The 72089-nt window shown below is 39.8% G+C and overlaps 5 protein-coding genes across 6 annotated transcripts; 2 read left to right on the top strand and 3 right to left on the bottom strand.

Annotated features, from left to right (window-relative positions):
- Positions 1 to 8997: 8997 nt before the first annotated feature.
- apip (APAF1 interacting protein) lies at positions 8998 to 11344 on the bottom strand. Of its 2 annotated transcripts, none has more exons than XM_056259042.1 (7): positions 11172 to 11344; positions 10947 to 11047; positions 10304 to 10352; positions 10085 to 10202; positions 9871 to 10006; positions 9530 to 9697; positions 8998 to 9443 (listed from the first exon to the last, which is right to left on the bottom strand). In XM_056259042.1, the coding sequence occupies exons 1-7, from the start codon at positions 11223 to 11225 to the stop codon at positions 9344 to 9346; spliced, it is 726 nt and encodes a 241-aa protein (XP_056115017.1). In that variant the 5' UTR covers positions 11226 to 11344; the 3' UTR covers positions 8998 to 9343. The 2 variants fall into 2 exon arrangements, with proteins under 2 accessions (XP_056115017.1, XP_056115016.1); XM_056259041.1 differs by having other exon boundaries at positions 10947 to 11092.
- A 1178-nt stretch (positions 11345 to 12522) lies between these two features.
- On the top strand, positions 12523 to 17695 carry cd44a (CD44 molecule (Indian blood group) a). The gene is made up of 8 exons (XM_056259040.1): positions 12523 to 12681; positions 14074 to 14239; positions 14371 to 14510; positions 14594 to 14665; positions 15676 to 16071; positions 16618 to 16671; positions 16775 to 16853; positions 16955 to 17695. Exons 1-8 carry the CDS (start codon positions 12612 to 12614, stop codon positions 17148 to 17150), a joined length of 1173 nt encoding a protein of 390 aa, XP_056115015.1. The 5' UTR covers positions 12523 to 12611; the 3' UTR covers positions 17151 to 17695.
- A 1519-nt stretch (positions 17696 to 19214) lies between these two features.
- On the bottom strand, positions 19215 to 35259 carry slc1a2a (solute carrier family 1 member 2a). Its single transcript, XM_056259037.1, has 11 exons — positions 34943 to 35259; positions 33106 to 33245; positions 32007 to 32159; positions 31142 to 31392; positions 30852 to 30987; positions 30622 to 30748; positions 29684 to 29917; positions 29327 to 29521; positions 27723 to 27857; positions 27287 to 27503; positions 19215 to 20195 (listed from the first exon to the last, which is right to left on the bottom strand). The coding sequence occupies exons 2-11, from the start codon at positions 33233 to 33235 to the stop codon at positions 20124 to 20126; spliced, it is 1650 nt and encodes a 549-aa protein (XP_056115012.1). The 5' UTR covers positions 33236 to 33245; positions 34943 to 35259; the 3' UTR covers positions 19215 to 20123.
- Positions 35260 to 40320: 5061 nt separating this feature from the next.
- pamr1a (peptidase domain containing associated with muscle regeneration 1a) lies at positions 40321 to 48082 on the bottom strand. The gene is made up of 11 exons (XM_056259035.1): positions 47898 to 48082; positions 46761 to 46937; positions 46215 to 46340; positions 46002 to 46116; positions 45351 to 45568; positions 44860 to 45051; positions 43594 to 43785; positions 42916 to 42982; positions 42590 to 42819; positions 41760 to 42130; positions 40321 to 41346 (listed from the first exon to the last, which is right to left on the bottom strand). The coding sequence occupies exons 1-11, from the start codon at positions 48028 to 48030 to the stop codon at positions 40768 to 40770; spliced, it is 2400 nt and encodes a 799-aa protein (XP_056115010.1). The 5' UTR covers positions 48031 to 48082; the 3' UTR covers positions 40321 to 40767.
- Positions 48083 to 54945: 6863 nt separating this feature from the next.
- Positions 54946 to 56346, top strand: fjx1 (four-jointed box kinase 1). The gene has a single exon (XM_056259038.1). It carries the CDS (start codon positions 55080 to 55082, stop codon positions 56265 to 56267), a length of 1188 nt encoding a protein of 395 aa, XP_056115013.1. The 5' UTR covers positions 54946 to 55079; the 3' UTR covers positions 56268 to 56346.
- The last annotated feature ends 15743 nt before the right edge of the window (positions 56347 to 72089 follow it).

Here is a 72089-nt window from a genome sequence, read left to right on the forward strand (position 1 = left end):
ATTACAAACAGAAAAAAATATCAAATATCCTGCTGTATATTCATTGCCCACCTCGTGTGACACATTTCAAAACTTTTTAGTGTGGCTCAAAATTAGTTTTACAGAAAGTGTTGATGTAAAACTGAAAAACAAAAAACAAAAAAAAAAAACAGGATATTTTATCCAGCACACAAGGCTTATTTAGTCACAGAAATGTGAATTGCCTTAAATCTATATAAAATTAAATAATTGTTCAGGGAGCTCCCAGCATGCATTGCAGCATTGATGAATTATTTGGTTACTGTTAATATTGTTTTTGCTGTTTGCTGACTTCATTTATACTGTTGTTGTCACTGTTTGTTATTTGTGATGTGTTGATGTCGAGCTCATTTTTTTACTTAATGATGTTTTTGATTGTCACAGTGATTGATGTCTGTGTGTTTGAGTATTGAGCTCTATGCGTATCTAAAAAAATAATAATATTGTAAATAATGTCTTTGCTTTGCATGATTTTCTCTTCTTCAGAGTAAAAAAAAACTTCACTTCATATTATGAGTAATTTAAAACCATACATAAAAAGGATATTTTGGCTGAACAAGACATTTTGAATTTAGCAAACAATCAAATTGTTGGTTAGATAAGGTTTTATAGGGACAATATTAGCACTATTATACTGTATGTTATATTATATTCTAATTATATTATGACTGCTATAAAAAATAACTTGCTACATGTACTGTGCTACTAATCACAGCACTTTCATATTATTGCCCTATTATTGGTTTAACTGCTTGTTCTCCTCATTTGTAAGTCGCTTTGGATAAAAGTAACAATAATCCAGTTATAACCAAAATAATCAGTCATATTTTCATTCACATTAATATCTCATTCTAGACTGATTCTATTCTAGTTGTACTGCAAGCATTCAGTTATATTGATCTTAATTCATTTAATTTTTTATTCATTTTTAATTATCCAAAGCAACATACAAATGAAAATAAATGAAGCTGAGTATGAGTAACATGCAACTGGTAATAAGTTCTATTTCAAACGACTATTTGTTACTTTTCAATCATAACGATAAAACATGAAACACACATGCACTACAGGACACCTGCCCGTGTCTGTCGCATTGTTACCTCACTCTTCATATGCGCCCACTCTAAATCCTCTAACCTGTCAGAGAAGGTTATGTGCTTGAAATAAATAAGAGCAACTTGTGTTCAAAGTATCTGCATACACACATAGTCAATTTAGGTGGCTTTGGCTCACTGCACTCCAGCTCACCACTAACAGATTTCCCTGTTTAATTTCAGCCCACGGCAGACATTTTCAGCCTTTTGATAAACAGATTCGGTGGTCTCATAACCTCCTTATTCAGGTCATTAGCCACATTCCTATCTCTTGGATTCATTCAACACTGCAATTTTCCCTTAGAAAGAGAGAAAAAGAAAGAGAGAGAATTAGTTGTCCATCTTGATAGATGGTGCTCAGTGGGAGCTACGCACAAAGACAGCAAATTACGCTTGACCCCTGATTGCCTGCTATACGAACCCGCTGTTTTCAACGAGTGCCCAACCTTTTCCTTCATCTCTGGACCTATGCAGCTAGAATCAAACCATTTTTTTGCTTGGATCCATATGTCTGAAATAGATGTTTGTCTTAAATAGCTAGGGCTGGATAATGATGAATTCACAAATTGATTTGATTCTGATTCACAAGCTCTAGATAATTAGATATGATTTATGAAAATGCGCAACCATGGTTAATTTTCATAAGAATTTTTTATTCAATATTAATTCAGGTAAATTTTTCTTAAAGGGATAGTTCACCCAAAAATGAAAATTCGGTAACACTTTACTTGAAGGGGTGTGCATAAGACTGACATGGCACCTTCATAATCATGACATGACAAATGTCATGAATATGAAGGAAGTTTCATGCATGTTTATGACAAATGTCATTAAGTGTCATTCGCTCAATTATGACATTTTTAATGCAAATATGACATTGTTTGATATGTCTTGGTAATGACAACTTGACATAAACCAATACATCATAACCTGTCAGTGTCTTTGTCATGACTGCTGCGCATCCTCACTGTGGCTGTTTCAGGCCTCGGTCTCGAATGGGCCTCGCCCGAGGAGCCGCCCAGGAGTCGGCTGGATGGATGGTTTCTGCCAGGGCGCCAGCAGGCCCCCCGCCACAAACCAGCACCCTTCTTCCCTGAAGTTCACGACGAACTCGCGAAGTCATGGCGTGCGCCATTCTCAGCTCGCACGAGCGCTTCCACTTCCGCTACGCTCTCCTCTGTCGACGGCGCAGCGGGAAAAGGATATGAGAAATTGCCGCCGCTCGAGGAAGCAATCGCCGCCCATCTGTGTCCACCCACTGCTGCTGGCTGGAGATCGAGAGCAGTGCACCCCTCAAAGCGCTACCTGGACGCGCTTTCTCCGCTTCCGGTCAGGCTGCATCGGCTTTGCACACCATGGCGGTGCTGCAAGTGTATCAGGCAAAACTTCTCCAGTCGATGGACGAGTCTGGCCCGAACCCCGAGGCATTCCGTGACCTGTGCAGCGCCACAGATCTAGCTACAGCCCAGGCCATCGGCAGAGGTATGGCTAACCTCGTCGTGCTCGAGCACCACCTCTGGTTGAACCTCACAGACATCAAGGAGGCGGACAGAACAGCGTTCCTCGACTCTCCTATCTCCAGCACCGGTCTCTTTGGCCCGGCAGTGAAGGGGTTTTCTGAGAGGCTTACTGAGGCACAGAAATCTTCTCAAGCTATGAGACACTTCCTGCCTAAACGCTCCAGTTCTGCTTCGAGCCGCCAAAAGAGCACGCCGCCTCCACAACCAGCGAAACCAGCGCCCCTGCGCCAGGGCCCCTGACCCCGCATTGTGTTGGACCCTGAGCCGCCGAACCCCTCCCTAGTTGCGGGAGGAAAGAGAGAGGGTCTGAGTTTCGCGCTAGCCGGACCGCCCTCAAAAATAACTCGTCTAAAACTCACAGCTCCCTGTTCAGCTCAGGCGGCTGGAGTTTTTCATACTGTAGTCAATGGCCTGTTGCGCTGCACGCGCCCCTACAAACAAATAATAAAGCACAAAAAGAGTATGTTTAAAACACACAACACAAGGGTATTAGGTCCCCCTATGCTAGGCGACCCATCCCCAATATATGTTCAAATCCTAGCCTGGCATGAACATTATAAAGCGAGGCTACTCGCTCCAATTCACTCACAGACCCCCGCTTTTCAGGCAGTCGTTGAGACCTTCGCACCAAAGTGCAAAATCTGCTAGCAAAAGGGGCGATCGAACCAGACCCCCCACACCCCCGACACATGCTGCTGTCCCGAGAAATTTTTCGACACATGCTGCTGTCCCGAGAAAACCCCCCCCCCACCACCTCCACAATGGTTGCATAGGTGCACAGAAACAATCCTTCCTAAAACGCATTAAACTTTAGTTTACAAAGACGTTAAACTCACCGAGTGGTCAGGGGTGTTCACTGATATGCTCACACAAAAATCGCTGAAAACGATGCTTTCCAACAGGTTTTATCGTAGTTTTTGTCCAAGTCAAGTCAAAGTTGTTCAATAACTACGATAAAACCTGTTGGAAAGCATCGTTTTCAGCGATTTTTGTGTGAGCTGATCAGTGAACACCCCTGACCACTGTGTGAGAGCTCTGGTCCCTTGGAAAGCCCAGAACTGGTACCAGTCGGGTGTAATTATGGGTGTGGCCTCCAGGAGGAAAGTCATTTTCACAGACGCCTCCAACCAAGGTTGGGGAGCGCTGCACGAGGGCAAGCCTGTATCTGGCTTCTGGCTGAGCCCGGAGAAGAGCTTACATATCAACTCCCTGAAAATGAGAGCAGTTTGGTTAGCCCTGAATGCATTTCTGCTAGACCTCAGGGGACACCATGTCTTGGTCCCCACGGACAACATGTTGGTGGTATCCTATATAAATTGCCAGGGTGGCCTCAGAACAGGCAGCCTGTATGTCATGGCCAGAAAGCTCCTCATTTGGTCGCATGCCAACCTGTGCTCCCTGAGAGCTGCGCATGTCCCGGGAGTCCAAAATGTGGGTCGAGACCACACTTCCCCAGGCGAGTGGTCTCTCAACTCACAGATGGTTCGTCTTATATGGAGTGTGTTCGGCAGGGCAGAGGTCGACCTCTTTGCCTCAAGGAACAACGCTCACTGCGCAACGTTTTTTTCAAAGAACAGGGACGTGCTGGCACACCCATGGCCCAGACGTCCGCTGTATGCGCTCCCACCGGTCTCTATGATCCCTCAGGTCATCAGACGGATCAAGGAGAGCGGATGCTCAGTCCTCCTAGTAGCCCCCCTCTGGAAAACCCAAGCGTGGTTTCCAGAGCTGGCACGGATGATGGACACTGTTCCCTGGCCAGTGCCAGTGAGGAAGGACCTCCTCACACAGGCGAACAGGACAATCTGGAACCCTCTTGAAGCGTCAATGTGTCAGTTGCATAGCTGTTTATGGACGGACAGAAAGCTCTCAGATTTTACTAAAAAGATCTTCATTTGTGTTCCGAAGATGAACAATTGTCTTACTGGTTTAGAACAACATGAGGGTGAGTAATTAATTACAGAATTCTCAATTTTGGGTGAACTAACCTTTTAAACCTTGTTCTTCAATTTAAACTAAATTGTTAAAGAGTTAGTTCACATAAAAATGTAAATTCTGTCATCATTTACCAACCCTCAAGTTGTCCCAAACCTGTATGCATTTCTTTCATCTGCTGAACACAAAAGAAGAAATTTTGAAGAATATGGCTTAACCAAACATTGACTTCCAATGTAATTTTTTGTTATCCATACCATGGAAGTCAATGGGGCCCAATCTCTGACAAACCGACAATCTCTGCTTTTGTGTTCATCAGAAGAAAGAAATTCATACAGGTTTGAAACAACTTGAGGGTGAGTAAATGATGACAGAATAATACTGATCCCAAATAATGCTGTAAATTACAATATAGTAATCCATCTTATTTGGTTTATAACTGTAATATTACAGGTTAAAATAACAACAGAGCCCAAACAATTAAATTCAACAAATTTATTTTTACATATAATAATCAACACCGCAATAAAAACAGTAGATTAGGTTAGGCTATACAGAATTTAAAATTGCAGATGGCTGTCCTGAGGTAAATGTAATTGTAGCATTATTATCTTTCCACGGTTGAAACATGATTGCATGAGATTAAGCATTTCAGTAAGTTGTATGTATATTTCACCATACCTTCTGTTGTTTTTTAATGTTTATTTTGTGCTTTGCCTATAACTAAGAGTAGCCTAAAGGGGAAGAGATGATCGGTTTACTCTCCACACTGCCGCGATCTGTCAAATCACAAGTGTCAAAATATTTTTTTGGATGTTGTGATATAATTGACAGAAATTTAAACTGAGACTGTTTCTTATCAAGGGTAAAAAAAGCATAATGCTTTTTGCGATTACAGGATAGGAGTGTTACACACAGGCCTAATATTTGGTAAGGTTTTGTTCACGCACCAAAATGAAACCGAATAAACTAGAAGATCGATCTTGAGTTTCCAAACAATGATATTGTTATCTCCCACGAGGTGCCGACCCAGAGGCGTCATGCCCATTGAAAGTGAGTCGGGTGATTACCTTGCCCTTGTTTAGCCCTACTGCACTCAAGGCCCTTATATCAAGTGTCTTAGTCTGGGGACTAGTGTCTAGCGACGCAATATGAGTGAACCGTATCGATAGGGAACGTACTCGGTTACTAGCTTAACCTCGGTTTCCTGAGATAATGCTGCCCGTGCTATTATGCTACACGACTATGACAGCTCACTCTGAGGTCAACCCCAGCAAAACAGAGAGGACTCATGCTTGTAGCGCAGGAACGTCCAAGTTATAAAACCTGGCGAAGGTGGATGGCGCGGACCAGCCGGCCGCCATACAGATGTTTCCAATGGATACACCGCTGGACCACGCCCAAGAAGAGGCATGCCTCTGGTGGAGTGTGCTCTTACACCAATGGGGCACTGAAGGCCCATCGCAGTGTAAGCCAAAGCAATGGCGTCCACTATCCAGGGGGATAATCTTTGCTTTGTGACCGGATGCCCTTTGGTCCGGCCTCTGAAGCACACAAAGAGCTCCTCTGACTGTCTGAACTGGGCAGAGCGCTCAATATATACTCTAAGAGCCCGAACGGGGCAGAGTAAGTGTAACTCTCGCTCGTCTTCCGAAACGGGAAGAGCAGACAGCGAAATGACCTGTGCCCTGGATGGAGTAGAGGGCACCTTAGGCAAATAGCCGTGTCTTGGTTTAAGGGATGAGTTTGCAGTCGTTAGGCCCAAACTCAAGGCAAGATGCGCTCACGAAGAGCACTTGCAAATCACCCACTCGTTTCACCGATGCTAATGCTAGCAGGAGGGTGGCCTTAAGCGAAAGTTGTCTTAATTCTGCCGACTGTAACAGCTCGAAAGGAGTTCCTTTGAGGGCCCAAATGACCGTCGACAGGTCCCACGTGGGGATGGTAAGGGGACGAGGCGGACCCCTTTCAGAAAACGAACAACCAGGTTGTACCTGCCTAGAGACCTGCCTATGGTTGCCATGTAGACTTTGAGCGTAGAAGGGGTGCTCTTTTAGAAAAGACAGTACCAATGGTACATCACAGGAAGTTGGGTCTTCTAGGAAGGTTTTGAGGGCCAGAAAAACGGGAATAGCTTCCCAAGCCTTGGCCCTGGTGGCTAGGGGCTGAATAAGTTCGGGAGACAGGCCACTTCGGCGCACGATTGGTTCGCGCAGATACGCTGTGACGCCATAGGTTTGTACAGTTGCCACTACTCAGCCAATAGACTCGCGTAGATTCTATTTCTAACTTCTATGGCTTGTGTAGTTTCACTGCATTATTTAATAAAGGCTTCAACATTCAGAGAAAAATGAGTTTTTCCCCATCGCGTCTAGTGATGCAAAACGAGTTAACCATATCGATAGGGAACACACTTTATTCATATAGAAATGTTGTAGTACACAATCAAATACACATTTAGATTCCACTAATAATTAGGGTCTAATTGCTTAAACTGTATTATCAGTTTATTATATGATATCTTTAATGATCTAGTGCCAATTTTACAGGACACTGCAATGAAATAAGATTGTCATATTGTATTTTTGGGACCACTGAACACTATGGATATTCTTTCACAGCATCAGTTGCATTTAGATCCGTGCCAGTGATGGTCTGCAGCAGTTTTGAAAGAAGGGAGCATCATATTTGATCATATTTTGATTGCACTGAATAAGCTCATACAGTACATGACTGATGAAACCTGCTCTACAACAAGAGGCATTCCCTCAGAGATGAACTGCTGCAGCATATGGAGGAATGATAAAACCAGCCACTGAGGGGGTTTGAATCACCCAAGCTCAGTTCAGACCAGCCCTGTAGCTTCTAGCAGGCGTGGGTAGCTTGCGAATTAAAGGGCCTTTGAGAATAATGTTCATTCAAATGGATAGGCAGGCAGAAGCAGTATAAAATGGATGGCAGCTAAAAAAATGAGTCTTTCTCTGAGTCCCGACTCTGGTACAACACACTTGTTTTTATATTTCACTGACACTCAAGCTGTTAAATGCAGACTTATTAAAAACAGTTGAATACAAACATGTTTGAAGTTACAAAGGGCACTTCCACAATAATTCTTGCAAAGTACAAAAAGGCCAGAGACAACACTGCCATCTCCTGGCTATATTACCCAACAGACATAATGCTATGGTTTAAACAGACCATATTCTACTCACACTACTGTTCAAACTTTTGTGGTCAGCAACATTTTTTAAATGTAATAAACATTTTCAGTAAGGATTATTGCTGTCAAATCGATTAATCACGATAAATCATCTAACATAAAAGTCATTATATGTGTGTGTGTGTGTATATATATTATATTTATGTCTGTTTGTATGTACACTGTATATACACACACACATATATATTTATATATATATGTATATATACACAGAAACGCACACACACAGAAATGTATATATAATAAATATAATTATAATATACACACACATATATTATGTAAACAAAAACTTTTGTTAGATGCGATTAATCGATTTGACGGCACTATTAAGGATGCATTAAATAATGACAATTATGTTAAAAAATGATATATATATATATATTAAAATGGTATTCTTTTTAACTTTCTATTCATTAAAGAATTCTGAAATAAATGTATCACAGTTTCCACAAAAATATTAAGTGGCACAACTGCTTTCATAATTTTGAGCAGGATATCAGCATATTAGAATGATTTCTGAAGGATCATGTGACAATGAAGACTAGAGTAATGATGCTGAAAATTCAGCTTTGCCATTACAGAAATACACTACATTTTAAAATGTATTCAAATAGAACACCGTTACTTTAAATTGTAATAATGTTTTACAATATTACTGTTTTACTGTATTTCTAATCAAATAAATGCAGCCTTAATGAAAAACTTATTTCAAAAACATTTAAAAAAATCAGACCCACTTTATATTAAGTGGCTTTAAGTACTATGTACTTACGTCAAAAAATAAGTACAATGTACTTATTGTGTTCATGTTGTATTGTAAAACACTTTTGCTGCTATTGAGATGTGATACGGGTAAGGTTAGGGACAGGTGTGGTGGTATGGGTCGGTTTAAGGGTGGGTTAAGGTGAAAGGGAAGGGGCAACAGTGTAATTACAGCTGTAATTACATAAATTAATTACAGCTGTAATTACATGCAGGTATTTTCAAAATATAAGTACAATGTAAAAACATGTATGTACACAATAAATCCATTGTATCAAATTATTAATTTCAATGTAAGTACATAGTACTTAAAGCCACTTAAAATAAAGTGGGACCAAAAAATCTTACCCCAAACATTGAATGGTAGTGTTTATAATCATTTAAGCATATGCATTTGAGTGGACCCAATGTAAATTAATACAAGAATTAAAAAACACAAATACCGGTACATGTTTTTACTGTGTATGTATAACTAGCATATCAATGTATATCATTATACATACAGCTGTCAAGATTAATGCTAATTATGACATTATGAGGCCATTGTTGCTAAGCATCAAAATACCCAAACAAAAAGAATGACACTCATTAGCTTCAGAATGTTAGCCATTCTAATCTGCATTCTTACATTTCATTCTGTTTGCAGGTAATAGACATTTAACTTTGTTTGTAAAATAAATATTACATGGCAAATGCTGAACTGTACATATTCAAAAAACAGTGCGATGTGCAATGAGGATTTGTCATTTAAAAACGAATGATGGTAACTGGTTAATTGTACAGAGTCAAATGTGTTAAACAATGCCTTTATCTTCAGTGGGAAGAGCAGAAGGGTCCAGGCCACACCGTTTCATCTGAACAGCTATGTCAAATAAGTAGTCATAACATTCACACCTGAAAAATAATACAGATTTAAAAGAAAAATACATATTGTTGTATACATACACAAAATGAGGTGTGCATTTCATTTTGTAGCTTACATTGTCTTTGCTTTCTCCCAGGTCTCTCCCCAGACGTAGACCCCGTGTCTGCGGACGAGAACAGCGCAGGAGTCGGGGTACATGTCCATGGCTCGGGCCATGCGCTCTTTCAGGTCTTTCTCCTCTGGGGTGTTCTCAATAATTGGAACAACTAGAGATTCATCATACCTGGGGCCAAAACACATACAAACAGTAAAGTAAAAGCAGGATTTTAGACGTTCACACAACTGTTCTTTTTTGAGATTTAGTATTATTTGACAAGAACACGTTACATTTTACTCATGTAAAACTGTCATGAGTGGGATCAGTGACTAGTGAAGCATCTTAGCAGGATGTTCAACCTGTAGTTTGTGTTGGAGTTTCCTTTTCGAATCCCCTTGATCATCTCTTGATGTGTGATGCAGAATTCCTTGCCAGGAAATATGAGAGTTGCCATGACAGCAGACTTTGAGTGTGTATGGATAACTGCCTGAGCTCCTGTGAAAGAAAATGATAATGCATTCCAAATACAGTACAGAACTGGAACAAAACACTGTGTGTGGAGTGGACACGTACCTCTCATAGTGTAGGCGTTCATGAAGAGGGGTGTGCATTGACTTTTCTTTAGCTTCTTCTGTGGAGGTGGACAACTGATGTCCTTCTCATTAATGTCACACACAAACAGGTCCTCAGGCTACAAACAGGAGTGAAATTATAGTTTATTGGCGTAATTTCTTTATACAACTACTGATGTGTGGTGCATGACTCATGATTCATGAATAAAAAAAGCCTTACTTGTATTCTCTCCTTCTGAACACCTGAGGGAGCTATATAAATGTGCTCACTGGGAGAAGAAATAATTATTATATGCTGTGTAATGAATTCCATACATATTTAATTACATGAGTAAATTTATTAATTATTAATTGTAATATTTTTGGCAGGCATTAAGTCCTAAACATCACAGTATACAACCACACTGATATCATAATGTAGAAATTAAAAGAATGACATTTTGAAAAGAAAAATTATAAGATAGTTTGGCATAATATTGTGATTATTTCCTAAAAGAAGAAAAGAGAAAAACTTTTGTCTGCCAAATCAAAGTCACGTCACGTGGTCCAACTAATTCATACAAGGGGGAAACAAAACAAAACAGGAAATTATTTCATAGAGACTCTGCAGACCCCCAAGGCTGTGTCGAGGTTAATAAGATAATACAATTTATCATTTTACACCGCAAATCATGTTTATTCGTCATTAAATACGGTATAAGGCAAAAACGATCTTAACCACGTGAATATTAAGGAGTCAGTTTCTAAGAATTTGTTTACCATTCTTTACAGTGGACATTTTTTTACGTCACTGTCTGGCCCAAAAAGCAAGTACATATTGCCGAACACAGTGGATTTTATTACTCTAAGATGCCTTGACTAACCCATGCCGCAGGCTTATTCCTCCCCCGGTTCCTGTCACCCAGCCCAACTCATAGAAGAGTCTGCACAGCTCTGGGATGAGCACACGAGGATGTTCCTGGTCCTTAAACGATAATGTCGTCTCGTTAAGAAGGGTCATTATAAGCTTCTGAGACACAAACAATATCGAGTAACGTTATGCTATATCATGACAACACCAAGATCAAGAACATAATTTATAGTTTTACCCCTATCTTCTTCCCGTTGCTCTCCGCGTGTGCAGTGTTTACTTCCGACGACATTCTTAAAACCCTGAAAGAAGACTGTATAAAATAATTCTCGAAGTTCAAGATATTTACGACATTTCTGTTACTTTAAGGCGCAAGCCCAAAGCAAACTCTTGTGCAACAGCGGAAGGCGGAAGTGCAGATTAAAAGATAAAAGACTCCCAACCGGACGTCGGTAAATGTCTAAAAACACATTTTAATAAAGTTATTTTATCGGACAATCTGAAACAATATGAGGATATGATAGCTCCAAGTTTCAAGTCCATTTTGTTTAGAATAATAATAGTTTAAACTGAACTCTATTGATCCCCATATGTCACAAGTTAGGCACAGTCATTTTGATATTGGCCACTTGCAAAATATGCAGCTCATTGTCTTCTCAAATGATTACTCAGTTATTCCATTTCCTGGAATAACAAAAACATATTTTATCTCCTTTTTGTCACTAGTTTCTTTAGAATTTTCATTTAAACGCATGCTGATTCTTATTAAATTCATTGATAAAATGTCAAGGAAATATTGTCAAATTATACAGTAGTTTCTTAAATTCCATTTAAGATCCACAAGTTCCAACATGAAAACCAAAACCGCAGTGGTCTGGCCCGTGATAACCCCCTATGAGCCACCTTCAGTTCCTTTTACTTTCTTCCCGCACTTGAAGCAGGAAGTGAACGTGTATCAGCACACACGGGGCGAGGTGATTTTTCACACACCTGAGTCAGCCACACCACTGTAATGTTTGCAGTGACTCAACATAATACATGGGGCTAAACTAGCTTATTTACTACTGCTCAGCCTTTTCATTTTGAGAAGAAGCACAGAACACATTTATCCAGACATGCATTTAAGTTAGTCCCAATGTCTTTATATGTAAATACATTATAAATCATGTTGTTCATGTTGCAAAACACTTGCTGCTGATGTGGAAGGTTAGGGACAGGTTTGTGGTAGGGTCAGGATTAGATGTAGGGTCAACTGTGTAATTACAGTAATTACTTGTTGGTGTTTTTTAAATTTATATGAATGTAGACGCAATTTGAACATATTAATACTTTTATTTAGATCATAGAAACTGTAAATAGTGCAGTACAAAATAGTGCCTACACATGTACTTACAAACCGATTGATCTCAATGAAACTCTATGAGTTTCAAGATGTCTGGTATGCTAATACTGGCTGCACAGACGAAGAGAGAGAGAGAGGGGAAATGTGAGAGACAATAGTGAGGGTGTGTTCTTTATAGCACCACCCATCATTGCTCACCAAGTAGCGTACCTTTGTCTGAGCATATAAAAGAGGTGAGACAACAAAGGAGAATCAAAGCGTTGTAAGAACCAAACCAGTTCAGGGCCAAGAAACAGGTATACTTCCCTTCAGTTAGCACATGACACAGTACGGACCATGTGGACTTTGTTACTTGTGGTACTAGCTACTGGATCACCAGCACTACTTCAGGCAGCCCCGGTTCAGGGTGAGTGATGGCAAATGTGTTACTTATTGATCTCAGAGGTGCCTCTGGCATAGTCTTGGTCAAGACGCATACAGTGGCAAGATAAGGATATATTTACGATTTTAGTGCATTGACAATATTCTTTGTAGATAAATTTCAGATGTTGTGATATGGTTTAGGAAAACGGCCTTGGGTTGTATTAAAGAAACTTCATATCTTTGGAATGAAATTAAGATCTAACATGTTTCAACTGATACCGCTATACTTAAAGATAAGATAGGATTCCAGAGTAATGATGTTTCTGTAATACAGCCCCTGGCTTGTTAAGTTTATTGTACATATAATACAATATAATAATATAATCTCCTTTACTCAGGAGTTTATTAATCTCCTCCTATTTTATGCCCGGTATACATTGTACGATTTTGGGCTGTCCCAGACGAAAGATGACCAATCGTGGTCATTTCTGTGGTCGTGACTCCTAAACGGTGGTCCTAAGTAGTACAGTGAGGTTCAAAGACGTCTGTTGTCAAGGTCTTTCGACCAAAGATAGCCTGCGATACATTTCTGACAGTGATCGTCTCACAGCGTTTACTGCTACGACCTACGTCTACTGACCAGCCAATAAAAATGCAACATAAAATGGAGTACTGATCAACCCGACATGGTGCTAAAACTTAAAACTACTTACCTCAAGCTCCATTTATAAAATTGGCATGCCAAGTTGGCCTCTTTTCCCTAGCCATAACCGCATATTCTCCTCTCTCGCTTCCTCTTTTATTTCAGCGCACATAAAAACCATAATTGCCAAAGTGCGATTCATCTTGCTCAATTCGTTTACCACTAGTGCTTGCTGATGACGTTTTATACTTCTATACTAACTTGCGTCGTAGCCTACGATTTAATATGTGTCATCAGCGTACAGTCTACATACATGTCGTACCCAAGTTTATTAGATCCAGTGTGATTTGTAATGATGAATGATCTTGCCGATTTTTGGCAATCCTATAAGATCATACAGCAATCTTGAACCATCAAGTAATATACCTGGTGTTTACTTATTCCCTCTTCGGCACACTAGGCCTATATCAGTTGTTCCAGTAATTGATTTCTTTAAAATCACTTGCTGGTCTAAACATGTTATTTTGAAACAAAAACAAGAGGTCCTTTACAAAGTCGAAGGCTTACAGATGGTCTAGATGTTACAGATGTGCTCATGCCTGCACATGCAATGAATCATTAAGAGATTCATCTAATGATACATAATACTAAATTGCTCATCCGTCACACACAGAGCCTACATTTGGCCTTCATTTACAAGCTAGTCATTAGTGTGATTATACATGGAAAACAATTTATACATAAATACAGATTTCGGCCTTTGAATATTTACATTAGTTTCTTTTTCGACAGGTCACAGTGGCAGATGCAGCTTTGCTGGTGTTCTCCATGTTGAGGGGACCAGCCGTTACTCTCTGACTTTCCAACAGTCTTTGGAATTGTGTCAGAGTTTAGATTACAAACTGGCAACACAGGAACAGATCATTGAAGCTTACCAAAAAGGCTTGAGAACATGCAGGTAAAGAAAACATTCTGAGTACAATAGCCAGCCTAGAGCTAAATAACATGTTCAGACATAAACGCACTTCTTTTGATTTTGCCTAATGGCTGTACTTATTATTTTTTAATGAACCCCACACCTTTGTTTAGATACGGCTGGATTGATGGTCAAAATGTCACGTTCCTCCCACACGTTAATGCTCCAAACTGTGACTCCAGTTCCACAGAGGTCACCTTCCACCCTAAAGCAGCAGAATATCTTTCTGATGTTTACTGTTTTAACCCATCAGGTAAGTGTAAAGAGAATGGAGTGTCTTGAGAAACAATATAAAAACAGATATCTAGTTGACTTTTCATTTTCCTTCTCTCAAAGATTCATCAAACTGTGAATATACTGTTAAAAGTAACTCTGAGGGTGCAACCAATGGAATCACGGCCACAGAAAGTAAGTTCCCTTTCTTATTCCGTGCAGTGCGTCGATTTAGATTTTGATATACTGTACTTTATTGAAGACATTTTTAATTAGATTGCTTAGACTTAGTGTATTAGCTTTACCTTTTGAGTTGAGGGGTGTGTATTGTGAAGAATCAAGACATATTCACAGCAGACATACACTTCATTGTTCATAATCCAACCACGCCTAATCCAGAACATTAGTCATATCTCTGTGACCTCAGACATTTTTACGCACCTGCAGTACCACAATGAAGGAGGAGCAAAAAAAAGTTGCTGATTTGATTTGATTTGACTTGAATACTTAGGATGTAAATACGTGTTCATTATTGTTTGACCATTCACTCTGTACTAACATAGCAAAGTATCTGCGTAGTTTAACATTAAAGGGTTAGTTCACCCAAAAATGACAATTAAGTCATTAATTACTCACCCTCATGTTGTTCCAACCCCGTAAGACCTTCGTTCATCTTCGGAACACAAATTAAGATATTTTGGATTAAATTTGAGAGCTGGCTCACTGCTACATAGGCTTCCTAAGGGAGTGAAACTTGACGGCCCAGAAAGTCATTGAAGAAAATGTTTAAATAGTCCAAGTGACTTTTTTTTTTCCGCACAAAAAGTATTCTCGTCGCTTGATAAACTTAGAGTTGAGCCACTGTAGTCACATGGAATATTTAAACATTTTCATCAATGACTTTCTGGGCCGTCAAGTTTCACTCCCTTAGGAAGCCTATGTAGCAGTGATCTAGCTCTCAAATTTAATCACAAATATCTACATTTGTGTTCCGAAGATGAACGAAGGTCTTACGGGGTTGGAACAACATGAGGGTAATTAATGACTTAATTTTCATTTTTGGGTGAACTATCCCTTTAATAAAACGCGACCTTCTAATCTTCTATTTTGTTTTGGTGTAAGCACAGCAATGCAAAACACTGATGTATCACTTAAATATTTAAGCTGTTTGACTACCGTAATATTTTATGTGATTTCTTGCAAAGGTGAAAAGCCACATGAAGACATTCTTAAAGAGGTCAAGACGGAGGGTTTTCTAGTATATTTGGAGGAGATAATGGGAAGAGTAAAAAGAGAAACTTCCCCTTTGGATGGCATGGAGGTCCCCAGAACAGTTCTTCCTGATGTGGACATGAAACCTTCTACTGTTCCTACCTTGGACACTAAAGGGCCTGCAAACAAGCCCAGTTTTGAGTCGAGCTCATCCTCTGTTGCCCCCAGTGTTTTGTTCCCTGATACAGAGGGGAGTGGATCAGCATCAGAGCCTGAGCCTAGTCAATTCACAGTAAGGTCGATTACCATAGAGGCTGCTGAAAAAAAATCCACACAAGATACACTTGAGGTTCAAAACGTGGCTTCAAACTTGAACACCAGTTCTGAAGGTAAATGTCCCCACAAAATCCACACCACACCATAGCCCTCTTATATATTCGGCCAACATGTTTCTGCCTCAACAGATCAATCAACAGATCAATCAATCACCCACATGTCCTACGTGTCGAGTATTAGTAGACTGTTAGGTTGACATATACTTACTTATAGGCAGACGAATGTCTGTTGGGGACCATCGCAATAAAATGTTAGCAGATATTAAGCAGACAGTCTACTATTACTCTAATGAAAGTTAGTTGACATGTAGTTACAAAGTCACTTAAAGTCAACAGAATGTTCAAAAGGGACCATCAAAATAAAATAAAGTGTGACCCATTTTTTAACCTGGAAACAGGCTTCAAACGGATTTAGATCCATCTTTGCACATTTAGTTTGGCCATTGATTATTATTACATAAATAAGCTACATTTTAATTGACATTAATGTTTAATATCATCAAGTGGTACATAACTTAGATGCTTAAATATGTTGGTCAATTTTGTAATACGTAATATTTTGAGTTATCATGTCTCATTACAAATGTATCTTCAATGCAGGTCAAGTTCGAATCCTTCATCCAATATCACCCAGAAAAGGGGAGGGACCATCTAGTAAGTTCATGTGAAAGCACTGCAGATGCCATCAGTTTCTTCACTTTTTATTCAACTGACATAATGTAAATCTGTCAATTTACAATGTTTCTCTCCTTTGCAGCTTGGTTGATAATCTTTGCATTCTGTGTGGTTATTGGAGCCATTGTATGCATACTTGCTGCTATTGCCACTAGAGACAAGTAAGTTTACTTCTTAGATTTTTTTCTTCTTCACTAAATTCATTACTATTATCAGACATTGAAGCCTGGCTTTAGTTTACTGAATGTAACTCATTACTTAGGTGGTATGGACCGAGACAGAGCACAAACATCACGACTGAGGAGCACAACAAAGACTACAGTAAAACAGAAACACTGCCATTGTCAGAGAAAGAGCAGGAGATAGTGGCACTGATGAGTGTTACGGCCCTGAATGGTAAAACAGAGGACATTACAGCTACCTGTCTGGATGAGCATGAGAAAGAGTATTTAATGTAACACAGATTAAGCTGATGGAGAGAAATGGCTAACATTGCCAGAGCCTGAGCTTTAAATAAAGCTCTCAAAATAGATAAAAATAATAATAATACACAGTATGCCAAATAAAAAGTATCTTTAAATAGTAAAAAAAAAGGATACTGTGTAGGTTTGAAAACTCTGCTGTCGCTTTTATTTGCACTGATGACTTTTTACTTTTTCTTTGTTTTTCAAAAAATAGTGCAATTTTTTCCCATTTTGTTGCTTCAGAATTGTTTTTTTTTTTACATTTAATATTTCTTTTCCTTTTTAAAGTATTATTTCAATAATAGAAAATGCGTATTATCTCTTATTGACTGACGATTAAGAATGATATGGTGAGAAAACATTTTGTACTGGTTTTCATCTGTTTGTAAGTACTATGTACTGTGTGAGAAATTATGCATTTTTGAATGTTAGACATTGCCCTGTCTTTTATAAATAGAGTTTACCATACCATATCCAGTTTGTATTGCAATGAGGCAATTGTAAATCTTTGCATTTATTAAATTACCCATAAAGACATATTTTGCCAGCTTAGAGCACATTTCTTTCAATAAAATCTACAGATAGTAAAAGCATTTACATATTTTAATAAAATTAATTTGACACCCATTGCCTAAAGACTTGAAAATTGAAGAAAAACAAGAAACACTTTGAGACAAGAAGCATTGCCTTTATTTACAATTTGTTATAGGTATTTCATAGAAAAATAGAGGAAAAAGACAAATTAAAAAGTGGACAGTTTGGTAGACAAAGGTATACAATGTCTTTGTAACCAAACAGAGTTGCACAAATAAAAATAGTAGGATAGTCACATGTATACCATACATCACAGTACCAGATGTGTCAGGCCCTGCCTAAACAGATATTGCAACAGTGCTCACATTTATATTACAGATACTGTATCTACTGTAGGTTGCACTTTATTTTATCTGCACTCTACAGGGCTGTCAAATCTGTAGCAAGCCTGGTTTATAATTATTAGTAATTTGACTTTTTCCCCTAGTGTCATTATCCCTAACAAAATGTTTAACAATACACAAATTTTGAGACAAAATAACAGTGAAAAATATGCTTACAGTCCATACATACATTTTTATTCATCAGTCAGTGTTTCACAGCCACCTGTTCCAAGTGGCGTATACGGTACATAGTGATAACTAAGACAACCTGTTACACTCTAATCTACCTAGTAAAATAATATACTCAAGTGAATACATGAAATGCCGTTGTTTTATAAAACAACAGACAAAAAAGAGATGAAATAAATACGACACTTAAGTTTGCATGAAAAATATATCTAAAATATGACAGCATATGTATATATGTGTATTTAATTATTTACAGAAAGTGCAAGGAGGCACTTTAATGAGAACATTTTAAGATTCTGGTGCAACAGAGAAATGTTTATTGTGTTGCTATAATAATTAAAAACTACTAAATTAAATGGTGCAGATTTAATGGTAAATCTCAATTCTGTCATCTCATAACATGCTACCAACCTGAGCACCAACCAACATAAGAGCCTCTATTATCAGCACGTATATAGAATCCATTCAACTGGACTTAATATCTGAGTATCCAAAATGGCTCCTCAGAGAATCAAAGGCTACGTTCACACTGCAGGCTGAAACGACCCAATTCCGATTTTTTTGCCCCTATGCGACCTGTATCTGATCTTTTCATGACAGTCTGAACGACACAGATCCGATCTTTTCAAATGCGACCCAAGCCACTTGGGTATGTGGTCCAAATCCGATATGTATCCGATCTTTTGAAATGCGACTTCAATCTGAACGGCCAGGTCACATGTATCCGACCCGCACGTCATTGATATGCGATTCATAATTCTGCGTTGAAGTAGGCGGGAATTGACCGTTGAGTACTCTGCATGCGGGTCACTTCTGGGTCATTTCACGTTCACACAGGAGATCACAAAAGGTCGCATTTAATTGGAAATATAAACGGCATTGCAAAAAAATCGAATTTTTTCAAAAAATCGGAATTGAGCATTAAGCCCCTGCAGTGTGAACGCAGAACACTATTATTGATCTACGATCCAAGAAAATGGGATTGCATTTGATATTAATGTCATAAAGTCTTCTGGCTGCACCGTTTGCAGTTGATGTCTTCAAGGCAAGATTGCAACTTAGCAAATAAATACATAAATAAATCTAAACTTAACAAAGCACACAGATACGTACAAAACCTACACACATGCAAGTCCCTTCCCTCAAACAAAAACACGCATAAATATCTGAATATCTTCTTATGCAGTCCACTATGTAGGATATTAAAGCCACCATTCCTTTCAGATAACACCAATCAACTCAACTTCATGTCTAATCACTCTGTAATTGCTGACGTGGCATTTACGTCGGGTGGCATCTAAAAATAAGTGGCAGCATTTAGAGGCAAACCACTATTTCAGAACCTCTAAGTACATTGGTAAGCTCTTATAAGAGGCTGATCTGGAGTGCCGCCACCAAGGGTTAATCCACCTAAGCCAAGCCAAGCCAGTCAAAGGTATCTTCAGCAAACAAACTGCACTTCTCTCCTCCTGCCACTAGTAGTGCTCTAGGGTCAGTCTGGGGTCCCAGGCTGGACAAGCCATTGTGATCCTTCTATGTGGTAGCCTTAAGGCAGCAGGTTTCAGATCGATCGCCAAACCCAAGGCCTAGAACTATCAAAATCCTTGAGTGTGAAAAATTATGTATGAGGCTGAACCAGCTGAACCACTCCGAGCACCAGCTACTTTCGAGCTACATTCTCTTCTCTTTGTGAATCAAATGAACTGAGATTGTCATACAAAAGTCAGTGCTTGTGCATGTGAAAAGTTCTGTGGTAACTTCTGATTGTTTATTTATATGTATAAAATTAGCATTTGGTTTTCACCAGAAAGGATAAGCTTGTGGGACTCAGGATAAGGCGGAGCTGGATCTGTGTGCTGTGTTACTCGCGTATCCATGGTTCCTCCTCAACAAGTGAGAACTCCGCAGGGGAACCATTTGAGGCCAAGGTTACCTGAAAGCAATTATCAGGGACAACTAACTGTTGGACCAAGGCACAGTCAAAATGCATTAACCGGTGCTAACTAAACTGTTTATGGTTTGGAGCAGAGAGTCTGATATTTTAACAGTATAATTTATATCCAAATTCACAGAAATGTACCCACCACAAGACAGATAATAATTAGCTGCAGCGGGATTCCTTACAGAATGCTGAAAGACTGAATACAGATAGAGAAAATCATTTGAATTATTATATTTTGTATATACAAACTTTGCATTTTTTTTCCTTATTGCAGTGAATCTCTGCCCAAAGCTAATCTTCTAAAAGTGCCACGTGTGCTACCACACAGACCTATGCATTTTTGAAACACAGGGTCAAAATGTCTACTCAAGTGCAGTGAAAAATTGGCAAACACTGCAGTTCTCTTACGAGAGTATCTCTCGTACTGCGTAATAGCTTACGCTAGGGGAAAAACTCTTTTCCGCGAGATATTGAAGCCAAAAATTATCCTTAATTTTTTATTAATGTAAAACGCTTTGCAGCAGCAAGCAGACATAGGCGAAACAGCTTGCGCGCCTATTGGTTGCTCTGCAGCAAATGCAGCAGCCTATCGAGAGAGACTCTGCGTGACGTAATGACCAATGGGGGCAATTCGCGCCCATATCGTCACGTCCCGCCAGAAGGGGCGTGGTCTCACCCTATAAATATGCTCGTTAGGCTGATACAAGCTGATTTTTACCTCTTCAGCGAAGCACACCCATCGCTGGATCCGGAGTGAGAAGCCGCGCCGTCGAAGCAAGCCTTTCAGCGGGACGAGCTCTGGAGTCGCTGGCCTCGCCGCCTTCAACTGCCGTACCTGCTGCGCTTTCCGGCGTTATATATCCTTTCATACTCTGTGTATTTACTCTGTTGAGAGTGTTTGCTCGCTTACTTGACGCGACTCACACTTCTCTCACAAAAGAGCTGCGTCTTTTTAAAGATGCCTTCCTGTGGCTCGTGCCGCGCCCCGCTCAGCGATGGAGACCGGCAAGTCATCTGTGTTTCCTGCCTGGGTGAGGATCACGCGGCTCTCGCGCTCGCTGACGGCGGATGCCCTCATTGCGAGCTTTTGCCCATGGTGACTCTGAGGACTCGCCTGGCATCATTCTCCGAGCCTTCACCGCAGCCCGCCGTGGTGCCGCGCGCTCCCGAGCTCTCTCCAGCCCGCCAAAGCTCGCCGGTTCGCCCGCCAGCTTCGCCGGCTTCGCTCGAGTCGCTCACTGACGGACAACGGCCGCCGCCTGCCGCCGCGTCCATCCACGAGTTTGACGAACCCACCGAGGCGTGTTCTCTTCTGGCATCCGATAGTGAGGATTGGGCGAGCCCCGTGGATCTCCCCTCCGCTAGCGTTTCCCGCCAGACCACTGGTAAGAGAGCCGGCATTGAGACTGAGCTGATGCGTCTGCTCTCTCAGGCCGTGGAAAGCATCGGCCTCGATTGGGAGGCGCCCGCGCAACCGCCGCGCAACAGGCGAGCTCTGTGGACCTCCGCCTTCTGTCCGCGAGTTGTCAAGGAAACGGGCCAGCATCAAGACCGCGAGCCCTAAAACCGCGGCTAGCTTTCTTTACGTTATAAGAAATCTACCCCGCCCCCCATGGGCGTGCGTCACCGGCAAATGAGAGAAGAGTGTGTTTTAGTCCCCGCCGAGGCCGGACTAATCTCCATTTCTTAAACATTTCTCAGCTCCTAGTTTGAGCGGCTGAAAATGTCATTATTGCAGCAATGAGCCTGTTGTATAACACGCACACCTGCATACAAACGCCGACACACACAAAACTGTGATGACGCTCTCTTATCTGCTTGCACTAGAGTAGTTCTCCCTGTGGCCCAGTGGCGGAACCCGTAGCTTTCACGCGAGAGACCCGTGTTCGATCCCGGCTCTCGCAGCAGATAAAAATTTAGTCTCGCCGCGGCCAGACTTCTACCAAAAACTTTTCGCTCGTTCAGTTCCAGAAAATGCGACTGTTCCAGTGTATTTTGCAGTAAACAAGCTGGTACCACGGCCCGCTTGCCTGCACATAAAGGCCGTTTCCACGGCGACCCAGAAAAATCATGTAATCATTGTATTTCTGGTTTTCCGGCCACAGCCGATGGTGTTATAAGTGTAATAAAATGCTCACAGCCCAGTGTTCATTTCTACACACAAACACAGCCCGCCACGGTACAGGGCTCGCACAAATGAAATCGACGCATGTCAATTGTGCATCAAATGTAGTAAATGTGCCCACAACCCAGTGCCCACAAACACTACCACGGTTTCTGTAAAACGAAACCAACACAAGTCTTCCTAGGCTAGCCTCCTAGGAAATCGACGGTGTTTCAGTCTCGCGTGGCCAGACTTCCACTGAAATTTTCGCTCGTTCAGTTCCAGAAAATGTGACTGTTCCAGTGTATTTTGCAGTAAGCAAGCCAGTACCATGCCCGCTTGCCTGCACACAAATGCTGTTCCCACGGCAACCCAGATAAATCACATAAATGGTGTATTTTCTGGTATTCCGGCCACAGCCGATGGTGTTATGAGTGTATTGAAAATGCCTACAACCCAGGGCTCATTTCTACACACAAACACAGCCCGCAAATATGCAGGGCTCGCACAAACAAAATCGCCTCATGTCGATTGTGCACTAAATGTAGTGAATGTGCCTACGTCTCAGTGCCCACAAACACTACACACCACATGTCCCACGGGTTCTGTAAAAACGAAACCAACACGCATTCAGTCAGCTCAGGCCGACGGTGTTTTTCAGTGCAGTAAATGTGCCCGCTGTCCTGCGCCCACATTCACTCACAGACATGTTAAGCCCCACGGGGCTCGCCCCGCTCTCTCTCCCTCAGCAAACTGCTATAAGGGTTTTGAGCGCGGCCAGGCTGCCCGCCGCGATCGGCGCGCCCCCCGCCTCACACACTGTAAACACAGTGTCTGCGTTACAGCACACCGGAGCTCTCTTGCCGTCACTATGTCTCGGCCAGAGCCCAGATCTCATTCTACCCCTAGCTATTCACGCGAAAGTGTGGGCACAGCTTCCTGGGGTATCAGAATGGGTGCTGAACACTATAAATAGAGGCTATTCGCTACAGTTCGCTCGACGTCCCCGCCGTTATACGGCGCGCGTCGAGACGACGGTGGAAAACGAAGTATCTCATCTACTTCGAGCCGAGATAGCGAAACTACTGAGCAAAGGTGCTATAGAACCTTTATCTCAAACTCAGAGCAAAGGGGGCCTACACAGCAGATATTTTCTGGTACCGAAAAAAGATGGAGGTCTCAGACCCATTTTAGATCTGCGACAGCTGAACAGAGCGCTTGTGAAGCGCCAGTTCAGAATGCTTACGACCAGGAAAATCCTCGCGCAAGTGCGCCACGGGGACTGGTTTATGTCAATAGATCTGAAAGACGCCTATTTCCAAATACAAATGGCGTCCCATCACAGGCGATTCTTGAGATTCGCTTTCGGGGGCCAGGCATATCAATACACAGTCCTGCTGTTCGGCCTGTCCCTAGCACCTCGTACATTTACGAAGTGCATGGACGCGGCGCTCGCACCCCTGAGACTTCAGGGCATGCGAGTCCTGAACTACTTGGACGATTGGCTGATTCTAGCTCGATCACGATCGGAGCTCATAGAACACAGGGCCGCATTACTCGAGCACCTCGAGGAGCTGGGCCTCACAGTCAATTGGGCGAAGAGCTCACTGTCTCCCAGTCAGAGAATTTCCTTTCTGGGAACCGTGTTGGACTCGCTGTCCATGACAGCACGCCTGTCACCAGAGCGCGGGCTAAATATTCAGCGCGGCGCGAAATCCTTCCGCCACGGCGCGATAGTTCCGCTCAAAAGGTTTCAGAAAATGCTGGGGCTGATGGCCTCAGCAGCCTCTGTACTCCAGTTGGGCTTGCTCCGCATGCGCCCACTGCAGAATGGACAGCGGGTCTGTTTCGCCTCAGGGTCGACCTTCAGTGTGTTTCAGCTCTGGAACCTTGGAAAATAACCGACTGGTATCAGTCAGGTGTGAGTCTGGGGACCGCTTCGAGTGTGAAGGTGGTGTCTACGGACGCCTCCACCTCGGGGTGGGGAGCGCTGCTCGAGGGCAGACCGCTAGCTGGCCTGTGGTCAGAACGGGAAAAGCTCCTTCACATAAACTGCTTGGAGATGATAGCAGTCGACAAAGCGCTACGGCGTTTTTGTCCCCAGGTAACAGGCCACCACGTCTTGGTCCGGTCGGACAACATGTCAGTGGTGGCATACATAAATCGCCAGGGCGGCGTCAGGTCACGAAACCTTCACAGGCTGACGGAACGCCTCCTGGTCTGGGCTCAGCACAACCTGCTCTCACTGAGAGCAGCGCACGTGCCTGGTCACCTGAATGTGGGACCAGACAGACTGTCCAGGAACAATGTTCCAGCAGGGGAATGGTCGCTGCACCCGCAGACGGTCCAGCTGCTGTGGAAAACGTTCGGCAGAGCACAGGTGGACCTATTCGCGTCCCACGAAAACGCTCATTGCCCGGAGTTTTTCTCGAAAAGCAAGGACGCGCTGGCTCATGTTTGGCCCCGCTGCCCCCTATATGCTTTTCCTCCTGTCTCGCTCCTGCCTCAGGTGTTGGAACGAATCAGGGAGAACGGATGCCCAGTGCTGCTCGTAGCTCCGCTCTGGACAAACCAGACGTGGTTCCCTGCCCTGATGCAGCTGACCAGCACTGCCCAATGGCCTGTACCATTGAGGAGAGACCTCCTCTCTCAGGCGGAGGGCTCGATTTGGCACCCTCGCCCGGAGTTGTGGTCCCTGCACGCATGGGCCATCAACGGGTACCCGCTAGCCTCCCAGAAGGAGTGTTAAACACGATCGCGCAGGCTAGAGCTACGTCTACCAGGCGGCTCTACTCCTCGAAATGGTCTGTTTTCTCTGCATGGTGTCAAGCCCAGAGCTTTTCACCTGTGGAATGCGGGGTTTCGGAAGTGCTTTCCTTCCTTCAAGAGCTACTGGATAAGGGCAGGACCCCATCCACGCTCAAAGTATATGTGGCGGCCATAGCAACGTTTGCAAAACCGGTGTCTGGCCAGTCGCTGGGGAAAAACGACTTAGTCGTGCGTTTCCTTAGGGGAGCTCGGAGGCTGAACCCTCCCAGGCCCCCTTCAGTCCCGACGTGGGACCTTTCCACGGTCCTGGAGGCCATGAAAGGCGCCCCGTTCGAGCCAATCCAGCTGGTGGACATGAAACACCTGTCGTTCAAAACAGTGTTTCTCATGGCTCTCGCTTCAGTGAAGCGCATAGGGGACTTACAGGCGCTTTCAGTAAGCGCGTCGTGTATGGAGTTTGGGCCTAATGACTCGAAGGTCATTCTCAAACCAAAGCACGGGTATGTCCCGAAATCCCTCAATACACCGTTCAGGGCCCAGGTAATTTCCCTGTCCGCCCTTCCGGTTCTCAGTGAGGAGGAGGATGCGAGTCTCCTTTGCCCCGTCAGGGCATTGAGAGCTTATGTGTCACGCTCGTCTGTTTTCAGACAGACGGAGCAGCTTTTTGTTTTGTTTGGCGGGCGTTCCAAGGGACTCGCTGCCTCAAAACAGAGCCTATCCAGATGGATAGTGGATGCCATTGCGCTCGCTTACTCTGCGAAGGGCCTACAGTGCCCCTTGGGTGTCAGGGCGCACTCCACGAGAGGCGTGGCCTCTTCGTGGGCATGGTCGAGCGGGGTTTCCCTGCAAGATATCTGTACGGCCGCGGGCTGGGCCTCGCCGTCTACATTTATAAAATACTATAACCTGGAGGTACCCGCCTTACAAGCTAAGCTTTTGGCGGTCTAAAATTCAGTGCTATCTGCCCCGCTGTGCGGCCCAGATGCTGAGTTTACTGCAGCCCCATGAGTGTTGACACACGTATGGCCACCCAGATCAGGCTGAAAGCTTTCACCCTGGCTGCGCGTTTTATTGTCATATAATAGCCCCGCTGGGTGCTTTTTTATAGGGAATGACGCTTCCAGCCTCTCTTCCTACACTCTATGTGAGTTTATGGTGATTATGCACTACATGAGCCCTGGGCTTCGGCCCCCGGGACTTTGGTGTTGGATCCCTGTACGCACGGCGTGTTGCATTGTGTTCCCCTAGCGTAAGCGATTACGCAGTACGAGAGATACTCTCGTAAGAGAACGTACTCGGTTACTAACGTAACCTCAGTTCTCTCTAGAGAGGGAACGAGTACTGCGTATCTTGCCGTGCTTGGTATACGCTCTGGTTCGCTTCAGTGATAAAAACCAGCTTGTATCAGCCTAACGAGCATATTTATAGGGTGAGACCACGCCCCTTCTGGCGGGACGTGACGATATGGGCGCGAATTGCCCCCATTGGTCATTACGTCACGCAGAGTCTCTCTCGATAGGCTGCTGCATTTGCTGCAGAGCAACCAATAGGCGCGCGAGCTGTTTCGCCTATGTCTGCTTGCTGCTGCAAAGCGTTTTACATTAATAAAAAATTAAGGATAATTTTTGGCTTCAATATCTCGCGGAAAAGAGTTTTTCCCCTAGCGTAAGCTATTACGCAGTACTCGTTCCCTCTCTAGAGAGAACCGAGGTTACGTTAGTAACCGAGTACGTTTTCTTACTGATGCAAACAATCACTTTTCTGTCAAGCTTAAAAACATTCAGCTTGAAAGAATGAAATAGCAGCCTTTGTCGTCTCAAAATGTAGATGGTAAAAATGAGGTGCGCATTAATGCTTTGAATCACTTTCATTTTTTGTTGAGAACAGCCAAAGGCAGATTGGCATTAGTACAATACAAAAATGTAAATGCATAACTGTACACACGCATTGCCAAAATAGATCATATCCCAATACTGATAAGGATATACAAAGCCTGCACAAAAACTGCTATTTCACTGAGTACCAGAACAAATAAATAAACCATATTTATTTATTTTATCGTTTTGTTTCATTTCTTATGCCTTCACATCAGGAATGATCAAAAAATACAAAAGTGTAAAAAAAAAAATCACAATGATACATACAATGTCGGGGAAAGAAATAAAAGCATCTACATACAGGTTTCTATGTCTGTGAGAGTGAAATGTACCTTGCAGTCATCTATCTGGACCGGCTGATAGGAGTTGTGAGATGTATATACACCGTGGTTAGTGTTATTCTCAAAAAAAGATTGTGTCTTGGCCATCTCAAAGTCATCTGGCCTTTGCTGCGCATCAAATAGGTCGAGCTCATCTTTGGAGAGGTGGTACACGATTCCCGCCCCGTACGAGTCACCAACGACATTGACTGATGTTCGGAAACGGTCCCTGTTTGATAAAGCAGGAGGAAACAAAGAAAGGTACCACATCTCTCCAGGCTAAACGACTCCAAATGCCATTAGGGCTTGTATCAACATGCAAAGCAAATGGTTAAACATGCCATGACACTAAATCTTGAACTGGAGATACTTTTTGATTGACAACTAATCCTTGAGCTAAAATTTGTGTACCACTAAATCAGCAGGGAAAGAGATTGATTTAACTTACAGTAACCAGTCGACTGCTACCAGTAAACTGATGTCTTGAGTCGGTAGTCCCACAGCTGTCAAGATCAGAAGCATCGTCACCAGACCAGCACTGGGAATACTGGCTGCTCCTACGCTAGCGAGAGTCGCTGTAAGGCTACAAACAAAACATACATTTTTCATTTGATTAGTTGCAAACTTTAAGAATAATACATCACTTGGCTCTCATTCATGGGATTTTATCAACATTTGTTTCAAACAAGTAGCGTGCAGACCACTAAAGGTCCCTAAATTGTCCTAAAAATGTAAATTCTGTCAATATTTATTCACCTTCATGTCAATCCAAACTCATACTCTGCATGTGATTTGTCTTTTCTGTGGAACTCAAGAGAAGTTTCAAAGAATCTTCAAACAGCTATATAGCAACAGGTCATGGTGACCACATCTGTAAAGCTATAAAATATACTACAATATATATTCCCAAGCCTTCTAAAAACAATATGATAGCTGTATATGACAGACACACTGAAATTTAAGTCTTCATTTACTAATAATCATCCCACTGATGGGTTGTTGTTAAGCGCTGTTACTAGATCGAGTTCTCAGGAAGGGTGCCACAAAGAGTTCTCAAGAACCGGATCAGTCCAACTCATAAAAGGAATCACTATTTTGAGCTGATTCTTTTCAATGAACCAGTTGCTTGCAGACATGATCACTAAAAATGTTGTATGGCAAGAATTTTCAGTTTTTGTTCCACAGACAAAAAGGCGGTAAACAGGTTTGGAACAACATGAGGATGAGAAAACCATGATTGAATTTTCATTTAAGTGAATAATGGAACCCTTTTCAGTTAGTAAACATGGTGACGTTTTTTGTGGGCGGAGCTTAGGTGGAGGCAGAACGATCCCTCTGGCCGCTTCCCTAACGTTAGTTTGCAAGTTTTGTTAGCTTGTTTTTAACAATAACTGGACAAAATCCAATTTTATCTTAATGTGTAAGGTCACTCACTGTCCAGGGCCGCGATTGTTATTTGCAAAAGTTAATTTTAACGGACGGAACCAGATTGGCTGACCCGTAGACGCTCACTCAATGGATGGACGATCTGACAGGATTAACGCTAACGCTACCTCCGGTTGAGTGGCCTGACATCTACACCTAACGTTACCTGATAGAGAAACAGAGCGGAAAAAGAAACTGAGGGCATATAAATCTTTAGATGCCTATAACTATGTGCTGAATGGTCATGTACAAGACTTGTGTGGTACGATCCGCAGTTCTGCCTAGCCAGCGCCAAGAAGAAGACAATGTAAAGAGTGACATATATGGTGCAATTTTAATGAAGTGAATATTTTCTAGAAAAAATAAAAATTCCAGATGCAGCATATTCATTTTGCATCGATTCTTGCACCCAACAACACAACAAGATGACATTTAATAATAATAATAATAATTTAAGCTCCTTATTATGTAGCCGAATCTGTGCTGGTTTGTATTGGCCGCCTCCAGTTTTCCCTTTGTTTTGCCTCCAGCTAGTGCCGTGACGTAACGGTGACGTCGGCTCGAAATTGGTCTATGGTGTAAAGCACATATTTACATGCATTTCTGTGTCTAGACGTTTGGTCTTACCTGACTGTCACTATCTGACCAGGATCAAGTTCTATTCCATTCATCTGGGCAATAAAGATGGCCGCTACTGCCTCATAAAGCGCTGTACCGTCCATGTTGATCGTTGCTCCAACAGGTAATACAAATCGAGTGACTCTCTTGTCAATGCCCAGATTTTCCTCCAGACAGCGGAAAGTGACAGGTAATGTCCCAGCACTACAAAAGAGGCATATCAAGATTTCCGATTTACTCTTGCCATTATTCAATTTCTGAAGATGCCAAATGAAACAATAGCCTTCCCTCTCTTTAACTCGATGTGTCTAAAAATTCTCAAAGGTAAAACCATGGCACAACTAGAGGAAAAGTTATATTATTTACCTAGAAGCTGTTCCTAAAGCGGTGACCCAAGCCTGGAAAATTCCCATGAAGAATGTATATGGGTTTTTCCGAACAAAAACAAAATATATTAAGGGAAGGAAAATGGCTCCGTGAATGAAAAGTCCAACGATGACAGTGACCATGTACATTCCAAGCTGCCTGGCCACCACCTCCAGATCATTAATTGAAATAATCTTCCCACAGATCAGACACGCAATACCAACGGGGGAATACCTGTTACAAGACAGAGACGTGCAGCAAACTTGGGATGAGACTGTGTTAAAATAACAGATGAATCAGTAATTGAACAGGAAACAAACTGAGACAGAAAGTCAGTTCAAATAGAGTTAAAGGTTAACACTACTGTTCAGTAAGATTTCTCAAAAATAAATGAGTACTTTTCTTCAGCAAGCTAGGACGCATTAAATTAAACACTATTAAAGCACTATTAAACAAATGTGACAATAAAGACATTTACATTATGTAGCAAAAAAATTCTGCTTCAAATAAATGCTGTTCTTTTAAACTTTCTATTAATCAAAAAATCTTTTTTAAAAATGCATCACGGTTTCCACAAAAATATTGTTTTTGACTGTTTTTGACATTGATAATAATAAGAAATGTGTTTTGAGCAGCATATTAGAATGATTTCTGAAGGATCATGTGACACTGACGACTGGAGTAATGATGCTGTAAATTCAGCTTTACCATAACAGCAATACATTACATTTTAAAATATATTCAAATAGAAAACACTTCTTTTAAATTGTAATAATATTTCACAATATCATTGTTTTACTGTATTTGTTATCATATAAATGCAGCCTTGGTGAGCATAACATTTATATATGTCAGTTAATAAATCAGTCAAATGGACTACTAAAGGTAGAACATGGACATCATGTAAACTTTACTCATTAACAATCATAAAAGCTGACCACATGATCATGCCGACAAGCTTCATAACGATCTCGTTGAGAACGTTGAAGAAATCGAGCATCAGCTTGGCCTTTTCTCCCATCTTTCCCATACAAATGCCGAATGCCACAAAGAACCCAATGATACCTAGAGAAACACACAATGCCACCATGTTAATGTGAAGTACATGACTATATATATACAAACGACACTTTCATGAATATATCATGGAATCAAAGCCATCTAATACCTAACACATTCATGCCGCTCTTGAATTGAAGAGACTTCTTGATCACATATTTTGCTGCACCCTTGGTAGAATTTCGTCCAAATCGAGTTGGAACTGGAGGAGGAGCTACTTCTACTTTGTTAGTAACAGTCTGGATCTACATAAAGAGATTGAAGAACTGTTTATTATTAATAATTCCGTCACCGTATATTAATGATGACTAATGAGAAATAACAGATGAAAGAGTTACAAAAATAAAGTATTAAATTAATAAAATAATATGAAGTCAAAAGCACATTGGATACACACACCTGCTGGAAACAAGCCTGAACAAGATTTTCTGGAAACAGATTTCTGATGAGATCAAACAAGGCATCTAAACTGGACACTTCATCATTCTTTTTCCCTTCACCCAGGTTTGCCTTCAGTTTGGGGTTACCGGGGTGGATGAGGAGCACCAAGATCACCCCAAGCACAGCTGCGATGACGGTGGTAGACATGTAGTACACCATGGCCCTTGTGCCCAAACGACCACTGGACTTGGCATCCAACCCTGCTAATCCTACAAAATAAATTACATTTTTTTTTTGCTACTGATACTAGTTGCATTTTCACAAGGCAGTTTTACTAAAAGTTATAGGCAAAAGTTTCTCAGATTTATAATTATTCTCTGTGATTAGTGAATGAGTAACAAATTTGGAATGTTTTGAATTTTTTATTTACTTTTTTTTTGCTAACATGTCTAAACATGTTCTGCTCATATACCACTGAAACTGATCCGCCCTAAATTTAATAGGCATGCTTTTTTATTTTATTTGATCTTATACTGAATTACAAAGAAAGTTGAAAAAAAAAAGACTTCCACAAAATCACCACTTCTGTAGATATTCCATAATTCAAATTGTAAAAGCTATTATAAAAGCTGTAACATTGTGGTTATTACTTTGACTCCAAAGTCATTGCATGCAGGTTATTTCTGTGTCTGAATTCATTGCTGATGGTCTTTGAGATAAATACGCATATTAATGGTCAATATATCAATATCACATTGCTGATGCAGCTATATTTATGCTGGTTTACCAGCATATACATAGCAAAAAAAAAAAAAAAAAAAAGGTATTATTTTTTTACAATGATGGCATTGTTGGAGGTGTTTAGCAAAGCGTATAACAGTACCTGTGATCAAACTTGAGATGATCAGAGGCAAAATCACCATTTTTAACATCCTCATGAGAATGTCACCCGGGAAGGCAATGACCATAATGACATCAGCGGGGAGTGGTGATGCGTACCGCAGTAGCATACCAACTACTGAACCTGCTATCACACCTGAGGTAGACACAGAAAATCACAGTGAACATCAGGGTACAGAAATTAGACATTTCAATGAGAAATAATATTGAACCTCTTGTGAAGTATAACAATATCAGAACACAATTGTTTCTTGAACGCCGATAAAAGTACCATTGAATAAGATTCTGAGATTTAATTTATCCAAGATAAACCACTCAGCCAACTAGTGTGAGTGCACTTTGATGTCACATACAAACAACAACAACAAAACCATGGCAAAGTCCCTCTTAATAAGCATGTCCAACGCATTCTCATCCTTTGGCGTCATATAGGTGACGCCATATGACATTTCGTCGAAATCTTACGCACATGGCATCCTTTAGCGTCAATATAACACGCACTGTTATGGGTAGGTTTAGGTCTGGGGTAGGGTACGGTTATGACGCCTTGGGTTCTGCGTCTCATATTCACGCTAAACGATGCCATGTGCGTCGGATTTAGACGTCACCTGTATGACGCCTTGGGTTCTGCGTCTCATATTGATGCTAAAGGATGCCATGTGCGTAAGATTTCAACGAAATGTACAAAGCGTCACATGTATGACGCCTTGGGTCAGAAAGTCAGTGTAAAATAATTGTTACATAATAATTGTTACAGAAAAATGCATCTTGTTTTAAGGATGTCTATACATTCCTATGGGAAAACAAACAAAAATATTGTTTAACAATTAACTGCTGCATAATGTGTTAATTCAAATCTATTAAACATATTGTCTGATGAGTATCATGGAGTAATAGTGTTTTAACATAGTGCTTTAATTAAAAAACTGAGTCTAATAAATGGATGGCTGCATGGCCATATTGCATGTGAAAGCTTTCCGGTAATTATAATGATCATATGCATGCATATTTTACCACAAACAGTAACAAGTGTTTTTCCATTAGCAAATTGTTAAAATAACAAAAATGCTAAAGTAACTTGCCAAGGATTGTGAGCGTAAGTAGCAAGTTCTTCCTGAGTTTGCCACATAAGCCTCCACACATGGGCTCTTCAGGTGTTGTAGGAGGGTCCAAATGATTCTCATGCATTCTGATCTCCACTTGCTTCTGCATTTTGTTGGCACTGGTAGACGGAAGAAGTGGAGCAGACAGTTAAGTATGTCAATATAAATGATCTAATCAAGACGCTCTAGTACACAGTGTGAGCTACACTTGTGAAATCAAGTCCATCATGAAATTATCACTTGAAGCTAAATGAATTCATTGTCATAGATACAAATTGTTGTTGGTGTCAGTTTGTGGGACCAAAATATGTTTGTGTATGAGATGTGCTGCAGACACATTGACACAGAATGGCAATGTTGTGTAATATATCTTGCGTTCATATCTTACATTTCGTTTTGTACATCTTACAACTGCACGTATTGTACAGATGCAATCGATGTCCATAGACCACAGAGTGGAATGCAAATACAAATATAATGTTATCTGTCCAGGTCTGACCATGACATATTTTGGACAATGATTTGAGGATCTTGAGAATTTGAGGATTTTGGGAAGTGAGGGGATCACATCAGCAGTACTGGGTTTTCTGGGAATATGACTAACATGCCTGTCATTGTTTCATCACATTTACTGTTGTCTACCAGCTGAATACCAACTACTTCAGGTGGTCATGTCATGTCACATGACACGAGAGATGTTTAGCTTTACTCTGGTCTGGATTAAAAGGCTCTAAGAAGTCAGCTCTCCTCTCCAACAGAGATAACCTTGTTTGGTTACATAACCATAGGCTTGCAGTACTTATGCGCATACATGCAACAACAGTATATTGCAACAGGATGACCATTGATTGGCCTATATGGATCTCAAAGGCCATCTTTGGACCAGTACTATTCAATTATCATTACCTGCATGGAAAGATGTAAGGAAATGCAAAGAAAAATTGCTAATACACATGCAACAAAAAAACATCTACCAAATCAGAAAAGAAACACAAAAGCTAAAGCTGTTTGTGTACATTGTGAACTCTCAAAGTAGCTGGAATCCGGCTCATCTGAACAAGATTGAAAAGCTGAATGATGCCAAAGAAATCAAAGACTGTGTGATACACACAGCTTCAGTCCTAATGAGATAAAAGCCTGGCGATTGGTTAATTTTAGCCATTCGAGCACAGCAATAATTGTGTTGCACAACAGTTGAGAGTATGTAGCAAAAGTCAATGCGTGAGTGAGTTTTGGTTTCACACTGTAAATAATAGCATTTGACTTCTTTAAATTATTAAATTATAAAAATTCCAAAAGTTTTGATTGGTAATTATTAGTTCTGAGAATAGCATTCTGATAAGACTGAGACTTTAAATTTGCCCTATTGTGTGAAAGCAAATTAAAAACATACTGTGTGTGTATAGGCTATATATACATATATATTTGTGTGTGTGTGTGTGACTATATTAGTTCGCACTGACATGAAGTCTGAGGTGAGTGACAAAAAGAGTTTGTCTGCAGGTTATTTAGAGATTAAGTGATTCTCATTTGGATCTTTTTAGAAATCAGTTCATTTAAGGCAATCAAGGTCAAGCAACAATATTAAAGGCATATATCGTACATGCATTTTCTACTGACGTTGTTGACTTTGTTGATTTTTTATTTGCTGGAAACATACACAGTCTTATAAAAGTTTAGCAAAAAAAAAACTTTGCAGACCGAATTAAGCACAAAATTCACCAGGGTAACGCTATTCAAAAGTTGTAAAATAAAAATAACAACATTGCAAGGACAAGCAAGATGATCCTGAGAGACTTTTCATCATCCATCTTACCTGTTGTAGTGCAGTTACTAAAAGGGAAGAGTTTCACAGCAGCTTGCTAGACAGCCATGGCCTATAGAAATTCCTTTGAATGAAATACTGTCTACAGTTTATCCATCAGGAAATCCGGTCCAGGTCATTAGAAATGTCAATCAAAAACTCAAAGCACCAGGTGGATAGCAGTGCAATAAGTGATAGCTCTGATGCAATCAGCAACTCTTCCTTGCAAGATCAATCAAATTGACGGATAGGAGATTCCACGCACAATCCTCTGTCTTTGAATTGATCTTATCCCACCATTGGTACTAGTGAAATGGGCAAAGAGGTGCTGCTCAGGGCTCCGTGGGGCAACATGAAGGAGGAGTCTAACACCCAGATTATGTGTAAGTAGCAGCTAATATGCTTGAGACTCCTCGTCCTCTCTCTCATTGTTTCAACCCCTCCATCTTACTCCCCAGGTCTGATCTTCTCTAATGAGCTCTGAAATGAATGAACGGAATCAAAGAGTGATGCATGGCAGAAATACGGATTCAGGCGAGCTGTCAAGCAATAACATTTGCAAAATAGATTCATGCAAAATCTGTGAACGAGATTCTGACTCTGATAACGAAAAGTTAATTGGTTGTATGTGGGATTATTTGCACATGACCAGGGCAAAACTGATTATTTTAGGAAATCCCAATCTTGACCTGTGATGACCTTTCAGTTGTGCAGACTCTGGCCTAACATAGCAGAAATTGGCAGGGGCTTCTCGTGATCTCTAAGCACGACGCCATCAAATCCATTTAACCAATTCAAACAATTAGTAGTGCATGAGAACAGAGGCCTTCTCAGTGATATTTCAGGTTTAAAATCACTAAAAGCTCCATTTAATTACATAAAATAATACGCTTTTATAAATATTCTTATAAATACTCAAAAACTGACCTGCCTTTTTAGAGTGACAAAATGATGACTAAATACAGAAGATGTGAAAAGAATTGTCTTTGTTAAACATACTGACACTGCTTTATCTGTCTGTAGTGGATCTGCAGGCTAGCTACTGTCCCACCAGATGAAACACTCGTTTTCTGGAGTGTGGCCACATGCAAGGAATGTGCACAGGCACATGGTCTCACATCTGCGGTCTACCCCCCACCTGCGCTACACCCTGCTGAATGCAGTCCAGCACACTCTTCAAGCTCATCCACCTGACTCCAGTCTCCATGCTTAGCAGACAGGTGTCTATAATTAACTAATCTGTTCCAAACCTCTCTAATCCTTCATACATAGACATGGTTCACACACAAACACACACACGCACATACATTCTCAGGTGAAAGTATTTCATGTACACAAACTGTCTCTTTAAAGCCTCTCATGTGTTATTTCATACAGACATTTTACATTTCCTGCACATAACATTGCAATGGAAATCTAACGCTTTAAATGACCTTGATTATGTGGTCTTGTGCTGGTGTGCAGTGGCATGCATCTCTAGGAACCTGAAATTTGTATAGAAAATGATTGACAAATTTCAGATTTCCAAAATCAGATTTTCCCTACATTTGTTTAGGTTAACTATACAATTACTACGGTTCCCAAGGGTCATGTAGCTGGATTAAGTAACACAAGCATGTGGTGCATCACGTGTGTGACGTCTGTCCACCTGATGTGGATATTTGAAGGTATAACAAAACATACAGAACCCACCTTAAAATGAAAGTTCAAGATCATTTATATAAAGCTTTCATGTAGGCTATTTAAAAGATTTAGAACACTTGAAGAAAAAATTATTACATTTAGGGGGGAAATGATTAAGTCCTCGATTACGTAGGTAATTGAAACTCAATTCCAGAATGGATGCAACAGGTGAGCAAATGGAGGATCACATAAGAAAAATAGACAGGCCCGTACCAGCCTTGCCAGCGTCATTGAGGTCAGTGGTCTGTGTTGTTCATGCAACAGTGAGAATGAATCACAAAGTAAATTACAAGATAAATTCACATCATTGAACAAGTACCAAACATGTTATAAGGAGTTCAAAGCTGAACAAGTGCTTCAGGAGTAAATGGGTGTGTGCAGGTGTAGCTGACATTCTGGCTGCGTCCGAAAACTTAGACAGCTGACTTGTTGCCTCGCTGCCCTATCAGGCAATGACTTTGCAGGCAGCATTTGTGCAGGAAAGTATCTTACAATACTGATTTCGGACAGACTTCTGAGTCAGCATAACAGTTTAATGACCTACAGCAAAACAGAGCGAGCTTTGGTTATAAGCAGATATTTAATTAGTATAATAGTAACTTCTTGCTATAAATAACATCAAAAGTGGAAAGCGTTGGTCAAAAATGTACATTTACACACAAACTGACCACTGGGGTGCGGAGCGTAATTTTTCTCTTTTGGGGCCGTTGGGTGCTGAGGAACGGGCCTGTCTGACCAGAGCCCTTAGAATCGTGCTAATCTTCCCCAAATTACGGCACCCCTGGATATGCTATACTTCTCTGAATACTATTTTGATAAACAAAATTCAACATTTTTATGACACCACAGGACTATTTAAAACATTTGCAATGAAACAGAAGCAATGACAGATTGTTTCTTCCATATTGTGATGTGTATCTGAATGTAAATGATTATCGAAGAAGAAAACAATGTAGGGTGGGGACTTGCGTTATATGTATCGGTTGTTGAATAGCTTTTGAGATGGGGGCGTTGCATGCAAAAATGGAGGCAAATGAACAATCTTGCTTTCAGCTTAAACACATTTTTGTAGGATTTAATTAAAACCACTCCCACAACCTTCCACAATGCAATAGTTTCATATGTAATTCTTAGTCAGAGTAAATAAATTCTGCAATGTTTGTCATTACTGAGAGGAAGCCTTTAACACTTTAACACACTTTTCACAATTCTTAGCTAATGCATTTAAAGACTATTTGCTAAGTATGAGTCAATAAGAACATAAAAGTATGAAGCACACACTTTCAAAGGAGAAAAATACTTTCAAGTCGAATCTTTGGATGAAGCAGGATATCACTCTTACTGTTCCTCAGATTATCTTTAGACAAAAAGATGTTAGATAAACAGAGAAACCTAGAAACCATAGACATAAACATACAGCTCTGCCTAGACTTGCCCAGCTTTATAACCCCCATTTGAATATTAACATCCATCAGATTCTGTGCATGCATAACACTCTCTCTCTCTCTCTCTCTCTCTCTCTCTCTCTCTCTCTCTCTCTCTCTCTCTCTCTCTCTCTCTCTCTCTCTCTCTCTCTCTCTCTCTCTCTCTCTCTCTCTCTCTCTCTCTCTCTCTCTCTCTCTCTCTCTCTCTCTCTCTCTCTCTCTCTCTCTCTCTCTCTCTCTCTCTCTCTCTCTCTCTCACACACACACACACACACACACACACACACACACACACACACACACACACACACACACAAGCATAAGAGCATAAGGTCAGGATCCTACCCTGCAGGTTATAGGTAGTTACAGATTAGCAAGCTTCTACACTTTCTATTTTCAGATGCACAACATTACAGAAGAGTGTGGAAAACAGAGAACAACTCCCAGGGACGCCCAGTATAATGATGCTACACTTTTGCATTGTACACAACATTATTGAATTGTTAAAGTCTATCTGAGACCCAAGTGAACCACACAGTCAAATATATCCAGTATACACTGCCCAGCCAAAAAAAAGTCTATTATAGTTTTTGCTGTGATTATTATGTTTCTAGCATGTTATATGTTTGGTAACAGTTCTTCTAACCCTAATTGACGGAGTGTGTAGCTTTTCATTTCTTAAACAAACATGTAGGAAGAAACATCATGGCCATATTCCAGGATGACAATGTCAAGATTCATCAGGCTGAAATTGTGAAAGAATGGTTGGGAGGGAGCAGAATAATTTTCACACATGAATTAGCACCTTTGAGTCCAGACCTTAAATCCTTTGAAAGTCAAGTGGGATGTGCTGGGGACGAGTAGACTTTACAAAGTGCTCGAAATTGTCCATACAAGATCTTGACAAAAAATGTATGGACCTCTTGATGGAAATAAATGTTGTGATGTTATTTCAAGAGGTCCATCAATTTTTGGTCAAGATCTTGTATTGACAATGCAAGAGTCAAAAACTCTGTAAAGTCTACTCCAGCACTCCAGCTACGTTCATGCTAAATAGATTCAGCAAAATCTGTAAATGAGATCTTAACTATATGAAACAATGAAACAAGTTATTTCGTTGTATGTCTGGTTATTTGCATATGACCATGGCAAAACTGTGTTATACATTAATGCAGACTGGTTGGTTCTTTCTATGGAGACAAAGGCCCAGTATCACAGACAGGGCTTAGACGAAGACAGGATTAGGCCTTAGTTCAATTAGGGCATTTAAGTAGCTTTTATAAACATTACTGGTGTGCATCTTGAGACAAAACAATGGCACTGACATATTTTAATATATGTCAGTGCAAGTTGCTTTCAGTTAAAAACAGATCAAACATGCATTTTAGTCTGGGACTAGCTTAAGCCTTTGCATTATTTTAGGGAAACATAATCTTGAACTGTGATGACCTTTCAGTTGTGCAGACTCTGGCCTAATATGACAGAAATTGGCAGGGGCTTCTCATGATCTGCTCATGACGTGGCTTGCATCCACTATTTCAGTCCATTCCTTTGTGCTGAGGAGCCGAGACAGTTTCCCGGGCATTTCAGCGGGTAGTTCAGTACTGTGACACTGACAAGAGGGACACTACGTCCTCCATCGGGGAATGGAGGTTACAATATAGTAACCAAGATGTTTCCTATCTGTCAATCACTTCGACATAGTGTTGATGTAGTGACACTAGATGTCCCTATGGAAAACGCCACAGCTAGCTGAACCAGGTAACAAAGTCTGGCGATGCAGATGTTGGCAAGCTACTGCGTGCCGGGTAACAAGTGTACTCGCTACACCATAACCTTTTTAACGTACCACATAAGCAATTTAGTCCCTTTAGCTGACAGGAGTGGCGCCGGGTGTAATCTTCTTCAGTAGCCCTTCAAGGTTGGACATGTTGTGTGTTCAGAGATGCTCTTCTGCATACCGGTTGTAACGAGTGCTTATTTGAGTTACTGTTGAACGGTAGTGTACATATACTGTATATATAAAAAACTAAGATTTTGATAGATTTAAGAAATCCCCATGTTTCATCATAATAGCACCATATATCATTAGTTAGGTTTAGTGGTCAACATTAGGAAGGTTGCTGGTTTGATTCCAGTAAGGAATGAGCCATGAGATAAAACCAGTGTGTCCCTTAAGGTGGGAACTTAACCTCAGGTTGCCCAAGGGGGTTGTCACTGAAATCTTTGGATAAATGACTAAAAACAGTAAATGCCACATTGTGTTCCTCAAATTTCATTTAATTAAAACATTTTGAATAATAAATACAGAGTCCCAATTTTAGTAGACAAGGGCTGCACAAAAGATAAGTGTAAATACATGTACTGTATATTGATTGTGTGAAAAGTATGAGCAAATTGGGTTGTGAAACATCTTGAAGAGAGACCAAAGACAAGCTAAGGCCTGCAAACCTAGTTACTGAATTCACATGGAACGCTTCCTCTTCATTTTACCATGCAAATACATATCCTCACCCACACGCAAGGCCATAAACTAGTTGTGAAATCTAAGTGCCACACCTCTTCTAATCAATAAACATATGATTTTTGTGCAATATAATTTCTGCCAGAACAATTCACTATCAAAGGAAAGAGAAAAGTCAAAGGACAAATACATCATCTCCACTGTCTTGATCTGGAACATGGAAAATGCTGTACAGACAATTGCTCTACAATATTTGATCTAGAGCTCTATGCAATGTTCTTTTCAATCCAGTTCTTAAAGTTAGCTACCCGTGTGTAGATGGTATACAGATTTGGATTACAATCCTGCAGATCATATCCGAAGCTCACTAACCCCAGCAGTTCCCAAGAACGATTAGAATCAGTGTGCTCTGCTCCACTGGGGTGAAAAGTCTCCAGCCCTAAAGTGAGTTGGGAGTCAGCAGAGGGTGAAAGGATGATCCCTCCAGTTTCAGAAGGGCAGATCATAGATGGGCTGAGTGGATGTTGCCGTCCACATAGCATGTTGTCAGTCATACTTATCGGGACACCATGTTTGCCATATTGTTTTTCGCACTTCACCACATCAGCTACATCTATCAGTCCGGTCCGGACCGACTCGGAGTCTGTGTGTGCCCCGTGTTGGCCTGACACGGGCCAACCAGTGAGGACTGCCTGCTTTGCAGTGATCTCGCCACCCTGCAGATACGGCAGGCAAACAGGGGACACGTACTCACTGATTCGAGCTTTGTCCACCAGCTTCAGAATGGCCACGTCGGAGTCTAAGACATGTGGATCGTAGTTTGGATGGATCAAGATCTGAGCAATCTGTGTGGGAACAGATATGATGAAAGACTTGCACTGAAAGAGGCTAGTCGGTTTGAGAAGTAAATAATCCTACAGACTTCTTGGCAAAGCCTAATCATAGATTATCGTTAAGAATGTGCCTTGAGTTTTAATGCGTATATTTAGTCTGCAGTTTCCTCTGTATGGCTTTGGGCTTTCAAAGAACTTTCCAAGACACAAAATATGGAAATGCTGTTTGATTTATGGAAAGGTCTCATTCTATTAATGTCAGGAGTTATTTCTGCAATGTTACATGCAATTTATTTAAATGTAACTCACAAATAAATAGATAAACTAAATTGGGCATGTTTGAATTGCACTGTAATGAGGTTCTAGAGGAGCTTCTGCAAGACATACAAGCATGACTGTTTTTAGTGTAGTCTGAAAGCTCTTACTTGTATGTGCTGTAGTCTCTTGTTCTCTCTGAGGTCGCTGAGGTAACGTTTCCCCATCACTACATTTAGATCCTCTGCACTGAGAGCTTCAGTTCGTCCAGGCTCCGCCACACAATGAGCAGCCACCACGACCCAGTGCTGGTTCACCAGAGCCCCGCTGCAGACAAGCTGCCATCTCTGGTCCTTCTTTACCCATTCTTCCTCCTCCCCCTCCCCCTCTTCTTCCTCATCTATGGCAAACGTGTCCCCCCGTCTTTTGGTCCTTGCCATAAGAGGACTGGCATTGTACAGATGGGCATATATGGCAGCATGCCATGGCCAGTGGATCTCTGTTAAATTTTGGGGACTGGCAGGTGGCAACTTACCACATACTGGAAGAGAAGGAGTGCCAGAGTGAGTTCAGGCACTGATTTCTAATCATATCAGATTATTAAGTGAGTGCCAGCTTTGGTATAAAATAAAAATAAAAAAAATAAAAAAATAAAATAAAATAATTAAATATACAAGTGTATTATTGCAATTATATATATATATATATATATATATATATATATATATATATATAATTGTGCAATAATAAACGTGTATACTTAATAATATTATTTTATTTTTGTATTTTTTTGTTTTTTTTATATACCAAAGCTGGCACTCACTTAATAATCTAAATTTTATTTTATATATAATTACATGATTAAATACATTTAAAATGAGTGCTATTGAGTGCTGTACTGTCAGCTTACATCTGTCAGGGTTATTAGTACATAGAAAATATTTGTAAATAGGAAATCTGGTTCCAAAACATGCTGTAAATGTGTTAGTGCTTCCCCCACCTGGTGAACAGGAGAAATGACGACCACTCCACTTGCCAGTCTTTAGGCATGTGCGACGTGCACTACCAGAGGGCTTGTAAAGCGTTGAAACACACTCATATTCTATGCTGGTATACACATGATGGAAAGTTGATGGCAAATCTCCGAAAACAGGAAAAACTTTCCCCAGCAAGTCTGCGTCAGTCCCTCCCTGACTGGATGCAGAGTACAGCTTGTGGACTGGACTTTTCCTACCATTAAAAGGGATAAAATGAGGATCCAGAACCCTTTAAAACAACTTTATGAGTTTAATATCACACTGTCACAAAAGAAATAAAAAAGTCTACCTGGATGGAGGTTGGTATTTTAAAACCTTCTGTCGCACAAGTTTTGAAACTTTAGGTTCTCTACAGGCTGTAAAACAGTTTAGGTGTTCAAGTTCACAGAGTGAACAAAAGATGTTGGTTAGACTTTATTGTAATGTGTCCCTGTGACAGTGTAATTAAACATATATAAAGTGCCCCTATTATGCTATTTTAAAGGCCCCCTGAAATCAAAATGTAAGTTTTTTAGCTTAGCCTTAAGGTTATGAATAAGCTGGTGTGTTCCAAAATAACATATAAGCATTCAAAACTTACAGTCTATCACTTCTGCTAAAATGGATCATGATTTGTATGACATCACCACGAACTTAAGCTTCTCATCATATCTTCTGTCCAATCAAATTCTCTCTAGAATCTAAAGCGTCCCGCCCCTAAGCTATAAATACCACCTGACCACTGTATTAAAAGGGAATATTCCGGAATATTCGGCACTTTAAGTACTGAGTAATATTAATTAATTAACTACATCTACTATAGGGTTAGGTTAGGATTAGCGTTTGGTTTAGGGTTAGTTGCATGTAATTATGCCTAATTTATAGTTATTACTGTAGTAAATGCATGTAACATGTTTGGCCAGGACACATTCAAAATAAAGTGTAAGATATTTTATAATTGATTTGAAACTTGAAGAAGAGACGGTACCTCTGACACAGAGGGGCTGACTGCCGCTCCAGGTCCCATTCTTCTGGCATGTTCTTTTCGAGTCCCCACTGAGAATGTATGTATTATTGCAGAAATATTCCACATATTTTATTCTGCCATCAGAGCCTGAAACCTCTGCTGAATATCCATTGTGGACTTGTGGTGGAGTGGGGCATTCTTTTATGATCACTTCTGTAAATAAAAAATGGCAGTAGAACTCTGAAGTCACAGAAATTTGCAATGATCCGGAAGCCTGTTTTCTACTAACTGAAACATATTTTTAGAGCATTGTATGCATTTAAAATACATATATTTTGGTAACACTTTACTTGAAGGGGTGTACATAAGACTGACATGACACCTTCATAACCATGACATGACATATGTCATGAATATGAAGTAGGGTTTATGCATGTTTATGACAGCTGTCATTAAGTGTTTTTCGCTCAATAATGACATTTTGAATGCAAATATGACATTGTTTAAGATGTCTTTGTTATGACACCTTGACATAAACCATAACATCATAACCTGTCAGTGTCTTTGTCATGACTACTTGACATTAAATTAAGTTAAACTGTCATGTGGTTGGTTTTGACATTGGCTGTCATAAGGCCATTATAACTGTGTCATGAATATTTTTCGTGACCTCAACTACAGTGGTACACATTGAATTTGTCATTAAACAGTTATAATGGCTTCATGACAGCCAATGTCAAAACCAACCACCTGACAGTTTAATGTAATGTTAACCAATAAAGCTAAGTGGTTTCTTAAGTTTGATAATTAATCTGCTATGTCATGTTTATGACAGGTTGTGTTGTCTTAGTAATGTCAAGTTGTCATGACAAAGACACTGACAGGTTATGATGTATTGGTTTATGTCAAGGTGTCATAACAAAGACATCTCAAACAATGTCATATTTGAATTATAAATGTCATAATTGAGCGAATGACACTTAATGACAGTTGTCACAAACATGCATAAAACTTCCTTCATATTCATAACATGTGTCATGTCATGATTATGAAGGTGTCATGTTAGTCTTATGCACACCCCTTCAAGTAAAGTGTTACCTATATGTTTCATACATTTAAAAATGCTGAAAGATCTCAATAAGACATTCTGATGTTCTATGATCTCAAGTTCAGAGAAGCACGACTCCCAGGCATACAGGCACATCTGACTCTGATGGTAGCAGCTTTGTCAGTCTCAAAGGGTGTCTACCAAAAGCAGTTGTCATAACTACATAAGAGTCAGCGTACCCTTTATGCACACAGGAGCACTTCCACTCCAAGTGCCATTGGGAAGACATGCCCGCTGAGATGCTCCCTTGAGCTGGTACGGTTTATAGCAAAGGTACTGAACCGAGCTGAGGATGTCACCTTCCTTGTACCGCAGGAAGAGATCTCCGTGTGCAGGCTTCTGGGGGGTTGCACAGAGAGGGGGTGTTTGCCCTTGTGAAAAGCAATAAAATGTTATGATGCAATATGTAAGCATTAAAAATTAAACAGATTTTTTGCTGAGATGACTTTTAAAGTAATCTCTCTTCCATGAAGCCCACTCAGCAAAAACAATAAAAAGCCTCAACGATGTCTTTAAAATTAGAGAAAACATGTGCCTGAATTTAGGAAATGAGCTGTATGGTTCAGGATCTGGTAACCAAATTATTATAAATGAATGAACTGCAAATAAAATATGCTAAAATAAAAACAAACAAATAAATAAAGTGTACAGCTAGCAATCTATTTTGTACCTGATACTTCTTGGAATGTGGCAAAAAATCCATCATAGTTATTGTAGCCATCTGACACAAAAAGAATATGCAGAGAGTTTCCAGAGCTTCTGATTGGTGAAGGGCTATCATCCCCACAGTATCTGCCAATCACAGGTGACTTCAGACTGTCCCCATCCCGCACCTCAACATAGTCATATCGACAACTATGGTCAGATTCCAGGCTAATCATTGAGAACCTGCATTGAAAAAAATATACTGCATATATTTGCAATATAATAGTGTCTTCAAACTAATTCAATTGGGAAATGTTTAAACTGCAATTGATGGTAGCACTTTATTTTGATGGTCAATGTTGAACATTCTGTTCACTATAAGTAACTTTGCAACTACATGTCAACTAACTCTCATTAGAGTATTAGACTGTCTGGTTAATATCCGATAACACTTTATTGTGATGCTCCCCAACAGACATTAAACTGACTAAGTAACTTTGCAACTACATGTCAACTTATTCTAACCCAACCCAGTCTACTAATACTCTACTAACACTCTAATAAGAGTTAGTGGACATGTAGGTGCAACGTTACTTATAGTCAACAGAATGTGTTAAAGGAACCATCAAAATAAAGTGAAACCCAATTTATTAATCATCAGCTTTGTAGCACTTACCTGAGTTCCATCGTTGCTCCTCTGCCGACTTGTAGTGTCCATTCACATTTGGCATTGATTGGATAACTCTCTAAAGTCACATGACCCTGGGGTCTCTGTATAACTTCTCCACATGCTAAAGTTGGCGAATAGAGAGTGTGTCTAAATTTATTGACATATTTGTGACAATAAAAAGCAATCGAGTTAAATAATAAAAAGAACCGAACGACTCACTGAGACAGTCTCCACCAGACCATCCTTGACGACATGCTGTGCAGTACCTGCCGATGATGTAGAAATTATCCTTGGCCTGCCAGGTGCCATTGTTGCAAGTCTTGCAGTTGTCAAAAATGTTGCAACCTTAGTGGATAAGTAGGTAGGTAGGTAGGTAGGTAGGTAGGTGAGATAGATAGATAGATAGATAGATAGATAGATAGATAGATAGATAGATAGATAGATAGATAGATAGATAGATAGATAGATAGATAGATAGATAGATAGATAGATAGATAGATAGATAGATAGATAGATAGATAGATAGATAGATAGATAGATAGATAGATAGATAGATAGATAGATAGATAGATAGATAGATAGATAGATAGACAATGGAAAGCATAAATACATTTAAAGAAACTAAACTATGCAGAAACCCATACATTTAAAAAAAAAACTATTTGACACAGATGTATATGCAATATAAATCCAATCATTTGAACTGCTCGAGTTGAAAAAATACATTTGCAGGTTATGTAAAGTTGGAGTTGTGTTCCATCTTACCCTGGTGTAGGATGCAGGGGTCACACTCATCCAGAACATTTCGACAGCAGGGTACAGCGTAGCCCACTTTTGTTCCCTGAGATGGGCACTTACATGCAATCTGCTCGTACTCACAGCAGGTACGACACATGGCGTTCCACTGTGGGCCGGGACACTTATCCTCCTGCGACCTAAAAACTAAATCAAGCAGACTAGAAGTTAGAAACAGAATATCTTGCCTGCTTTTCTAGAATTCATGTTGGTGGTGACTTTATGTGAATGGTGCCTTCTTCAAATTAAGTCTTCTCTGTGATAAGTTTCATTTGGCATGTTAGAGGAAAAATAAGTCACCAATTCAGTCAGGGAAAAGTCATTATTTCTTAACAATCAGTCAGCAAAAGCAGATGTGAAGGTTTGTGAGGGAATCCTGTGCCAGACAAAAATGTAAAAGTTTATGATGCTGTGTAGACAACCAAACTATCTTTAAGTTCTCAACGATGTCTTCAACTCATGCTTTTGTCATAGATCTGACTACCAGTCTTGCAATTATAGTCTGTGATATTTCAACACCCATCAAGGGTTTTGCTGTGACCATAATTAAGATGAGCAACTGTGAAAATTGTGCAACAGTGCCAAAATTATAAGCAAGATTCCTGTCTGTGTCTTGCTGTCTTTGAGTTTACAGACAGGTTCCTATAGTCATTTCCTGGTGCATTTATCTCATGTCTGTTTTTCTCATTTGTGAGAAAATGTCCAAAGAGATTTATGCATGTTAAGCACATGTATTCAGGTCTACTAAACACTAAATATAACTGACCATTAATCAAACCTCTATATATTCTATACAATGCGGATAATTATCTAAAATTTGCAAGCAACACAAGGACAACTTGTCATGAATATTTAAACAGATTCATATATGAAAAAAAGTCAACTGGGACTTAAGGAACGCTTCTCTGATCTTTAAAGTCCTCTTTAACGGAAAGTAACCTGCAGACTAACATTAAGTGCTGTTAAAAGGACTAAACATGCTGTCATATACACGTACTTTCCAGTGGCTGTGGTATTTAAATTGCACAGCGCAGTGCAATGACAGTGTCTGTGTCAGAGAAACACATTCATTAAAAGTAAATGTTACAGTCGTTGCAAAACTCTTACCATTTGGCCAAGATGCGCCAGTGCTTAAAAGCTGAAGAAGATAAAGAAGGATAGGGAGCGAAAAGAGGTATCCACACTTAGGGGACATCCATATCCCTGCGCTCACAGCCAGCTGGCCTGCGGGAAAGAGCATTCTTCTGCCAAGACTTCTGTTGTGTCAAATGAGCTCCTGCAACATGAGGCCAGTGATTAGAACCCCCTCAGTCTCTCTGTCTTTCCTCTCCCCTCTCTCTCTCTCTCTTTCTCTTCTCTCTCAGACAGTTTCTATAGCTTCTTTCTGTTATACTACTCTCTCAGTCTCTCCTTCAATTTACAGTCTGTTACAGTTTCACTGCTCAACTGTTGCTGTGACGTAAGGAGTTTGATACAGAGCAAGGGGAAACCTTTAACCCATTATCCCACCAATGTCATGTTTGTCTATTTGTTAGACACAGTTACTAAGTTACTTCTAAATATTTCTCTCAATACTGATCTGGAAACAAACCAAATTGTTGTAGCAGCTTGGAAAAAACTTTGGAATTTAAACTGTAAATGTAGTTGCTAGAGGAGTGTTCAAGTATAATAATTTGGGTAATACTTTATGTAGCCTACTGACTAAGCCCTGTTGAAAAAAAAGTGAAATGTACATCTATATATGTGCAAGGAACACGCCCTGATCAGTGTCATTTCACTGGTTAAGCAAATGACTGACTGTGAGAACCATTCTCTTCATTCTCCTCAACCTTTCATTCTCTCTCTCTCTCTCTCACACACACACACACACACACACACACACACACACACACACACACACACACACACACACACACACACACACACACACACACACACACACACACACTAACCCCTCCCCCATCTGTTTCTCCATTTCCCTGATCCATTTGGATTATTTATTTTCTTAGACTTAGTTTCAGCCTTCTGCTGCAGATTATACTTTTGATATGAGAAAAAGTTTAGTGTTTTTTTTTTAGGTTTAGGTGGATTCCAAAGATACAGATGTGAGTGATTGTGTTTGAACGGTTGAGCAGGACAAACTAAATAGGAAAACATTTCCCCAGTTTGTTTTGAGCTCCCATGGAAACCGAGTTTCCATGTTCTTAACTGCTCCCAAATACACTCATTCTGTCTGAATGAAGAAAACCCCCTGCTCTAATGACTGTGATGATTAACATGTGTCACAAGACACACAGCACAAACACATTATAAAACTAAAACAAAGTTTTTAATTATCCTACTTGTAAACAACAGTTGATATCACCTATTTATAATTAGAAAATAATTCTAAAATTACTCAGATCTCACTATATCCATGTTTTTTAGTTTATTTTTTATCACTGCCTGTTTCCACTCTCGCTATACCATACAGTATCAATTCTTAGAAATAAAACCCTCCTAACATCCCTTTCATTCTCCAAACAGTAAAATCCATACTCAAATCCAGCTTTGCATATTTTATGATTGTGTGCATATTGAGAATGTCAGTTGTACGACTGTCATATTGAAGTAGCGTCAGATCTGGTAATAATGAAACTGTTCAACAGCACACAAGTATATGCATACAATACATTTCAAACTCACTAAAAGTATCTATAATCTTGTTTTGTTATGCTTTTTTTTAGGGTTTGTCATAAAAGTTTTACATGCAACCCTGACATTTAATTTGTTTCAGCTGTGGCAACTATATACAAGCAAAATCCCACAGAAAGGACAGAGTATAAAACATATTTTCAAATAAATATGTCCTTCCGAACTAAAATATTTGATGAATCTTGTTGGTAGTTTTAAAGTGATTATCACAAACTTCTTATTTCTGTTGAGGGGCAATCCATCAATATCTAAGCAATATTGGATTATATCCTTGTGCAACTGTATAACTTATGATATGTAGACTGTAATCACTTATTGAAAACCAAACCTTGCCTCTGGATGTTTTGAGTTAGAGTCAACTACCAAATAAGAAACATTCAAGAACCGTTTCTGATGATGGTGTGTTCTACTTAGCATCTCTTGCTCCAGGGCAGTCTGAAGGGGAAAAGGGCCTCTTTCTAAAATATTCATGGACATTCTGGACAAAGTTCTCTAAGACGTGCATTTCCAATGAGAAGGAACATTGAGGGAACAGACACTTTGGTGCTTTGCCACTTTGGCACACACTCTGTGGAGCTCTGCAAAATTTAGTCACATTTTAGTGCTACTCCTTTTTTATACCACCTACATAACTGTTCTTATTGCATCCACAGAGTAAAAGATAAATGGACCATAAAACCCATTTGAATAGAGTAGAATGGAATATGGAGTGTCTACATAATGTAGTAGTTTTGATGTATGACAAATTGTTTGTGATATCCCTCATTTGTAATCAACTTTGGATAAAAGCATCTGCTAAATAAATAAATGTACACGTTAAATAAATAAATGTACAAGTATAGTTTTTCAGATTAATTGCCAAAATCCCCTAAGCTTCTCCCTCTAATTATTTGCTTTGTTAAATCACAATTATAATACCCATCTAAGTGATTAATATGGTCCTGCTGGTTATGTTTGAGAACTGTCATGTGATCAAGCAGCGTGGAGCAGACTAACAGTCTAACAAAAATTTCATTAAGGTTTATTTTTTTAGTATTGTTGTCCTGGGTTCTTGTCAGTCAGGGCTTTCTTCTGCCCAGTGTTTTCTTCTGTAGTCTAGCTTCAAAACTGGACATTCCAGAGAGGCTTCACTGATCTCAATGAAATCCTGCAGTGCCTCAAAACCAACAATCATCATTCTGCTGGACCTGCCTGATGCCTTTCAAGCTGATGACACACAACTCAGATCGGTTCTCAAAGACCAGCTCACTGTCTCTGAACCAATATCCTTTCAGACAAATTGAAAAAAAAAACACCAGTAAAAGACAGACCCCCTTGTCAATGCTGCCAGCCATTATACAACACAACATCTCCATACAGATACGGCTTGATTGGTTTTCATTGACAGTGCATATTTGTTATCTTGAGGGCATACACCAAAGCAATAGGGTTTTACAGAATAATTGCGGTTTGTGAATTCGCTGAACAAATATGTTCTTAAAGGAGAACTCCGGCGCAAAATGAACCTTTGGTCTAATTTGTTACCTAGTCAACCGTTCTCTGAGATTTGTTTTCATGATTATCGAATGTAAAGAGTTTTATCTCTAAAAACTGTTTAGCCTATAACGCTAATATAACGCTAGTATATAGGGCATAGAGTCATGGCAAATAAAAATCGCTAGTTAATACCACTAACAAGGCTCTAAATAGCCCCACACTAACACGGTAGCGTAATGAGGGTCCCTACCTGCAAACCGAAGCATCGAGAACTTTGTCAGAGTCCAGACAGTTTACAGTTTTTCTCAATTGCTAAAACACAATTTCTGAATCCTTGCTCCTTTTTCTGAAAACATTAAACACAAAACCTCATCTTCAAGCACTATTTACAAAACCTCTGACTCTTCTTGCAAAATGAAACTTTCGCCTCAAAACAGTTTTACTTGTGTTCAAAATCAAACACTGCTCTCAAATCATAGACAAAGTGATCAAAATGATATACACTATCAAGCAGTCAGTAAACAATACACCAAAAAATAGAAAACACATTGTTCAAAACATACAGTTCTCGAAAGATATCTATGGACGGCTATTCTGTTTGTAGACTTACCCGTGACACATTACTGTACCATCAAAATTTCAGGGAGAAGTACATTTTTAATCTTAAAACAAATTTCATATTTGTCCGTCATTGTCTTTTGATGAATGAAAACATCATAGTAGCGCAAAATTGATCAGAAATTACTACTCTGCTTTGCTCTTTGCAATTTTATTTGTTCTTCCTCCTTGTACCCCTATTTTTACAGTACAGTGCCCTGCATCTCACAAACGTCTCATTTGTCAGTTCTATTGTTTGATACTGTAATTCTTGTTCTTTGTTGATATGAACCTGCAAGTGCAACCAGTAAAATCTATTGAGCATTCAGTACTGTAACAAATGGTACTGTTACAGTAACGATGTTCGGGGCCATATAATTTGTTCATTGTACAGTATACAGCCTACAATGCACTGTACTACAGTATACAATACTAAAAGGGACAAAAATCAAAGGAGTAAACGTGATCAGTGTGCTTCTTCTTGTCTTTGGGCATCATTTGAAACAGGTTAAATCAATTTTGAGTGGTTGTGTTCAATCAATGACATTTGTTCTCTATTTGTATTTGATCATTGCCACTTGTGTTTACCAGTATGGATGACGTGTGCCTTACAGTGCAGAATATGTTTTGAGAATGAGAATGTGTTTAGCGTTTTGCTGAAAAGTCTAAGTAAGATCTGCAAATTGTGTTTTGCCATGTGAAATAGTTTAAGGTATTGACAACAGACTGCACAATTAGCTAAATGAGTTCAGGCAACTGAGAACTTTGTTCAGCCAATGGGTTTTAGTGTTTTAGCAATTGAGAAAAACTGTAATAAGAAGACACTTTATAAAGATAGTCCACTTCGCGTATACAGGCAGGAGCCATCTTTGAAAAACAGTCTCGACAAGTCAAACTACGAACGCCGATCCAAGTGCCGATCTAAGTCTCTCTTTTTAAAATTATTTTTATTTATTTATTTTCTGTGTTGCGTTCAGTGCTTCTCTAATGCGCTCAGTGCTTTCTTCCAGAAGCAACGGACACAGTTCAGCTCACTTGGATCGGCGTTCGTAGTTCTACTGGTCGAGACTGTTTTTCAAAGACGGCTCCTGCCTGTATACGCGAAGTGGACTGTCTTTATAAAGTATCTTCTTATTAAACTGTCTGGACTCTGACAAAGTTCTCAATGCTTCGGTTTGCAGGTAGGGACCCTCATTATGCTACCGTGTTATGCTTTTCATGCTCCATGACCATGCCAGACATTTTGAGAACAGCAGCTGACCAGCTGTATGTCTGGCAGTGCATTCAAGTAACAAGTCAAAACATAATGTTTTGCCGTTACCACACCAAACCAGTTTTAAAGACACCAGCATTGGTCTTTAAATGCTAGAAATATCTTTGTTCAATAATTTGTGTTATTTAAAGGTGCATTCAGGAAGTTTTTACATTCAGCTGGCTCTTACTTGTGCCAATACTACCAGTGTTCTTGAATTTTATACTGACACCTACTGGAATGGATGCATGAAGTTTGTTTACTTACTACTGCCTCTTAACAACCTTAAGATTTTATCTTTTGTTACTTTTTTTTTATATACTACACATCTATGTAATTATCATTCTTTGTGTCAATCTCAGCCATTTTGTACATGTTGTTAGTGTGTGCTGGTACATGACTGCCTGTCACAATCCACTGGTCTGTGTGAGTTCTCTCATTGCAGAGGCTGAGTTGAATGCATTTTGCAGTGTGGCAACTGTGACCATCATGTGTTTATGCTTGGCGCTTGATGTTCTGACATTTATCCCCAATCTGTGGTGTGAGAGCTGCAGATTGTCTCATGAGGGAATAATGCTTTTTTGGACATTTTATGTTTCCTTTCAAACTCACTTTGGACTGACTGGTGGATCGCACATATACTGATCCATACCATCACTCTGGACTATCCTGTTGACTCAGACTCAGTAGTAATGTTGTGACTGTTGTATGTACACTACACTAAACGTTTGTTGATACATTATCTGATTTTTTCACTGTAAAAAAACAGAAAAGGTATGATAATTTTCTGCCAGGACATTATCCATGTTAATGGGCATTTTCTTTAACTCTAACAAACAACACAACGCAATGTATATTTCAATATACGGAGTAAAACACCTGTAAAAAATCGATATGGAAATCTCCATATTGACACGCGTTGTGCATATGGTGCCCTATTTTATGGACTTTTATAAAGTGTTGGTTTGTTTAGATGCATTTTTATGTTTGCCTTGAGCACTGGTTGAGCGCACTATATAAATTAAGCAATTAATTACTTTACAACATGTGCCACATTCAAATTGGAAAAAACAGGGAAGCAGCCTAAACAAAACATAAAAATATAATTGTGAACAATAAACCCAAATAGGCTAATAACTATGTAAAATAAATACATGCTATCACAACTACATTTTTTTGTTTTGTAAAGCAAACTGTGAAAGTTGAGTGATTCACTTTACATTATTGACTACAGTCTTGCTTTTTGCTTACTGTTCTCTATATATCCACCTTATTTTTCAATGTGGATGTAAGCTATTTTTTTGTGAATGTGCAAGACTTCCATTAGCAGCTAGGTAAGAATAACAAATTTTACCTACAAACCAGTGTGTTTACGATTACGATAATAAATTAAAATAATATGATGACAAATACCAGTTTGCAATATCCAGCAGCACAACGGACTGTTTTTGTACAGATAAAATACCTGGAAGTGGATGACACCGGAATGAATGATATATATGATATGATATGATATATGATATGATATGATATGATATGATATATGACAAACTTGTGTATCATCTAGAATTCCACGTTTTACACTACGACATGCTTGGTCATTCATGTGCTTGCAACTCTTAATTAAGATATTTCCAACTTCACTTGAAGGGCACATAACTTTTTAGACTACATGTCACTGGTCATGTGAAGTCAAAATGGTGGTAGGCCAACATTTGAGAGTAGCAACCAAATAAAAAAGCCTATTTTGATGGGTTATGACATTAATCTTCAGCTCATGTGAGTGTACATCTGCATCATTCAAATTATATTTCTGAAAAGTGATGTTTATTTCTTTATATGTGTAACTTTTTAATTAGCAAAATCAATGAGTACACCTTTAAGTAACAACCCGCCAACTAATCACGCCATGTAACGGATATGTCGCTAGAGACCTCAGTCTGAAGTACTCCCTGTGTAAACAAATACTGCAGCTAACGCCAATCCGAATAGTTACCTGTGCATTCACCAGAAAAGTTAAAACATTCTCGTCTAACATTCCATTTTCGTCAATCTCATTCCCCCCTAGAGAAATATGAAACGACATTTGTCAAGTCTCATGATCTGGTCACATGGTTCGCGTCCATGCGATTGAAGCTGTAGCCTACTGAACACAGAAAGAGTTTGGGAGGAGAGGAACACCGCACGGGAGATGAGAATTCATGATGATTATATTTCAACCTTAGGAGACTCATGTAAGAAGATGTCAAGGTAAAGCGAAATGGACTAAAATGCGTTTTGAAATCATGAAAGCCGGCAAGGTGAAATTATGCGCGTCACTTTGTATGTGGCTTGGAATAGTTACCTGGATAGGAAATGTTAAGTTGCATTGTTGGTCCGTTTTTGTCCAACAAGCCACTGATCGAGGCTCTGGCGTCGTGTTCTCTTTTGCAAACGAGCAGGTAAATGTTTCTGAAAGACACGCGCCATGGAACGGAGGGTTGCAAGACGGTAAAAGTTTTCGCATGCGCTCCCCGTTAGATAACGTGATCGAGCACCGGGTCTTCTGGAGCGCGTGGCTGGAAGGTCTCTCCACTCGTGTTTTTGACGTGGAGCACGAGAGGAAGTGGAGAGATCAGGTTCGGTACGCTCGGGTGGTTGTGCTGGAAGCGGGCTGCGGCAGACCAACAAACCGTCTCGCGACCTTCGCCGACGGCACGAGAGCATGCGTGCGATACGGCATCGACGCGGATCAAGTGCTGGGCGAAACCCTCTCTTATTATCTGGCTGAACTGCTTGGGATTTCCAACCTTCCGCCCTTGGCGCTTTCCAAACTGAACCTGTCGAGTGAGCAGTGGGCAAGTGTGCGAGAAAATATCGAGGCGTTAGAATGGTCGCCAAATGCCATTGTATCTCTCACTGAGTTCATCCCAAATGTCACTGGAGTGTTTATTCCATTACATTTACGAAAACAGCAAGGGGCAGGTCTTCACCTCTCTGCCGAGATATCGAACATGACTTTAACATATCTCGTTGAATTAACGCAGTGGAGTGATCTAATCTTATTTGATTATTTAACAGCCAACTTTGATCGAATCGTCAGTCACATTTTCAGTCTCCAATGGGACGCGCGCGTAATGGAGAGGACCACTAATAACCTTCTCAAAACAGTCAGTGGACATTTGCTTTTTATTGATAACGAGGCCGGGCTTATTCACGGATACAGGGTGCTTGACCTATGGGAACGATATCACACACTACTGCTAAGTTCGTCGTGTATATTTCGGAGAAGTACAGTCCGGCGTATATCTGAGATGAAGCGCTCTGGAAACAGCGCAAAGCTGCTGTGTGAACTGTACCGCGCGAGGGAACCGTTGGCGCGCGAGCTGGGCTCTCTGTCTGAAGAGCACGCGCTTACATTGCAGAACAGGATTGTTGCCGTTTACAAACATATTAAGCAGTGCACAGAAATCATGTAGACATTTGGGAGCTCATCTCAAGTTTTTCTATAGGTGCTACACATTGATCTATGACTATTCGTTGCTGCCTGTACTGTTAACTTCAGTCATTCCAATGTACTGTTTTGTAGATTTAATGAATAACGTGACATAATTGGATTATTGTTAATGGGCTGATACATTCTCCCTCTCCTGCTGAAAACAAAAACAAACAAACATCTTAAACCAGCTTAAGCTAGTGTGTTGGTTTCCCAGGCTGCTCTTTTGGTTGGTTTTAGGAGGATTTTGAGCATTCTTCAGCTAAGACTGGGAGACCAGCTTTCAAAAACACTGAACACCAGTTTAGCCAGGCAAAGCTGGTTTTTGATGTTTCTTCTTCTTCATGAGGGTCCATTTTGTACGATTAATAATAAAAAGATTAATCTTACTTGCAGTCAAAAATGTTTCTCTTCGTTTTCCTTTTAGCCTGTGTGATATGTTAGCTGTGAGCTGTTGATGGGGTTTTGATGATTAGGGGAAACTGGGGAAGTGTTGTAGCAATTTTTTTTGGCACTGTCTTAAATTAGCATGTGTCCCAAACATTGGGGGGGGGGGGGGACTTTCCCTAAATTGTGTAAATGCATTTCTAAAGGAATTAAATAGACTCACACCCTGACGAAGGCTTGTAAGCCGCAACGCGTAGGTGTGCACTGTCACCAGTTTTTAATGATAAAGGCTTTTAAACTTTTTCAACATTATTCGAGTGCCTTGGAATATCTTTATTTTTTGAGCTGAACCATCCCTTACATCCAAAGAGCACCGAGATAAGGAATTCACACCCCGTGCAGCACTTTTTTTGCATTCTTTGCTTTGTTGTGTAAATGAATCTCAGACAAATCACATTAGTCTGGTGAGTTGCAACACAAAGAAAGTGCACAACATTTAAAATGTTCAATGCGTTTTATTTCTTTTAGTGAACAAATTGAGTTCCCTTTTCTAGGGAACTCAATGCCACGTCCCCGACGTCTCTTTCCCTTCTCATGGAACCATGGTTACAGTCGTAACCTAGACGTTTTTCAAAAATGTCAGTCTTCGCTTCGTCTCATTGTGTGCAAAATTTGTAGGTCCATTAGAAGTAAATTTCAGTTTTACATCCCCATCTGGTCAGCCAGACAGAATGATTTATGACTGCCCACTACTGCTTATGAATGCTGGGACAGTAATGGTATTCTACTATTTGATTGATCTGCAGGATTGATGTGCTTTATGAACCCCTCCCTGCAAAACAATAACATGCATTATTTTTCTAGTTTAGAATTATACTTTGTTTAGTTTATTTGCCCACGTTTTTATTGGCAGAATAGCATCAGCAAAAGAATAAATAAATACATCGAAATATTTCTTCCCTGCCTCTAATATTTTTATTCATATATTTTTAAATCTGTCAACAACTGTGTTCAGTTTCATCCCATAAATCCGATGTGACAGAGGCAGGGTGAACTGTCACTAAATATTAAAATAAAATCTTAGAGCACACTTTCATGAGAGCATGACTAAGATTCTCGTCAAAAGGTGCAAAAGTTCTAATTTAAAATGAGAAATAGCATTTTGTGGGAAATGAGAGAGAGGTTTGAATGAAACAAAGATGGTATCTCAGACAGTACAGGGGGCTCCATTCCTGCATTTCCCCATAGACTCCCAGTCCTTTCATGTCTTGTGTTGAGGGGGATTTGGTTTCTAAGGCATTTGCAACTTTCATCAACATCATTCATAGCCTCTTTAGGCTATTTTATCTTGACTGCTTTGGGATCAGGAACACTAACAACAAAGTGAGCCTTTTAAATACTTGTTCGTGCCACATATCTTTTAAGTATTTCATGTTGGTATGACTTGGAGTCATATACTGTTATATACAGTAGGAGGAACACAGAAGTGGTTAAGTGAAGGTCAGAGGTTAACTAGAGGGGAATGTTAATACCAGATCAGCCACCTGCCCTATCAGTCAGTTTCCATGTCAAACACACACCGCCACCTCAGCTAAATATGTTTATTCTTACAGTTTACAGACCATAAACTATAGCAGTAAGTCTACTATACTGAATTATACCAATTTATACCAATACCGATTTATACCAATTTCATTTACACGACAACAGTGTTTTAGGGACCTGAAAACGCAAACTTTTAAAAAACGGATTTCAAAGTGCAAGTGTTTGAAACCAATTTCGTTTACGTCTCCGTGTAAACTACAAAAATGTGAATTTGTGAAAACGATGACGTCCTGCATTTTACATGTTTAATAGTCAAAAGGCGTGTAGTGTTTCTTTACAGTGACATCGCCAACTACTGACCTGGCATGCATAATACAGCGTTTTTAGTCGATTTCACAGATCCGTGTAAACGGAGATCATTTTTACAACGCTGTTGCCTGTATGCGAAAAACCCAAAGAAAAAAAGTTTTGGTTTTTAGTACATTGTTGTTGTGTAAAGTAAACCCTTAAACTCTTTCTGCGGGATTCTGGTGTTGTGTTGTACGCTGTGATTAAGGTGGCTTTTTTGAAGACATTATTAAAAAATAAAATTTTATAAATGTACACTATCATTCAAAAGTTTGTGGACAGTTAGATTTCTTTTTAAATAAATACTATTATTATTTTTTTCCAGCATGGGATGCATTCAATTGATCAAATATGACAGTAAAATAGATTTTTCCTGTTACCAAATATTTCAATTTCAAATGAATGTTGTTCTTCTGAACTTTCTATTAATCAAAGAACCCTAAAACGTTTTTCAAGGTTCCCACAAAGATATTTAACAGAACAACTGTATTCAAAATGTGTCTTGAGCAGCAAATCAACTTATAATGATTTCTGAATGATCATGAGACACTGAAGACTGGAGTAATGATGGTAAAAAAGGAAGCCTTCACAGGAATAAAGTACACTTTAAACTATATTCAAATAGAAGACTTATTTAAAAGTGTCATATATTTTACAATGATCAAATAAATGCCATCTTGCTACATAAGACCTCTTTCAAAATTATAAACAAATCTTACCAACCCTGAATTTTTGAGTGTACTCCCATCTCTAAACTTGAAGCTGAAATAGTAGCGCCAATGGTATGTTCTTTTGTATTTGAAGCAAGTCCATAAGCATTACATAATGGCCTCAGAGACAAGGCCTTATTCTCTTTTTTAAAGGTCTGTGGTTTTGTGTACTGCTGTAGCTTTTATTTTACAGGGATATATGGAGCAGCTTGCAGACTGTATTTTACATTTTCCTAACTTCAACAAAAATGAGAGCAATTCTCTGTTGTGAGGGTGTCAAGTATGATTAAAATATGAACCCATTTCCCCCTCTATGGAACACAAATAATTTACTCAGCCTCCAGTCGAAAAGCTTTCCCCTCTCAGCACTGATGGAACCAAATAGACCTCATCTATAATAATGACAAGTACATCTAGCCGAGTGTAAGTGTGAGAAGTTTGAGTTGGATCACCATCGATCAGAACAGACGTGGGAGTTGCAGAACTGCAAGGTGGGCGTAAATGTGGACTTATGGAGAGTTTAATGACTCTGTTTTTCAGACTTTTGATAACTCTGGTACACAAATGTATCATGCCTCAGTGAAAACCTGTACATTTATTTGATTGATTTATTTTCATTTTGACAGGAAGAAGTGTATTTTTGTGTTTCTTATCTGTTAGGATTTCGAGAGAATTATTTGCTCATGAATGCACTGTTTGTTGTAGTAAATTTTCAGTTGGAGACACACAAACACATGTACACACATGCAATTCATGAGTTATATGGAAGAACAGAGGCAAGGCCAAAGCACTCCATAGCAGACTGGCAGTAATTGGCATTTCTCCCTCTCTCTCTCTCTCTCTCTCTCTCTCTCTCTCTCTCTCTCTCTCTCTCTCTCTCTCTCTCTCTCTCTCTCTCTCCCCAGGCGCTATTTTGCTACCACACTGAGGAAAGCGGAAAAGCCATAAAAGTAAATAGGAGAATAGCACACAACACATTCCCTCCCCTGTGTTTCCCTCCGCTGATCTCAAAGCACATTCAGCACAGAGGAAAAATGGCTCTTTCACAAATCCTATAATGGTACAGAAAAGATGAAGTCATCTCTTTTGTTAAATGTTAAGTAATGGTCTCATCCACATAGTCTCACTCACAAAGCTCGACACATAAGCCCTGTATTCTTTCGTAAGGTGTTCTTACTATAAAGAGAGATTTTTAACATTTATTTTATTTCAATCTATTTTATCAGATGAATACAGAAAGCTGTATTTTCAGCATCATTACTCCAGGCTTCAGTGTCACATGATCCTTCAGAAATCATTCTAATTTGCTGATTTGATGCTCAAGCAAATATTATCAATGATCAACAGTTGTGCTGCTTAGTAAGTTTTTGGAAAACAGGATACATTTTTTTTCCAGGACATTTTGATGAATAGATGGGAAAAAACTGACTGTACCTGAAATAGAAATCTTTTGTAACATGATAATTGTCTTTACTGTCAGTTTATTAATGTCTCCTTGCTGAATAAAAGTAGTAATTTATGAATTATATATGAATTATAATATTCATTTATAATAATTATATATATATAATAACTGACCTCAACTTTGGTATATCTGACATTTAAACATTTTTTACATGATATGCCTAAAGAAGTTATATGCATAAACATGATATGCATAAACAAGTTATATATTTACATGTGTTACATACAATATATATATATATATATATATATATATATAATTTATTTCATTTCAACCCCCCCCCCCCCCCAAAAAAAAAAATCTGTCATAGGCTCTTATTTTATTTTCCTTTATTTTATATAAAATGTTATTTTTTTAAAAAGCTGAGTGTATTCAGCCACCAGGTGGCAGTCTGTTATAACAAAGTGGAGTCCTTCTGAATTTTGCAGATCAGCGTTGATGTTCCACTCTGCCAAGGAGGAAACAATACGGATTTGGTGGTGTAAATCTTTGTGTATTTTAATAAAGAAAAGAATTAGTAACAGATATGCTCCTATCACAGTCATAGTGCACAATATTGTGAGAATTATCCTCCCACATGATCATGTCTTATTTTGTGTCTCCCTCATCCCCCTCCTCTCCCCTCTTGCACCTTGCTCTCAGGAATCTCCAGACAAGGGAATGCCTCTGGAATTCCCTCAGGAGTGCTGATACTTCCTCCCGCATTAAATGCCTTAGAGCACCAGGTGATGCAAATATTTTGTTTTCCCTGTGCCAAGAGTTGTCAGCGCAGTCTATATGCTCAGTCGGGGCTTATTGTAATGGGTAAGACCCCATACTGTGGGACAGTCAGTATTGACCACAATTTCACTCTCTCAAAAAACAAACATACATTCCCTTTACACAAAAGAGAACAAGGAAGAATTCATCTGCCCATCAAACTACCCTTGTCAAGCCCTAAAATGGGAACACATACATTTGACACATTTCACATATACATTTTTTGAGATTACAGTTATTTTACTGTAAAATACTGTCAAATGTATGTTTGTTGGGAAGTAAAAACTATGAATTACCGAATATGCCTACTTTATGGTTAAAAACACTAAAAGGACATCTCTTCTTGATGCATTTCATATGATTATATTTTGTTGAAGTAATTTAGTTTTGTCTCTTTTTTGTTATCAGGCTGTTTTGTGTTACTCTTTCTGTTATTTAGTTGATGTTTATTACATTATTTTAGTGTCATGCATGTCTTTGCACAGTCGAGTTTTGGCCATATTTTATAGACAGGTCACTTACAATAAACTCTGATTCGTCGGGAGATTTTCTATTGTACCACCTGTTTTATTATGGTGGTTATCAGTATTTTAAGATAAAAAAGCAGATTTCGGTATAGTAACGTTATATATGGTTATGAGTGGTAAAATATGCAACAATATGCCATCTTGAAAAATTGTCACCATATTTTTTAGAGTGGATTTCTGGCAACCACAGCTGCAGGATATTACAGTGTTAATTTTTTTGTGTGTGTGTTTTTTTTTTTACAGTGTATTCAAAGTCAAAAGCTTTGTTTTGCTGTTGCGAGATTCTAGCCTGGAGTTTCTCGAAGGCTTCCTTGACTCTGTCACTAATCGGTGCACTTACTAAGTGGAATCCTCTGAAAGTCACTTATTCTGTTTATTCAGTTCATGACTAGTTAAAAAAAAAAACAGACCTCACTTCTTCTCATCAAACATGTAGCTTCATTCCAAGCTCAGTTCTGTCCGCAGGCTCATGAGGGACATTTAAAGATCCCCCGCAGGGAGAAAGAGAGTGAGTGCCACACTTTCACTTGGCAAAACAGAAAACATACCTTCCCTTCAGTGCCAAACAAAAGATTACAAGCAGGAAATGCTAATCGTCCGCCCGTCAAACTATCAGAAGTCTGAGGTGAGCTTCTCTGTTAACTGTCATCCCTGCAGAGCCGCTGGGCTTGTGATGGTTTCATCTGCCCTCAGAAAGAGACATCCACAGAGGCTCAAACAGTGGCTCAGGCTCCCAGAACAAAAACAGTCCCAGGCTCCAGGGATGTGGGCTCATTATTAGTATGCATGCCGTTGTGTTCTCCCATTGACTTTTGCACTAAGGACAAGGCCGGAGAAGCACTCTTTTATTAAGCAATGGGGAGCTTATCTTATTCATCTGTGAACTGCTCCATTACATATGCAGGCAGACGAATGTTATCTCATTACTTCTGTCTGTCCGTGCATCAAACGGGTATGTGATACGGTCCGTGTTGAGATGGAAATTTAGATTACGGCATTGTGTATATTCAAAATATCAAATTTAGGTGAGTCTTAAAGGGAAAGGTCAAATTTCTGCCATCGTTTACTCATCCTCGTGTTGTATGCATGACTTTTTTCTCTTGAAGAATGTTTTTGTCTGTACAGTGAAAGTAATTTGGATCCAAAACAACACTGAACCGTGTTCACATTCACTGTATGGACAAAAAAAAAATCTTCTTTTATGTTACACAGATAAAAGTCAGTAATACAGGTTGGTTTAGAACGACATGAGGTGGAGCAAATGATGACAAAATTTTCATTTTTATCCCTTTACATTTTGTTTGGTTCTCTTAACGCTGTTTAGGCCGGTGCTGTTTTGGTATTATTATAGTTTTTATTCATATTTTAAATTAGCTTATTTTGTATTTTTTCAGTTTTTATTAGATGCTGTTATTTGCATCAGTTTAAATTTACTTTAGTTCTTCAACTAAAGTAAACTTTTTTTCAAGGCAAGTTTTTCATCTTATATTTATATTTTATTTAATTTCTGCTTTAAGATTTAAAAAAAAAAAAAACCCGTAAATATATATATAGTTTTAGCTAATGATAACAACACTGGTTCACGGATCAGAAAATAAGATGCATATAAGCTAAGGTGATACATAATGTATTTTCTAAGCTCTTGCTTTTGATTCTGAGCTGTATATCTTGTTTTTTCTTGTTAGACATTACTTTACACATTAGTGGATGCTTCAGTTTTAGTTTGAAACCAGTGTCTTTATATTCCTATCACACCAGGATGTTAATGCGGTGCCTCACGCTAATATTAGGCAGGCATGCTCACTCAGTCTCACTTATTGTGTTCTCGCCTCCATCCAAAAGCGTGAAAGTATTATTTTTTTTTTTGCCTTTCTATTCCTTAATCAAATCCCCCGTTACACCCGCCACACACCCAGCCACAGGCTCCAGAAACTCACAGAGCGGGAGGCAGCACGTCCCTATTCAGACACACACCGCCATCCACAAAAGCGCCAACAACCCGCAACCCATCCGTCACAGTGACACCCCACCCCACCCAATCCCCAGTCCACAGCCAGCCTCTCCCCAAAACAAGAGAGGGTTTTGAGGTAGCACACACTCCAAACACCTTCACATGGAATCCTAACCGCCCGGCCCGCGGCTCCCTTTTGTCGTGCCCCGGCCTGGCCCCCTACACAATGTAACCGGGCAGGAACAGAGAGAAAAGGGAGTGTCTGTGCTGAGGCACTGGACCCGCCTTCACCAGCCCTCTTCTCTCCGGTCACCAGCAGCATCTCTTGTGTGAGGCTCTCAGAGGGGTTGGTAAGGCCTGCCCCCTATTGCGCTGATACCACAACAATAAACTGGTGTCCATTCACAGTCAGAGTGGCTGTCCTTTGCTGCATCCAAAATGTCCACAAAAGTGATGCATTGATGTTGAAGAGTCTTAGTTTGGGCTTCTTTTGACAGTGTCTTAGACTTAGATGAAAAGTACTTTTCTTACCACGGTGTGAAAGTTATTGTACTGCTGTCCCACTTGAGTCAGTGCCTTTTTGGCTCTCTATCAAATTCATGATTACTATTGAAATTTAAGACGATAAGATGACTATTCAAGAGGATACATCATTCAGCTTCATTATTCTAGTTCTTTTATTCTTCTTCTTTGCAGTTTAAGCACACAACAGTTGAAACCCCGCCAGCATTACATAGGACTACAATGTGAAAAGTGGGCATGTGCACAGCACTTACCCTTAATTTTTAGTGTAACCCAGTGAACCCATGCTGATTCAGTCATATATATAACACAATATTTAATATTATATATTAATATTAATATCAAAAGTTTGGGGTCGGTGAGATTTTTGAAAGAAGTCTCTTATGCTCACAAAGGAAATATTTAAAATAACTGTTTTCTATTTGAATGTGTTTTAAAATTGTATTTATTCCTGATGTTTTTTGATGAATTTTCAGCATCACATGATCCTTCAGAAATCATTCACGAAACATTTCTTATTATTATCAATGTTGAAAACAGTTGTGCTGCTTCATATTTTTGTGGAAACCGTGCGGATTCTAAGGATTCTTTGATGAATAGAAGGTTCAAAAGAACAGCATTTATTTGAAATAGAAATTGTTTGTAACAATGTCACTTTTGATCAACTTGCGTCCTTGCTGAATACAAATATAAACATAACATTTTGAATATAATAAATGTTGTGTAATATTTAATATATAATACATGCAACAATAAATATACATTTAAATAATATTTAATATAAAATAAAATTTTTGATCTGAATAAACATTTGTTTTTTTCATGTTATCTATAGCAGTGTGTACTATGTTGGCTCACTGACATAAACACAATAATGTACAATTAAGCTGTTATTTCATCACTCCGACTGTCTGCCTACTTGTAGATTGTTTAGTCCCTCCTATTTCGTAACACAGAACTCCCTGTTGCTTAAGTGCTATTCAAAGTGAGCAGTGTGGAATGCAGGGATTCCGCCAGCCTCATACCCTTTCCTGAGCGGGCATGTGCCACTCAGACAGTAGGGGCCACAACCTCAAATTACGCTGCATCCCAATACCAGAACCCCGCTGTGCAGGGAGGAGTGCAGATAGAATAGTGGCACACACTCGCATTAGCGGGACTGTTTGTAATTCAGTGTTTGTGTGAGGGTAAAAACTGAGAGGCCGTATGATTGGCTGGTTGGGAAATCTAGTTTGGCCTCTTTCATGACCACTCTGATAAAGCTTTCTTCAGGATTTGCCATGGTTGTCTTGTCCTGCTGCAGCTGTCCTTTAGGAGACAGCGAGCACAGTGAAAAGAACTGGCCTTGAGGGACCAGAGGTAAAGCAGGGTTGATGGGCTTATATTATTCAGTATTGTAGAGCATGACGCCTCTCATTAACTAATATTATTTAGTGGAGCGAGCGCAAAAGATAAAGTGATTTCAGTTGTGATAGATGCATAGAGAAGAAAAGAGAGAGTGAAAGGAGGAGAGGGAGTAAATAATTTTTTCTTTCTCTCTTTCTCTCTTTTTGTTGTCAAGTTTTTTATGAATAAAAATGATTGAGTGGGAAAGTGTGGACAGAGTCGTTTAACTTAAGTACATATCATAACTGTCCGCCTATGCTCAGAAAAGCAATTATATACACACACACACACACACATATATATATATATATATATATATATATGCATTGCTATTATGGAACAGTTACCACATAAAAATTTACAAAATGTTTAATTTAATGCAAATTCTAAGTCCCTGATATGTACACAACAACATAAGGTCAAATTATGAGCACTCAAGTGAACCTGTGTTTTGCATAATAACTGTTACTTTTTTGCTATATTTTATTACATCTTGACCAAATCCGAATCTAGGACCGGAACTATCCATTTTAAAATGAATGGTTAGACGGGGATATCTTTTTGGTTGTATTGTTTAGACCGGTTCTGTGCGTTTTGTTGCAAAAATGAATAACATTTGTAGTGCGTGTTGAGAAACGACATTTGAATGCGGTGTCTCTGTGCATATGTGTGTGTGTGATGGAGGTCATAGTCCAGGGCAGGCATTGAACTGGAATGGCCTGCAGGGATGCATGTTGCTAGGCAAAGTGCACTGGCTCAGTTGGAGTTAAACGCACAATGCAGCAAGGCCCATTGGTCCTGATGATAATAAATGAGGTGCCAGTGCATCTGTGGTGTTCCAGAGCTCAGAGAGCTAAATGCCGTCCACGCCGTCTGCCATTATGAATTTTATTCATTAGGAGTCAGTCTTTTATTTCTTCAGGGAGTTACAAACAATTGAATGACATTTGAAATGACCAGATATTTCTTTATTTAGTGAGATCATTTGTTTTGAATGCTCTTTATTCTAGATAAATTTGAGGAAACATTTTTTGTCATGATATATTTGGCAAAATCTTCTCAAGTAACAAGTGTGACTGGCTTGAGCTGATTGTATAGTTATGCATCTAAAGGCTGTTCACACCAAGAACGATAACTATGACGATAACCATATAGCGTCCAACCCACAATACCATTCTAAATGTGCACACTCTTTAAAGCAGGATTGATTCTGATTGGCTGTCAATGTTTTTTATCATTCATCAGCTGAAAAAAATAATTCTGAAAGTGATTCCAATTATATTTTTTGTATTGTTATAGTTGTGGACTTCCCTATTCTCATATAATTATTACAACTTTATAGTTGTCATTATTGTTATACTTATCATCAGTGTTTGGGATAGTTACATTTAAAAGTAATGGGTTACAATATTGTTACTCCCTAAAAAGTAACTAATTGTGTTACTTTACATGGAAAGTAATGTGTTAAGTTACTTTTGTGTTACTTTTTCTCTCCTAGGCTGGGCTTGCTTGTTTGTTTTTTAATAACAAAACATTAAAAAAGTTAGATTTTTTGCAAATGTACTGACTGAAGGAAATGCACATTCAAATGAGATTAGTAAATGTATGCTCACATTTAGTGAATAACTACAATAACCATCATGTTTACACAGCACATGCATGGAGACAGGAGAGGTATCCATCAATAAATGGGAAAGCAAAGTACTTTCATTACCTATTTGAAAAAGTAACTCAGATATTTTGCTGTAGATTTAAAAGTTATGCATTACTTTTCTAGTTACTTGAGAAAAGGCAAGGCAAGTTTATTTATATAGCACATTTCATACACAATGGTAATTCAAAGTGCTTTACATAGAAGGAATTAAAATAATCAAAACAAATAAGAATAATTAAAAAATAAAATAAAGTACAGTAAAAACAGTCGGACGAGCAGTGGCACAGTGCTCATTCAGTAAATGCATAGCTAAACAGATGTGTTTTGAGTCTGGATTTGAATGTAACTACTGTAGGAGCACATCTGATCTCCTCTGGAAGCTGGTTCCAGCTGCGGCTGGCATAATAGCTAAAAGCAGACTCTCCATGCTTGGAGTGAACCCTTGGTATTTCTAGCTGATGTGATCCTAATGATCTGAGTGATCTGTTAGGTTTATATTCAGTGAGCATATCTGCAATATATTGAGGTCCTAGCCCATTGAATGATTTATATACCAGTAATAATACTTTAAAATCAATCCTAAATGTAACTGGGAGCCAGTGTAAAGACCTGAGGACTGGTGTGATATGTTCAAATTTTCTGGTCCTGCTCAGAATCCGGGCAGCAGCGTTCTGTATGAGCTGCAACTGTCTTATGGTCTTTTTAGGAAGGCCAGTGAGGAGTCCATTACAATAATCCACCCTGCTGATGATAAAAGCATGCACAAGTCTTGATTGGAAACAAAGCATCTAATTCTTGCAATATTTTTTTGCTATTGCTTTGACATGACTACTGAAACTAAGGTCTGACTCTAGAGACACACCAAGATTCCTGACTTGATTTTTAGTTGTTAGACCCCTAGCGTCAAGGTATGCATTCACCTTGAGAACTTCATCTTTGTTTCCAAACGCAATGACTTCAGTTTTCTGTAAGTAATCTGATTATGTAATTTGCAGTACTTGTAATGCGTTACCCCCAACACTGGTTATCGTTCTTGGTGTGAACGGGCTTTAAGTCTCAGAACAGTAAGTAAGCATGTGATTTGATTTCTCTGCATGTATTTGTGTATAATAAAGAGTGTGTATTTTAACCCACACTCACAATCTAGCTCAGTTATGGGTTCTTACATTTCTACCTGCCTTGGAACAGTTTCATCATTGGGTCGAAACAGGAAAAGCCTAGACTCCAAAAGTGTGAACTGACTCTGGAACTGTTGAATTGGTCAGCTCTTTTAGGGCCGAGGTTGTGGCCCCTGGCACAGTTTTTTTTAATGGTATCTGCGGCATGCCGTCCTCAGGGGAAAAAGTCAGCCCTCCCGAGTGCTGTAAACCATAGACTAATCTCTGCGGCCTACTGTCAGGGGTCACACTGGCCGCACGCTAGGGTCAGCCTGTGACCTCCTTCCCTCCGGCCGAGCCTAAGGTGCCTTTCACTCCAAACAGTGGTGTAATTATTTCCTTATTGCAGGAGCGCTGAGGCCTGATAAGAGAGAGTTTCAAGAGGGCTTGTCAAAGATGAGAGGCTTTAGACGCGTAATTCTCATCTCTCATTAGTTGTGGCCCCTCTCTCTCCAGCCCATGGGCACACAAAGAGCCTCCGCTCCCCCAGCTGAGAAGGGCTTCATCAGGGACAAAAGGGAGTCCCTTAGTCTCTGACTGGAGGACAGTCCAGGCCAGGAGGTGGAACAGCAGGGCCTATTCCCACTTAATCCCAGGACTACGGTATAGGGACATGACTTGTGGACTGAAATCCTCCTCTCAGGGACTTAGAGCGGTGGCTACTCTCAGCGGTGTTTGGAATCCTCTTATTGGAGTCACAGTGGACTTTAGGGATAATGTACTACCCAATAGCCACTAGTGACTGAGCACTTGCTGGGCAGCCGCATCAAGACCACAGGATGCATTGAGTGTGGTATAAAAAACCTGTTAGGCCTCGCTGGGACACTTCCTTTCAACCTCTGGGACACAAAATAATGGCCTGAGATTTTGGCTAGCAGGTCAAAAGACTAAACAACTAAATGACTGGTGAAAGGAGTAAAGCTTGATGTGTTATTTTAGATAAGTGTAAACTTTTATAAGTTGTTCAAACATTAAAGGATGGGGTTAGCAACGCCAAGGTCATGGGTTCAATTCCCAGGGAAATCAAACGTAAATGTATACCTTGAATGCAGTGCAAGTCACTTTGGAAAAAATGGTCTGCCAAATGCATAAATGTAAACTAAAAATGATATGCAGCAATATACTTTAATACACTTTCACAAAAGTGAAAAGACTGTTGCTTGTCATTCAGCACAATGAGCATTGTGGTTATATTTATATTAACAGACTAAACTAGTCTGTGTTCTTCACCATGAATGTCAGTTCTGTTGTAAATCAAAATAGTGACAATCAACATCCTGTTCAGGAATTTTATTTGAAGTAGGTGACATATTTTGAGAAACGTAAAATGGGTTTGTTTGCAATCTAGATGAAATCCCTGATATTCTGTATGACTGTGTATACTCAAAATAGATACTTGTTCTGTCATGTTTGTGTAGTTGGACACAATTTGTGTTGACTGTTCAGCGCTGAGATGCTGTTCATAATGTGGTATTGTCCTGTATCCTTCTGCTAATGTTTTCCAGAATGTTTTATAACACATATCTCCTAAAACATTTTTGAAAAGGGCGTTTTAAGCGTTAAACAGAACAGAAATAGCGTTTAGGAAAACATTCAATTTTGAAGTTCCATTGCATGATGCCATCCCGCACTGCTAAAAACCACAGTCCTTCATCATCCCGTGCCTAGCTATGGTTCCTCAACTGAACGTTTTCTCATGTTAATCAGGTTCTTTGTAGTTGAAGGGATTTGCTCTGTGGAAGCTTTGTCCCCAGTCCAACAAAGAGCCCCCCCCAAAGTCAAGCCCACTGCCATGCTGACACAAAGATTCAGGGTTTTGGGGAGCACGTCCCCAGCTCTATTCATACTGAGCGCACCCCTTAAAACTCCTCGAATTCACTGATCACTAATGAACTTTCACAAACTTTATCAAATGCGCATCTCCTTCCTTTCACAGATATCAGAGATTTCTGAATCATCACTAGCAGAATTTCATGTCCTCAAGGCCTATTTGCATTCTCAACTTTCACTATTTTATTAAAAAAAAAGGATGGGGTGAAAAAACAATCCAAACACAGTTGGAGTAGGGGAAGATGTATAACAAACTATACAACACAAAGTTTTTCTTACCATACAGACAATGAAAAGGAACAAGTAAAAGACAATAACGTGCATTAACAAGGTTTTTCGGGCCTTGTGGTGTCAAAGACTATATTACTTTTCTAAACAGAGGACATTCAGTAGGCTTTTTGCCTGCTTCTCTCTTTGTGCAGTAATTGGGTTATTGGTTTATGAGCATTATAAAGATGCATAGACAATGTACGAAGGAGGAGTTAGGTAGGGGGACAACTGCACAAAGAGACTTTTCCCTTTACCATTTCTAATTGGCCACCCATGGCCTTTTTCTATTCACCTTTCATATTTTTATCCAAAGGCCAGAAGGAAAAATAATGCATTTATATGATGAGAACTTTTTTATATCCGTTATGTAATAGCCCTATAAATCAAGGGCTTGATGCATTATTTCCAGCGTTTCAATGGAATCAAAGACTTCTGGGACTACAGAAAGTTTCTGAATAATGCAGAGAAATGATTGGATTATTCTTTTCTCTTGAAAATGACCCTGTAACCCTTATACATACCATCACTATTTGCTTTCAAGCTTCCTCAGAACAACTTGTGAAAGACGTGAGAAAAATGATCTAATTATTTCATTTACTAATTAGCACCCATGGAATCTCACCCCAGCGCTGGCCTGACCGACCCCTTGAAAGTCAGGCTGTGTTAAAGGCCATTTTTAATTCTTTACCCAAAGAAGACAAAGGTAATTTGATTGCCAGACCCATCCCATATGCTTGCAGACCTGTGCGGTCAACCAGAGCCCCAAGAGACCTAGTTAGGTTGTTTCACTCAACCCTTGCAAAGTGTCAGCCCTCCCAGCCCCAAACAAAAAAAAAGTAAAAGCAAACACATTGAATCTAGTTAAAGAGAGAATGAGGCAAACAAACACAAAGAGGGGAATCAACTGACCCGCAAAAAAAAGGCTCTCAGACACAACCAGCCTTGAAATGGTCAGGGAAAGGCTGAATGTGTTCTTCTCTAGAGGGCTGGTGAAGGGAGATAAGAAATTTAATTCATAAAAGAAAACAAAGATTTTGGACTAAAGCTTGACTTTTCTCTTATCACATCCATCATAGCAGGCTTTAAATTAACACGGGCAGATGGCGAGGAGATTACAGCCATTTGAATTCATCTATAAAGAACTGCATCTTAAGAATGACAATTAATTATAAATGTGATTCGCATGGAAGACAGAGAGGGAAATCCACCTTCACTTTAGCTAAACGGACTAAGGGATGTTCATACGAGAGCAATCAGTATTTTATACTGAAATTGCTGGCCAGTGCAGCTCAGT

Source organism: Rhinichthys klamathensis, unplaced genomic scaffold (assembly GCF_029890125.1).
Source record: "Rhinichthys klamathensis goyatoka isolate OS25496 unplaced genomic scaffold, OSU_Roscu_1.1 h1tg000161l_1, whole genome shotgun sequence".
NCBI lineage: Eukaryota > Metazoa > Chordata > Actinopteri > Cypriniformes > Leuciscidae > Rhinichthys > Rhinichthys klamathensis.

Coding starts and splice junctions, on each gene's coding strand:
- pamr1a (XM_056259035.1), bottom strand. CDS start 48,030: ATGCTCTTTCCCGCAGGCCAGCTGGCTGTGAGCGCAGGGATATGGATG. Junction 45,569..46,001: donor GGAGCAACGATGGAACTCAG/GTAAGTGCTACA, acceptor TTTTCAATGCAG/GTTCTCAATGATTAGCCTGG. Junction 42,983..43,593: donor TCAGCCCCTCTGTGTCAGAG/GTACCGTCTCTT, acceptor ACTGTTTTACAG/CCTGTAGAGAACCTAAAGTT.
- cd44a (XM_056259040.1), top strand. CDS start 12,612: ATGTGGACTTTGTTACTTGTGGTACTAGCTACTGGATCACCAGCACTA. Junction 12,682..14,073: donor TCAGGCAGCCCCGGTTCAGG/GTGAGTGATGGC, acceptor CTTTTTCGACAG/GTCACAGTGGCAGATGCAGC. Junction 14,240..14,370: donor AAAGGCTTGAGAACATGCAG/GTAAAGAAAACA, acceptor ACCTTTGTTTAG/ATACGGCTGGATTGATGGTC.
- slc1a2a (XM_056259037.1), bottom strand. CDS start 33,235: ATGCAGAAGCAAGTGGAGATCAGAATGCATGAGAATCATTTGGACCCT. Junction 32,160..33,105: donor ACTTACGCTCACAATCCTTG/GCAAGTTACTTT, acceptor TGTCTACCTCAG/GTGTGATAGCAGGTTCAGTA. Junction 30,988..31,141: donor TTCAGGCTTGTTTCCAGCAG/GTGTGTGTATCC, acceptor CTCTTTATGTAG/ATCCAGACTGTTACTAACAA.
- fjx1 (XM_056259038.1), top strand. CDS start 55,080: ATGCGTTTTGAAATCATGAAAGCCGGCAAGGTGAAATTATGCGCGTCA.
- apip (XM_056259041.1), bottom strand. CDS start 11,225: ATGTCGTCGGAAGTAAACACTGCACACGCGGAGAGCAACGGGAAGAAG. Junction 10,203..10,303: donor TTCAGAAGGAGAGAATACAA/GTAAGGCTTTTT, acceptor TCCTGTTTGTAG/CCTGAGGACCTGTTTGTGTG. Junction 9,698..9,870: donor AACTCCAACACAAACTACAG/GTTGAACATCCT, acceptor TTTTGGCCCCAG/GTATGATGAATCTCTAGTTG.